This window comes from Lutra lutra, chromosome 2, assembly GCF_902655055.1.
Source record: "Lutra lutra chromosome 2, mLutLut1.2, whole genome shotgun sequence".
Taxonomy (NCBI): Eukaryota; Metazoa; Chordata; class Mammalia; order Carnivora; family Mustelidae; genus Lutra; species Lutra lutra.
In genome coordinates this window covers 141,074,315-141,137,338 of record NC_062279.1, presented here as the reverse complement: position 1 = coordinate 141,137,338, position 63,024 = coordinate 141,074,315, and the positions used below count along the sequence as shown (strand labels likewise).

General features: G+C 51.0%; 1 protein-coding gene across 2 annotated transcripts; it reads right to left on the bottom strand.

Moving 5' to 3' along the window:
• Window positions 1–6,974: 6,974 nt before the first annotated feature.
• MAEA (macrophage erythroblast attacher, E3 ubiquitin ligase) lies at window positions 6,975–40,052 on the bottom strand. 2 transcript variants are annotated; one of them, XM_047718593.1, is made up of 10 exons: window positions 39,902–40,052; window positions 20,969–21,151; window positions 18,709–18,912; window positions 16,125–16,247; window positions 15,325–15,438; window positions 12,559–12,635; window positions 11,688–11,796; window positions 9,042–9,175; window positions 8,070–8,265; window positions 6,975–7,722 (listed from the first exon to the last, which is right to left on the bottom strand). In XM_047718593.1, exons 1-10 carry the CDS (start codon window positions 39,968–39,970, stop codon window positions 7,627–7,629), a joined length of 1,305 nt encoding a protein of 434 aa, XP_047574549.1. In that variant the 5' UTR covers window positions 39,971–40,052; the 3' UTR covers window positions 6,975–7,626. The 2 variants fall into 2 exon arrangements, with proteins under 2 accessions (XP_047574549.1, XP_047574550.1); XM_047718594.1 differs by lacking the exon at window positions 15,325–15,438.
• Window positions 40,053–63,024: the final 22,972 nt, after the last annotated feature.

The following is a 63,024-nucleotide window of genomic DNA, read 5'->3' as shown; positions in this document are numbered from 1 at the left end:
GCACCAGGGGGTCCCCTCCAGACCAGGCGGTGGCCTCACCCAGCCTCTTCTTGGAGCCTGTGCCTCTGTGCCCCCAACCCACAGGCTACCACCCCCTTGGACTTTTGTCTTTGCCTTTGCCTCAGGAACACCGGCCTCACCCCCAGGTACTGAGGCCCCCGGTGCTTGGGGCTCTTTGAGGGGGTCTCCACAGGGACTCAGAAAGTAGGTTGCATGTTTTCTAGGATCTTGGGGGTATGCAGAATGCCGTGGAAATACCATGGACCTCTGCACATGGGACCAGGGCCACATGGATCTGAATGCCCTCAGTAGTATCCTTCTTAGCAGCAAAAGGTGGTACCAGCCCAAGTGACCATCATTCGATGGTAGATGAACGTCTGTCCTTCAGCCAAAAAGGAGGAAAACACAGACACCCTCGATAACACAGATGAACCTTAAAAGGCCCTGATATTGCGGGATTCTATCGACACAAAATGTCCGGGGAAGGCAGATGCGTGGGGATAGATTAGTGGCTGCTGGTGGGGAGCGTGGCGGTCAGCACGCTAAAGCGTCGAGCTGGATGTGTCCAGAGAGGCAGGTCCAGGTGTGGCAGCTGTCTCTCAATAATGCAGTCAGGGAAAGAGAAGAGGAAAGTGGGAAGCATGCCGACTCGTCCTTTCTGTGCGCTTGATCCCAGGCCTGGAGGTTGCTCTGAGCAGCCTCCAGCTTGGCAGCCTCCCTGCGTCTCCTGAGGTGTGGGTTGGCCTTTCCGGTCTCTGGGTTGGCCTTTCCGGTCTCCCAGCTGTTCCCATCAACACAAAAGCATACAGTTTTTCTCGTCCCAACAGAACCCTGCTCTGCATCCACCTTCCCCTCTAAGCCTGTTAGGGTTGTGGTGCTCTTGTGCAGCAGGGCTCCCCCAAAGAGCTGTGCATTTGCCTGCACCTCTTTCTCCTCCTCTGACCCCAGCGGCCTGTGATGTTTGTGTGGCCCAGTCACATCTCCTGCCTGCCTCCCTCGGCTCAGGTGATGGGATGTTTGTACTTCCACGTGCTCAGGCCAGTGACCTGGGGGCCGCTGGCACCCGATGTACAACCCACTGGGGGATCCTTGCAGGCCAGCAGCTGCCCTCACATCTGTAGAGTCCACTTATCTCACAGCAGCCAGGAGGAAACTGTCAGTGCCACCCACCGCCCACATCTCCAGCTCTGCTGCCTCCCTCCAGCAGTCAGGCCTCCACAGAGCCCACTCTCCTGCCTGGAAGGCTGCTCCCAGCCCACCTTCGCCGGCCTTGTAATCAGCCTCTTCATGCCCTCTCCTTAGGCAGCACCACTTCATTCTGCAGTGCTCAGACTCCATCACACAAGGCTCATAATCTTTATTTTTTTTTCTTTTTGCCCTTAGAACATATGGTCCATGAGAACTGGGGTCTTTATTTTGTTTCATGAGGTCAGGCAGAGTAGCTGCTCAATATTGAATGCTGAATAAATAGAATTAGCCCAAATGAATGTGTTGAGACCTAAAGGATATTGTAGAGGAACCAACCAGGACTTCAGATATGAGGAAACCCAGCAGGACACACACAAACCCATCCAAGGCACAGCAGGACCACAACATGGAAAGGCAGTGATGAAAAGCAGTGGAAGAGAAAACTCATTATACAAACAGTTACAAAGAAAAGAAAGGGAACAGCAGACTTCTTGGTCACAACATCACAAGCTTGAAGACAATGGCATGAAATATTTATTTTATTTTATTTTATTATTTATTTATTTGACAGACACAGCAAGAGAGAGAACACAAGCAGGGGGGAGTGGGAGAAGGAGATTTCCTGCTGAGCAGGGAGCAGGATGCAGTGCTTAATCCCAAGACCCTGGGATCATGACCTGAGCGGAAGGGAGATGCTTAATGACTGAGCCACTCAGGTGCCCTTAGCATAAAATCTTTAACATACTAAAAGAAAAAACTAAAATATTTGTCAACCTGGATTGTATATGCCGTGAACTATCCTTCCCAACCTGAATTAGATTGAAATAGAACACTTTCAGACCAAGAAAAGCTGAGTGAATTCATTGCCAGCAGGTCTGCATGGAAGCATACAGTAAATTCTTTAAATGAGTAAAATGCTAGTAGATGCAAACTTAGATCTATAGAAGCAGTGAAGAGTGCTGTAATTGGCAAACGTGGGTAAATATATCTATTTTGTTTTAAATTTCTTTTCTAAATCATTGGTCACTGAAAACATAAAAAGGTATTGCAAGGTACAGAATACAGAATGTCTGTAGAAGTAAATACGTGGCCACAATGGGGTACAAAGGGCAGGAGAGAGGCAGTAAGTTTCTGATTCTTATCATATTTGAAGGCACTTGTGGTCAGTTAAAGAGGTATACTGAACTAGAGCAACTACAGACATACAGCTAAGAAGTCAATGGAGACAAAATAACTTTTAGTCTAAAGATAGCAGGTAAAGACAGAAAAAAATAACAGAAGACAGACCCAACAAATGGAAAGAGTAACAAATCCAGCAATAATAATCATCACGTTAAATTAAATATCAGTAGTCTAGACACTTGCTCAATTGAAAGGCAGTGATTGTCCAATTGGATGAAAAAGACCCACGCATATGCTCTCTACAAGAAACAGACTTCAGTTTAAGACTTGAGTTGGAAGCAAAAGGATCAAGAAAGAACTAACTTACAAACACTCAACAGGAGGGCCAGACTGGCTGGGCCAGGACAAGGTGGACTTTATAACAAGAGCTGTTACCAGGGAGGGTGTTTGTGCTTAGTAACAGATTCCAGATACATGAAGCAAAAGCCCATAGATGTAAAGAGGACATAGACAAATTCACTTGTAAACTTTTAAGCACAAGTAGGGAGATCAGTAAGGATAGCAGAGACTGGCTGCCCATCACAAATTTGACCTGGCTTGCACTTGCAGAACACGCCCCTGACAGCAGGCAGATGTTCTCTTTAAGTGCACATGGAACACTTACCAAGGCAGACATAAAACAAACCTCTATAAATTTAAAAGGATTGAAACCATATGGACTAGATTTTCTAACAATTACATGAAAACTTAATAACAAAAAATATCTGGAAGGTCTGCAAGTATTTGAAAATTATCTAATAGGCTTCTGTAACCTGTGGGTCAAAGAGAAAAAAAATCATAATGGAAATTATAAAATAGTTTGAACTGCATGAAAATGAAAACAACATTAAAATGTATGGGATGTTTATATTAGAAAGGAAAGGCCCCAAAGCAGTAATCTAATCTTCCCCTTAAGAAGCTAGAAAAAGGACAATTAAACCTAAAATAAGCAGGAAGAAGAAAACAATAAAGAACAGAAATCAGTTACACAGAGAACAGGCAAACAATAGGGGAAAAAATCAAAGACCAAAAGGTGGTTCTTTGAAACAATCCATAAAATTGATAAGCCTTGGGGCACCTGGGTGGCTCAGTGGGTTAAGCCTCTGCCTTCCGCTCGGGTCATGATCTCAGGATCCTGGGATCGAGCCCCGCGTTGGGATCTCTGCTCTGCGGGGAGCCTGCTTCCCCCTCTCCCTCTGCCTGCCTCTCTGCCTACTTGTGATCTCTGTCAAATAAATGAATAAAATCTTTAAAAAAAAATTGATAAGCCTCTAAGTAGATTTCAAGAGAAAAGAAACAAATGACCAATATCAGGAATGAGAGGAGACATCACTACAGAACCTATAGACGTTAAAAAAAAAACAAACAAAAACAATAGAGTACGTTGTAAACAACTTGTTCCACAAAGTACTAGCAAGTCAGATCCAGCACTACATTAAGACCCACACCATGAGCACCAGAGGTTTATCTCAGGAACCTAAAGCTTGTTCAACTGCTCAAAGCTAATCTAGTTCTCTGTGTCACCCTTATCAGAACAAAGGAGAAGAGACTTATGGTAATTTCATTAGATGAAGAAAAGAACATTTGACAAAATTCAACATGCCCTCATGATGGTAACTCAGGAAGAAGGAGTGAACTTCCTCAACCTGATAATTGCACCTTGTGAAAACCTAGACTAGATGTGGTTCTTCATGATGGGAGAGGATGCTTTCCCGAGATCAGAAACAAGACCAGGACTCTGTTCTTACCCTCCTAGTTCACACTGTCCTGGAGGCTTTACCCATACAATAAGGGGAGAAAAAGAAATGCCAGGCATAGAGATTGGACAAGAACAAGCAAATGGTCTTTATTTGCAGAAGTTACAACGGGTACACAGAAAATGCTTTATAACATATCAAAAAGCTACTGGAACAAATGAGCTTAGGAGGGTCACAGGATACAAGATCAATATACGAAATCAGTGACATGTCTGTATGTTACCACACTAGAATGGTTGGGAAGTCAAATTTAAAAATCTCACTGACAATAGCAGTAAAATGATGAGAACTGTAATGCAGGTGATGTCTGGATACAGAGGACACCGTATTCACAGGCTGGTGGCCTCAATATGGTCATGATTTTTAAGTCCCTGCTGTGGGCTGAACTGCTCTCCTCACCCAAACTCATGTTGAAGCCCTGTCCCCCCCATGCCGACTATATTTGGAGGCAAAAGTTCACATGAAGTTATGAGATGGGTCCTAATCCGACAGGACCAGTGTCCTCACAGTAGGCAGGGCTGTCTTTCCATGCACACAAAGGGAAGGCCGTCTGTGAGCCAAGAAGATTGACTCTGGCAACTGGATTGACTCTGGTGTTCAAAACTGTGAGAAAATGTATTTCTGTTGTTCAAGCACCCCAGTCTGAGGTGTTGTTAGGGCAGCCTGGACAGACTAAGGCAGTTCCCAGACTGATAAAGATTCAACGCGATTCCAGTTAAAATCCCAGCAGACTTTGTTTAGAGTACTCTTATAAGCTGATTCCAAGACTTAGGTGGAAATGCAATCAAAACAATTTTGAAAAAGTAGAAACTACATAGAACAAAAGGGGCTCATCTGTACTTTAAAGCTGCAGTGACTCAGATGCTGGGTGTTGGGGTGAGGACAACCTTAAGGCAACTACGTGGAAGAGAACTTCCAGAAATAAACTGAGAGAATGACAGCCTGGGGACTTCGCATTATCTTATGGAGACAAAAAAGCCTTCAACATATGATGTTCAACATATGATGTTGTAACGACAGGATGAACACATGGGGGTAAATGGTCCTTAGCCTCTTCCTCACTCCATACACACAAGTTCATTGCAATGGGCTACAAACCTAAAAAGCTAAAACAATCTTCTAGAATACAGGGGAGAATATGGTTGGGACCTTAGAATGGGCAAATTTTCTCAGAAGTTATGAGCCACAAAAGAAAAAGTTAACTGAACTTTACTAAACGTAAAACCTCTGGTGGTCAAATAACAGGCAACCAAGTGCAAATACATGTATCAGACAAAGGATCTGTGTCCCCAATATGGAATGCATTCCTACAAAGGAAAAAAAAAAGGGATTCTCCAATAAAGAATGGGCAGAAGACTTGAACAGATATGGGACTAACAGCCACTCACCACATCCGCAGGAGCTCAGCATCTACAGCCATCAGGGAAACGCACATAAGCCCACAGGGATTGCCCACCTGAGCCACTAACGGGAAGAATGACGCCACCAAACACTGGCAAAGACGCAGACAAACTTGAACGCCCCCACACCGCCAACAGGCATGTACACCGTTACTGGCACTTTGGGAAAAGCCTTGGCAGTTGTGAAATTAAAGGTACAGCACTGGCATGACTCCTTCTACTTCCAGACATTGACTTAAGGGAAATGAAAACAATGTCCACAAAGAACTGTTCCTGCCACATTCACGGCAGCTTGACTTATAGTAACTAGAAGCTGGACACAATGTCCACCGAGAGAATGCACAGCTTGTGGTGCGCGTGGAGTGGACTACTGCTCACTGATGGAGGAGGGCCACAGACACACGCAGCCATGTGGACGCACCTGAGGCATCTGCTGAACCAAGTCAGGCACAAAGGACCACATGGCCTGTGTTCTGATGTATGTGCTGATAAAGTCCCAGTGGTGACTGTGCAGCGGGGTGTGGCTGTCTGGGAAGACATCTGGGCTTGCAGCTTATACCTGGTCCATTTATCAAAACTCATCACACTGTTTATGGAGAACCCGTGTGTTCCAATGGGTACGACTGCTATGCTGGTTAAAGCCCACCATGAGAGAAGACCTGTCAGCCACTGGCATGTCCTGGACCGAAGACGTGCAAGGCTGAGGCTGGCAAGAATGCAGAGAAGGCGGGGGTGGGGGGGTGAGGGGGAACGGGAGGCTTTAAGTGCTCTGGCCAGCTGGCCATCACTGTCACTGTCTACTGACCTCCACTCACAACGTGGGCGTCCAGCAAGTCACGTGTGAGTGCATTTGTGGCAGCTTCATCTGCAAACAGCTCAAACTTCTCCAGTGTAGCTGGGACCAATCGCTGTGTTCCACTCACCCTGTGGCTGCCCCCCACTCTCCTGGCCGAGTAGCTCTCCCCATCTGTGTGGTCACTGGAATGGACCAGAAGGGACCCGGAGGGCAGGCGTGGGGTGTGTGGCTACACGCACATGCACACATACGGATGTCCTCACGGCTTTGGGAAGGAAATGGGGGGGCGGCCCAGGTGATGGTCAGAGGGAGGCCAGGGGGCCAGGGCGGCAGGGCTGGAGGGCATGGTGGGAAGGAGCTGCTGCCTCCTTGCATCCACCCTGTGCTCTGCATAGGGGCTTAGCCACAGGTGCACCAGGTGCCCATGGGCAGCAGGAGGCCAATAGGCGCTGGCGAGTTGGGGAGACCCCACTCAGAGGGTCCAGCTCCACTCGCTTCCCCCAAAGCAGAGCACAGCACCCTCTGGCAGCTGCAGCAGGACTCTGGGATGGGGCCCACGTGGGGACCCCAGGAGCCACCCTGTTGCGTGGCTGCAGACAAGGGAGGGGCCTGGGGCAAGCAGACACAAGCGAGGGTGTCAGAACGCACAGCAGCTTCCACCTCACACAGACATAAGAAATAGAAAACCCTTTTATTAACAGGTTTTACATTTACAGTTTATTAGCTAATCAACATCGACATGCAAAAATAAGCGCTAAATACAACCCTCTACAGTGTGGTTTCGTGTAAACTACAATGGGTCGTTTGATTTGAAAAGTCATCGGTGGTTACTCGGACTGACTGCTAGTTTCTGTAACAACAGCATTAGATCTATAGTTACGGAGCCATCAGCAAGGCCTCTGCAGAACTCGGTCCAGTGGATTTCCACGTGAATACATTCTCAAGCAGGAAATAAGGCGGCACGAATGACGTGACATTGAACCTAGCACACCCTAAGACTGCCCCCACGGCAGCGCAGGTGCAGCCCCTTGGTCCCCCTCGCCGAGGATGGCCGTGGGGGCAGGGTGGCAGGAGGGGCGGGGCGGGGGCGCGGGAGAACTGACTCCTGTTTCCCAAGCGGCCGAAGGCGGCGGGTAGGTCTCTCTGAAAGGGGAGGGCATCAGGTGGCTCACATGCACTCCGGAGTCCTACCAGCAAAAGGCTGTCCCCCAGCACGGATGTGCGGACCCGAATCCACCCTTCTAGGAGTGCCCAGCGTCGCTCACTGATCTTTGGTCGCAAGAAACAGAAACGCAGGCGGGCGGGGGCGCATGGGGCGCCCGGCCTACATGATGTACACCTTCTCGGCTTGGGAGAAGTGGAACACTTCTTTGGTCCTCGGACAAACGACTTTGTCATCTTGACGGATGGACAGCAGAGACTGAAACACAACAGGGGCAGGGGGCACATGAACGTGCGGACACACAGGCCAAACCTCTCCAGGGCGCCCGCCCACCCGCCCACCGCTGCGGGAGGGCTTGGCTTCTCTCCGCATGCTGCCTCTGGGAGGCCTGTCTGTGAACCCTGATCCTGCAGCTTCTTGACCACCAGTCTGGCTCTCCAGGGGCAGCGTGGGGTCAAGCCGCCTGCACACGGGGACCCATACCCAGGGACTGCACCCAGCGCACACAGCAGGCAGCTGGCAGAGACCGTTAGGTCTGCCAGATCCACCACCGCCCCCGCAGGTCCCACCCCGCTCCGCTGTCCCTGCACGTTGTTGCCCCTCACGTTGTAGCCGTAGACATAGCCATTGGGCAGCATCATGGGCGGGTTGTTCTCATTCATCACGTCACCGGAGATCTTGCAGACCAGGCGGGAGTTGGCGCAGTGGGCCATGGGCAGGGGCTGTGCCAGCTTGTTCAGGGAACGGCTGCACACGGGGCAGTCGGGGCTCTTGGAGCTGCCGTCCTCCTTGTAGCACTGTCTGCGCAACGGTTAAGGAAGGATCGTGGGGTGGGGGGCACTGGGCATGCTGAGGCCACCCCGGCTGCCAGGCAGGAATCAAGCCTGGAGCTCTCTTTCAAGACAGAGCAAACACTGTGTCAAGCAGGAAAATGGCCTCACTAAGGCTGTACCAGCCCAGCCCGAGAACCCCACTGCCCCACACCCCTGTGCACCTGCCCCTTCTCAGGCACCTGAGCCCGGGGCCAGTGCCCACAACACTCACTATGGTCCCATCACACAGATGGCCACGAAAGCCAACAGCCCGCACTCCCAAGGGGCCCACATGCCACATTCGAGAGGGACACTTGGGCACTGGGGTCACAATCCCACTGCTCTCTGGTGGCAGGGGAATGACTGCTGTGCCACACGTTTTCAAACAAGACACTGGGCCAGTGACGGCCAGGGCTCAGACCAAGAGAAGCTCAAGGAGATTCTCAGGAATCACACGGGAGCCTACAGAATGGCAGCCAGACCCAGTTGCCAGAAGGTAGACCAACACCAGCCTTGTGGCCTGCGAGGAGCACCGGGTGGTGTCTGGGAATGAGTGAACACTCAAGAGGCTGGGGGCAGAGCTGCCCCACGACCACCACCCCTGACTGCCCGGGACCAAGCACCCACCACACAAGCCACAGGCAAAGGCCTCAAGTCGGAGGGGTGTGGCGCATGCCTGCTCGCTGGAGGACAGAAGGCCCCAGATGTGGAGCCCAGGCTAAGGAGGGCCGAGCCCGCAGGTGTCCTCGCCCGCCAAAAGGATACGGTGTCTTTATGGCCGACAGGCCAGCCTGCAGTGTCAGGGTGAACACAGAGTTGTTGCCCAGCTGGTGCAGCCGGTAGTTGTCGTAGCGGAACTGCTGGATCAGCATGCGCCACCGGGCCGGGTCCAGCAGGTCCTGCAAGAGATGGGGCAGAGCCGAGCTGGGGACGGCACAGGGCCATCAACCCCGACAGTGAGTGACAAAGCCTTCCTGGCCCGCCCCCATCAACCCACGCCCGCCAGCTTGGACTCCCAAGTCTGCGTGGACATGGATGATAAAGGGGGGGGCTAAATGTGGCCTCATGGCAGGAAGGGGATGCAGTGGGCCGAAGGACAGCACTGAGGTCTCAAGGGCAAAGTCTCACTCCAGAAAGAAAGTTCCTGGGCCAGGAGCCACCCCCATGTCACGGGTGGAGAGTCATATAACAGAACAGGAAGCCTGGTTAATGTGTGTCCCCAGAGCTTCCCAGGTTCCGAGTCACCAAGAGCAGCAAGGGAGGGCATATGCCAGCAAGACTGAAACCCTGCACGTCATGCACAGGGGTCAGGCCCCACGATGAGGGAGGAGATGTGGGCACCCGTTCAGCAGGGGCTCTACAGGCAGACAGTACACTCAGCTCCAATGTTATAAAAAAATGTCTTTAATGTCATTATTATTGAAGCAAAGTCCACAGTGGACCAAGGCCACAGTCCAGAGGCTCTGCAACCCCCACCCCGAGACCCTTGGCCTTGGGCCTCTGGTGTGGCCACCTCTCCCTAACTAGAGCACATCGCCCTGCTTCTCGTGGGAACCCCTGAGACACACCTGTGACTGCCTGCCACAGGGGGCAAGGCCTCTGTGCCCTCAGCATGGCAGGGCCTGGCCCTACCCCAGCACTGCCCCCCGGAGTCCCGTGCCCCCTGGGCCATCCCCTCTGTGTGCACCCTGGTCTTCCTCGGGTGTGCCATCCGTGTCTAGTTACGAGGCTGTGTGTCGGTGGGCTGTGCCTGCCTGTCCCCCGCCAGCCTGAACTCCGCAGCGACTGTGTGGCTTCTCTTCATGCTGCCCTGGTGCCTCCCTGAGGGTCAGCTCTCCAGCCCGCAGGCGGGGATGGCACCTGCCTCATGCTCCCAGAGCGGACACCTCACCCTCCAGGGTGGGCCCTCTCTGCCTTTTCGCAAAGCTTCTCCAGAGCAGGGGAGAGAGACGGAGGAGACTGTAAGTTAAAGCTCAGTCTCATTCCTGCAGAGCCCGTGACCTGAGGCTTGATTACGGGACACTCCCGACACCACCGAGCCACGTGAGTCCAGTCGCGGGGGAGATGCTGCCACTGCCCTGTGGACGGCTGAGCACTCCAGCCACTGGGGACTGTCTGCCCACGAAACTGCATGGGGCAGCCAGGGCCTTGGACAGAGCCCGCCATCAGGGGTCAGGGAACAAGCTCGGTCCAGCCCACAAGGAAGGCAGTTTACTTCACTCCCTGGGAAGAGGCTGGCAGCTGGGGGACAGCACGTGGCTGAGCGTCTGCTGAGGGTGTCGGCAGGTGGACTTCCAGGCCCACAGGGTGCTGAGGGAGGCGTATTCAGGAACCAGTTTCCTTCTAAGAACATACAGGAGGAAGAGCCACCCCTAATCTGACCAGTACCCTGATCTCAGGCTTTCCGACCCGAGACTCTGGAATTCTGTCATGGAGCCCAGACAGACGAAGACAGAAAACTGTGGGAGGAACCGAACAACAAACACCTATACACGTGGGCACAGCTGGGAGAGCCCCGGTCTCCATGGGCAGCAGCAACAGGGTCCCAAGCAGGGCCGGCACAGGTGGCAGAGAGCATGGTGGTATCTGAGGAAAGCAGTGCTTGCGTGCAAGGGACCTGGGAACGTGACGGCCACGCCTCCAAGCCAAGTGCAGGGTGGTGGTGGGGGAGCCAGCGGCGGGTGCCTGGCTTCTCTGGAAACGTTTACCTTTAAAATGTGTGAACAGAAAACTGACACAGGGATGAACTGCTCATCTAAAGAAAGCAGAACTTGATGATTTGGAAACTTCCATCCATGTTGCAAAAAATGAGAAAGCTGCTCCAGAGAGAACACAAAGGGTGTATCCAAGCAAGCCTAAGGACACCCATGGGGGTGTGACCAAGAGCTGATGGCCAAGGGGCCCGCATGGGGAGGAACCAGAAGGAAAGTGGGAAGGCTGTCCGAATTCCTAGGTTCTCCAGGACACCACTGTGAGCAGTTCAGCTGCAAACACATAACATCTCTCAAGACAAGAGAAGGACCCTAAAGGCAGATCAGAGATTACCAGGGCTGTCCTGAGGGTCCCAGATGGGCATCACCTGGTTTCAAGAGGCCAGACACGCTGCCCTAGCAACGCTGAGCAAGCTGGCTAGTAATGCTATGTGACCACACCCGCCCAGACCCCATGTGGACCCCCAAGGCCAAGAGGAGCAGTGCAGAGACAACAGAAGTGAGGCAGAACATAGGGCAAATGGGGAAGGCGACAGGTGAGGCACCCAGATGTGAAATACTCCAGGCTGAGACCCCTCATGCGTGGTTCTGACCCAAGCCTCCCACTGGCAAGGTGGGAGCGAGACGGGGAAAGCCCACATGGTGTGCGGTCCCACGCCCAGGCCCTCTCCAGCCCCGAGAGCCCACAGGCATGGCTTACCTTGTAGGGCGAGATGTGCGTGTCCGGGGGGAAGGCCAGCATGCCCATCACCTGACGGACCTCGTCAAGCTGGCTCCCTTCGGCCTGACTGAAGTGCTTCCTCGCATGTCTATGAAACATTCCAGATTTGTCTGAGTTTGCCTTTCTATCTTTAAGAATCAGAGCTCCCCATCTGCCAGAGCCTCAGTACCAAGTAAGCCCCACCTCATATGACCTGGGCCAGGGTAGGCCACAGCGAGGTGAGGCGAGGGTCCCTCTCCTCAAGGGGACAGGGAGGGGGACGAGGCTTGAGGCACCGAGCACAGAATCCCATGCAGAAAACACCCAGAGGCAGCAACCCAAGCCCTTCCAAGTGACCCTGGTGTTTGTCTGAGTTTGCCTTTCTATCTTTAAGAATCAGAGCTCCCCATCTGCCAGAGCAAACCCCGATGACACAACCCTGGGAGGACCCAGAGGCAGTCTAGCTTTTGTAGTGCCTCAACAACTCCCCTTCCGACTCTGAGAGCCCACCTGCCACCCCAAAGGAAAAGCCCCTCGCTGCCCGGGCTGCACAGATTGGGCTTGACCTGGGCCTCCCTGCACTGCCTGCCCCTGCGGGAGCCCAGGCTCCCATACCTGCAGACCAGCCTCCTGCCCAAAGGCTCCCTGTGCCCACCCAAGGGCCAGCACTATACTGGGGTGGGTGGAAACAGCCTCAGAACCAAGGGCCCTGAGCACACATGCTAAGTCGGCTTCATGCTGCCTGGACAGAACGGAGCCTGGGTGCCAGGTGTCAGCACCCTACTGATCACAGGCAGGGCCCAGCCAGTCAGGGCAGACCTGACCCTCCACACTTCATTCCCCAGAGCCCAGGAGGCCCCTCTCTACATACCTCACGGCGTCGAGTCTCTTATTCTGCCGGATGAGCTCAATGAACTCCTGAATCCTTAGGCTGAACTCCAGGCAACTCTGGGAGTAAAGACAAGACCAAGCTTGGGGAGGGTTGTCACGGAGCCACACTCACAGGCTGACCCTGCCAGACCTGCTGGACACTGCACACCCCGCCAAGCAAGCTCAAAGCCCCCAGGGAGGTGGGTCTGGTACCAAGACTGTAATTTCCGCCTGCTGTCAACACTATCCTGGCTCTGACAGCACGTGGGCCCAGCGTTCCTGGCACAGTGGAGCAGCACTGAACGCACGGGCCACTGGCCCTGAGCAGTTACCCACTGGCCAGGCTTCGGGACAACAGGTCAGGCAGGCACAGGTGTAGGCGGGCTGCCAGGCTTCACCCCAAGTCCCTGTGAGGAGGCCGCAGACCCTCAGCAGTTCGGAGGGTGTGAGACAGGACTTCCCGTGGGAAGCACGTGAGCCCTAGAACACAAATTTCCACCCCCTTTCCAAGGACAAAGCAGCTGTCTGGATTCGGTCTCACATGATAAAGTAAAAGCATGGGGACGTGCCCCCAGAACCCTGTGTGGCATTGTCCACTCCAACCTGCTCTGGGAGAGGGAGGCCAGTCCCGGCTCGAGGCTCTGATGCCTGGTGGGAGGAGAGGAGGAGAGACTGGGAGGTGGCGCCTCACAGAAGAGTGAGAGAAGAAGCAACGTGCACAGAGCCAGTGAGAGAAGCCCGGTCCCAGAGCAGGGACACCGGACTGAGGTGGGGACAGTCTGCAGGGGTGCCTGGGGGGAACCTTCCAGGCAGAGGAAGAGCCAGTCCAAAGGCCCTGGGGAGGGTGGGTGGTACCAGGACGAGCACAGGGCTCGTGGGGGCCGTCAGAGCAAAAGATGGAAGGCACGGGGTTTGCAGAGGGTGCGAGGTCTGGGACGTCAGCTGCTAGAAGCAGCACTGCCACGCCCATCAGCCTCGTGTCTGATAGGTGTCTGTCCAAACATAGCATGTGTGGTTCTGAGTGGACGCTACCAGGGGGCACCACCAGCAGAAGCCCAAGGGCTAATTCTTCAATGTCCCTCCAGTTGGCTGGGGACGGGGGAAGGCAGGAAAAATTAACTTTTATAACCTAAGACCAAAAACTGGATTATTTAACAAAGATGCTAATTTAAACTCAAATATCTTCAATATGGTTTCAGGAAAACACTCAGTATTTCCAACCAGAAGCAAAACACATGGAATTAACAGAACAAGAGAAAAATCTCTGCGTTCTCCACTCATTTACCATTTTGCCTTCCACGGCACCTGGATCATGAGATGACATGGATGGTCTATGAGGCAAGTCCGTCAGTCAACCCCAAATGTCCAGCGCTTACACTCAAGTTTACCAGTCATGTGGACTGCTCCCACCCGAGCCTCCAAGCGTGTGCTCTGGCATTCCGATGAAGCCTCTTAGCCAGGCCCCGGGGATGGAGCCCTCTAAGCCCCCACCCCAGTTCCACGGACACCAGGGTGGAGCACTGGCTGGTGTGACTTCCTTGGGGGCCTACCAGGCCATCAGAGGCAAAAGTGCAGAGAGCCACCTACGTGGTGCCCAACACATCCACACCAAGGAGCTTGGGGCCTGAGTGTGTTCCCTGGCCCCCTCCTCTCCTGTCCTCTGCACCAAGGTGGCAGTCTGTCCTGACCCCCAACTGGATGGAGCCGATGCTATGTGCTGGGTGGCAGCACAAACCAGCCCCAGCTATGAGCTCCCTTCTGAGGCCAGACCAGCAGAGGCCAAGGGGTGGAGACAGCGGGGAGGGGCCCTGCCTGCCTCCCCAGCACACCTGACGGTCGCCACTACTGTGCTCAGGGATGCCAGCAGCTCTACCGGCAGGAGGGGGCCACCAGGTGGGCATCCCAGACGGACAAGGTCATGGTCAACTCCCCACGATTGACATGTTTAAACATGTTCTACTACCGTACAGCTCTTTTCTGGCAGGTCACCTTCCAAACAGTCCGCTAACGGACAAACACGTGTACCGAAACCCAGGTGCTCAGACTCGAATGTGAAATACCACGATTCCAGGTCATCACACCAAGCACGGGGGGCTGAAGAGGTCCTTCCCATGCGAGCCAGGAGGGCCTGGCACATGCACATTTGTGACTCCATCAGCTTCCCAGACGCAGCGCCCGTCTTGTGGCTTCGGCTGTCCTTAGGCGTCTGGAGATGGGAGTCAACTCAACAGACAGGCGCCCACCACCTTAGAAGTATTTTCCAGCTATGTGAAACTTGGGTCTCAAAGTTCCTTTTCTTGCCTAGAGTCTCACAACTGATGTGAGGGATCCGTGGTCGTCGGGCATGGCCCCCCCCACGCATCTGTCCCCTCCCCCGCCTGCGTGTATGCTCACGCATGTACACACACGTGCACACTGTCTGGGCCTACTCTGCTCAGCTGACACTGCATAAGAAGCCTGTTTTGGGGTCATTAGCTGGTCTTCCTGGAGCACTTGGGAACGGCTGTTTACGCTCTCTGCAGTTAAATGTTCCGGTGATGGGAGTCTCTGGTGACGGGAGCCCGCCGTCGCGGATACGGCCGCCCGCCCTCCCCGCCGGGACCCGGCTATGCGGCGGTGCCCTCGCCAAGCAGCAGCGTTGACTGGACGTAGCAGGGCTTGCAGAGACCACCTGTCGGGATGGGGAGCTACGTCCCTTCGGACCTGGTTCCCACCGTGCGGCACAGCTTGGGGGCTGGAGCAGGAGAGCAGGGCAAGTGTTACATACCAATTCTGGCTTTCCTTTTATGGTTTCCATACCAAGATCCTCACTCTCTTTAGGGGGACCACTGGCCACTCTACTTTTCCGTCCCGTCTTCGCGTCGTGCTCGCTTTGGCGGCCCTGAGTGGCAGAGAGCGTCACCCTTGGCTGGTGACTATGTGCACATGACAAGCTCAACCAGGGAGAGGTTAAAGGCGCTCGGTTTAGAAAACAGAAAACAAACAGTTTTTCTAACGGAGGCAGGGGAAGGTTAATAGAAGTTAAACATTTCTGCAAGCTCCGGGGACAACACCTGTCAGTAAGCATGTTTCGGGTCTCTAAGTTATGATTAAGGGTCCACTCTGGAAGCTGCTTGTGAGTCTCAAGAAAAGCTGTACCGGAGAGGAGCCCAGCCTGGAATGCTGCACCGCTGCAGGCGGACCGGCCTTCCGGACCGGGCTTTCCTGCCTCGGTGACTAAGGGGTCGGGGGCGGGAAGGACCTGAAGCCGCTAACAAGCTGAGCACACGCAGGCAGGTGGCACCTTGCTCCTTCAGAACCCCATGCTCAGAACACTTGTCCAAACCATAATGCAGAACGGGGTGCACTTTTTAGGGATTTTACCTATAACCCAAACATCACAACCAAAAAATAACCCCAAAGCTACACCAAACCCCACAAACCACCCCCACAACCAGAAGCACAGAACTCTGAGTCAACAGGTGCAGGCCAGTGGGCTGCAGGCAGGTGTTTGCCCCGCCCCCGTGCCATGCCCCCAGCCCCACCCTGAGTGGTCCCTCCCACAGCCGCACCCGGGCTCCTGCACACCTTCATCTTGCGCAGCCGGGATTTGTTGTCATGACACCAGGCCAGACAGGTGGCCGTCTCCCGCCTCTCCAGAGACTCCTCCACTTCTTTGGCCGTCAGGAACATCTCGATGTTCACTAAGTCCTTAGGGGAAGGAAGCGGTACGCACTCAGAACACCGGACGTCAGGACCCCAGCCCCAAGTCTGCAGATGCTCCCCCACCCCCCCCAGCACACCCCACCCAGCCAGCTCCTGAGCTCCCACCCTGTGCCAGAGCACAGCCCACCGGCCAGCTCAGCCAGCTTCTCCAGCTTCCCCAGGCCAGGACGAGGGGCAGGCCCGCAGCTTAGAGGCCTGCAAATCATTTGGATACAGTCTCCCAAACCAAAGGCCCAATCCACAACCTTGCCCCCGACCCCAGCAGCGACCTGACCCGGTTACACACCTTCACAATCAGACCTGGGAACCCTGGTAACCCATACCCTCATTTTGTTTTGTTTTTTGCCTCTGAAGATATATTTGAGATTCTGAGAAGGAGCAGTGAGGGCCGAGGGCTGGTGGGTGGCGTCAGGGCCAGCATAGGCACTGCCCGGGCATCTCGCTGGGGACAAGCCATAGCCGGTCCAGGGCAGAAGAGCCCCCGACCTGAAGGGCAAGAGGTGTGCCGCCGTTAGGGTCGGCGCCCTACAGATGACCCAGGGGCTCGCCAGCTCAGTATAGCAGTCCAGCAGTGGGCAGTCTGGGCCAGGTCGCCCAAGTCTTCCGGAACCAACAGATGGACCCCCAGCCTCACTCGCCTCAGGCCCCATACCCTGACTGCAGGCCTGTCGAGGCGGCAAGATCAGACAGGGGCAGACCCAGAGAGACACTGCTCTGCCTCTCATGTGTGGGTGGGAGCCCTGCTTCCTTGCCCCCTGACCCCTAACCCTCCTGACATGAGCTCTGACACTAAGTGCTGAGCACCGCAGCCTCACATCATCTCAGAGCTCGGCTGTTCTCATGAACCACTGCTTTGGCCATCTCTCTGGCATTTTCTTCTCTTTTCTAGAACCTCCCTGCAGGGCAACACTGGGCCACCTACATGAGGGTCATCTTTCCTATTTCCCATCTCTGGTTTTCAGTTTTCCTCTAAATTCTGAGAGGTGGCTTCTCCTGCCCGCACCTCAGGGGCCACCTGTGTCTCTGGTCCACACAGCCTCAGGGTTTGGGTCTTTGCTATCTTTCTCTTCTGCCGATGGCTGTCCTGGATGTCCATGGACCCTGGGGTGTGGGAGCCACACCAGAGGTGTTAAACCAGATGACTGGAGGTGGGCTGGAAATCACGCCAGACAATCAGGGTCACTCCCATGAGGTGCCAGCACTGATTTCAAATGCAGATAGACACACCAGGACACCAGCGGGATAGGACTCTCCTCTAAGACCATGGCTCCGTGTGGGACACACAGCCCCTATCTGGGCTGACCTGATAAGCTCTCCCTCCATGGCATCTTTTGACAAACAGAAGTTTTAAATGTGAATGAACCCTGGTACATCAACCTCTTGGTTGGTGACAGCACCCCATCTTGTCAGGAGACCTCCCCCCACCCCAAGGGCCTGAGCTTGCTTCTGGAAGCAACCTTAATTCTACCTATAGCTGTGGAGCTGGGCATTCCACATGTAAATCTCACAGGGACCCTTTAGCGGATGTCCAAGGTCGTACCACCGCCATCACCGTGACTCACAGAGGAACCAGAGTGAGCCTATTAGAGCAGTGCTTCCAACTCAACACCCCCAACCCACACCCATCTCAGTTGAGGGGAAGCCCCACTCTACGAGTTCTTCATGTGCTCAGACCCCACACACCCCAATACCGGGCAGCTCCCAGGCCTGTCCCGGGACCCTCCCCTCATCTCTGCAAGCTGACCCCAACCAGCCTTCTGAAAATCACCAGCCATCCCGCCCCTTTGCCCTATGCATGCCTGTAAACAATCCTGTTGGACCACCTGCCTCTCTCCCCTTCAAAGCCCATGTTCCTGAGGCTAGGAGCACCTGGCCAAGCTCTGCCAACAGGGGCAGGGAGAGGAGTGCAGGCTATCTGCGAGCACCCACATAACCATGCAGAGGCACCGGCGGTGCCAGACAAACACAAGGACCACAGAGCCCGTCCATCAGGTATACAATGGCCATGCTGGGCAGGGAAGGAAGAGGGTAGGAGGAGCAGGGCCAAGGGACTACCGGGTGCAGAGTGGAGACCGGTGGGCCAGGGAGATGGACACGGCCCAATGACAGAAGGGCAGCACACAGGCTAGACAACAGACAGAGGTGCACAAGAGTCTGAGAAGTGCTGGCATGGGGTGAGGGCACTGGACACCTTTGCCACTGCTGAGCAGCCTTCCTCCCAAAACTCCACAGAGCCTGGCCTGCGTGGGCACTGAAAGCCAGAGCATCGCCTGTCTCTACGCCTGAACTGCGGGAACCGCTGCAGACAGGTAGGTGGGACACCGCGAACAGTACCAAAGGACGGGTACAGAGTGGGGACGACCCCCTGCCACAGGCTGCTGCTGGATCGTGCAACACACTGGCCCTGGTGCCCGGACTGGGATGGTGGGGGCCCACGCGTGCCCACCTCAATACCGCTCTGGCGTGCCAGCTTCACGGCGGTGTTGTAGTAGCCACAGCGCAGCAGGTGCTCCACCATCATGCGGTCCATGCGCTTCCTCTTCCACATGCTGGCAGCTGCTGGCTGGTCGCTGCTGTGCTCCTTGAGGTGCTCGATCCGCCGCTTGCACAGCTTGGCGCTCTCGTCCTCCGCCTGGATAGACTCCACCGCCTGTGACATGGGCAGAAGACACTTCAGCACAGGGCCCTTGCCACCACGGGGAGCGCCCCCCGTCCGTCGCCACCCAGAGGCAAGTCAACACCTGCCCCTCGGAGCCGCACCTTCTTGCCCTCTGTGGTCTGGGGCTGAGCTGCCACCAAAGCCTGACTGCACCTTTGTTGCCGCTTCCTGGCTATCTCAGCCATCTGTTAACATTTTGCGGCTTTCTATCTTTGCTAATACTTTCCCCCTCAACGTCAAGTCTGTTCAAAATGAATACAGCTCCACAGACACGTTCGTATCAGCTCTGGCTGGGATGGCAGCTGACCGCCAAGTAGGTGACACATGGTCAGGGACACCAAGGAGCCAGACACACAAATGCACCCAGGGCCCCAGTCGGCCTGTGTTTCCCTCAAGCGCTCGCCATGCTCTTCAGCTGCCCTCTGCTGCCAGGATACTTGCTGCTCCTTTGGAAGTGGTTTTCTTCCTACAGCTGCTTTTAAGATTTTTCTCTCTTTTCAGTTTCATGATGTAAAATCCTAGGTTTATCTATTTTTATCCATTTAGGACTCTGAACTGGTAACTTCCATCAATTCTGAGAATCTTGGCTACTCTTCCTGTGCCTTCTCTTGACTTTGGTCAAACATGGTCTCCGATCTAGTCTCTGTGGCTTCCCACCCTCTTACACAGCTCTGTGCTTTTGGTTCTGTGTGCTGCTAGAATTTCTCGGTAATTTCCTCACACCTACCTTCCAGCTCACAAATCCTCTCTTTAGCTTTGTCTGATTGTTAAATGTTAAAAAAAAGTGTTATAAGCAAACACTTGAGTTTTTCATTTCAGTTATACTTTTTTTTTTTTAAGATTTTTTATTTATTTATTTGACAGAGATCACAAGTAGGCAGAGAAGCAGGTAGAGAGAGAGAGGAGGAAGCAGGCTCCCTGCTGAGCAGAGTCCAATGTGGGGCTCGATCCCAGGACCCTGAGATCATGACCTGAGCCGAAGGCAGAGGTTTTAACCCACTGAGCCACCCAGGCGCCCCATCATTTCAGTTATACTTTTAATTTACGTTTTATTTGGTTTATTTTAAACTCTCAATTATGCGTTCTGCTTTACATCCCCTTGCAATATTCTCAGCTGTTTAATCTTTGGATATAGTCAAGTTTGGTCCCTGATAATCTCTATGTCTGAAATCTGAGTGAAGTCTCCTGTTCCTGCCACACTTCAACAAACCTCAACCACAGCTTCCCATGCACCTCGTGGTCCTCTGTGACCCCTGACGCTCTGGCGGACAGTGTCCGGCCCCTGGGAAATGCATTTAGTGTGCCTGGCACCTGGGACCACTTACCCCAGGCTGAAGAGGAGGGTCCTGGCTCCCCTGGCGTTCTGAAACAGGCTGTGATGCTCTGCCACAGGAGGCCACACTTGGGGCATCCCCACCTGACGTACACGGCCACCAGGTCGCACCACCAGCCCTGGCCTCCCCCCACCCCCAAGCTGGCCCCAGACACTGGCCAGCAAGGCAGCCATGGGTCCTGCCCTTCTCTCCTCTTGGCCACTGCCCTCCAATTCTGGTGATCAACTTTCTGTCCCATGAGCCCTTTGACATGTTCAGTAGGATGTTATAAAGCATCTTGCTGTGTTTGCTGGGTGGTTCCCCGGGCACAGTAGTGTATTACCTCCCTCTCCCAGAAATGAGAAACCCTACATGAAGCTTTGAGGGGAAAGCCTAAAAATAATAAATCATCTGCCTCCTGTCTGTGCTTGAGACACTCCAGAGCCGGGACAACCCAGCGACAGGAACAGGAGCACAGGACTGGAAGCCAGATGCCAGCCCCGCAGAGGCTGCAGAGCACAGAGAGCATGGAGGGGCTCGCCTCTCCCATACTCTGGCCGTGAGAGCCCACCTCCCCAAGGCACGGCTGTCTGGTCTCTCCTGCATCCTGGCTCCTGCAAAAGACAGCCCTTTTGGGGACAGCCTGGGTCCATCAGAACGCTGGGCTGTGGACCCACACTATAGCTCACACGTAGGCAGGCGGGCTCCTAGGACGGTCCAGAAGCCACACTGACCTTCCTCTTGAGGACACTGAGCTTCTCCACCACACCATCCAGAAGGCTGACCACAGAGTCCACGGCAGGGCAGCTGCTCAAAGTCTTCTCCAGCTCGGCCACCACCATGGTGACGTGGCTCGTTTCTCGATCAATGTTTTTCTGAGCAGCCCGAAAGCGTTTATTTAGTGTTTCGTAGGGCACCTGGGGAAGAATGGTAATTGGTGTGTGAGCACCAGCAGTCCTACACGTGTGATGCCCAGACCCCCTTCACAGTGTTTTGGCAGGCACATGTCCTAGGCTCCTTGCACTCTACAGACACATCTACTCTAACCCTGACCGAGGCCCACAAAAGGCCTGTGTGAATGGAGGCTCATTTGTGTTCCTGGATGAGGACACTAATGAGAAGACGCATACCCGCCCCCCCGCCCCAAATCCACAGAGGCAGCTCCTTTCTTTCCAGAAAACTGCTAAGGGCACACTGACAAAATAATCCCAAAGTTCATCCAGGATGCCAAACAGTTGAAGGAGAGGACCACCACGAGATCCATCAGATGGAAAACCTGCAGTGGCCTGTGATGGGGCCGGCGGGTGCTGCAGACTCAGGACACCGGGAAGGCCACGCAGGACAGGGTGGAAGCGCACAGACGGTTGGGGTGTCAGCATGTCGCCACAGGTACGCATCTAAGTCATCTCAGTCAGACCATATTTATTCAGCCCTCAGGGACAAAACCACCTCTCCCTATAGAACAGTCAACAAAAGACCCAGGAAGGATGGCGTGTCACTGAGAGACAGTGGCTGCCAACACTGTTCCCAGCCCTTCTCCGGGCTCCAGGTCCAGGACTTCCCACTTGTCAAATACAGCTCATGTGGCATGGACCCCCTGGCAGCCAGCAGTTCACCACGGAAGTCTGCGCTGCTGCTCCACCAGGTGCCAGGCGCCATGCATGGCAGGGAGGAACCTGGGATTCCCAGGAGCAGGGACACCTAGGGGACCTAGACACCAACCAGGGGCCCCAGCAGCAGGACCTCCCCAAGACCTGGCCAGGGGTCCAGTACTGCCCTTGCCCCAGCTGCCACCCCCCAAGCTGCCCTACAGACATGGTGGCAGTGGGTAAACATTCCTGTCCACCACACCTTGGGTCTTCCCGGCTCAAGAGGCAAAATGCTGTTAGACAAACCATGTCCACGATTTGGGGAGGGCTCATCTCCAGCAGCCGGATCTAGTAGGCTTCCCTGCAACTGCGCCATGGTCTCACACAAGCAAGACAGGAGAGTCTCTAGACAAAGTAAAAGGACTGTCCATAACATGGAGTGGTGCAGAGCGCCCACAACACCCATGCACCGTCACCTACACTGAGGTCCCTGACCTAACCAGGCCTGTTCCGGCTTCAGTCCCTGAAGAGCCTTCCACTATGGCGCGTGGACAAGAGTGAAGCCACGAGCAGGTGCCAGGCGCAGACATGGGTCCCGTCCTCCACGTCCAAAGGAAAGGGTTCCCTGCCTTGAGCCTCAGTTTTGGCAAAGGTCCCTCCTAATAACACCGCACAGCACGGAGACCCAAGTGCGAGCACGTGCTTGACCCCCCTCACCCAGAGCAGAGCAGCTCTCGGCGGAGGCCCTGAGGCCGGCCGACTATGGGATGCTGATGCGTGCATCCTCCCTCTCAGAATCTTGGACTGTTCTCAGAGCCCCACCCACCCCAGGGCCTGCAAACCGTCTGTGCCAGATGGTTTGTGTGTTTCCAATATGTTGTGTGTGTTTCCAATATGACCTGGCTGATATTTCCATAAAACACAATCAAGAGAATCACTGAAAAGTGAACTGAAACAAATCCCGTGATGCCCGATAACAAAAGCTTCAAAGTTTTATTCTAAATTCAGATGTTAAAACTACATTTCAATAAATACAAACAAAACAACCACAACACGGGAAAAGAGAAAAAGCCCTACACCTGCACACACTGTTACCCCAATCGCAAGCCAGGGGAAGGGAACACCTCCAGCTCCAGGCAACTGAAAAGCCATGGGAGCAGCCGGTAAGCGCCGTCACACCTGCTGGACACTGCCGTGCCCCTAAGATCCAGCAGGTCTCCCTGTGGTCAACGTACCCAAGTTCAGGGGACACCAGCACGGGAATCCCAGGAATCTCAGGTCCTGCCTTCTGCTCACGACACCTGGCATGACGTTCATCCCTCAGAGCCAAGGGGAGGAAAAGGAGACTCTGAAGTAGGCACTATAGGCCTAGATCTCCATTTTTAACTTTTACCCAAAAAGAAGCAGACAACACTCTAACACTCATCTTCAGTCCATCATTGATACCCAGGCCCAACTTCTATTATAAGGTTACAGTCAACATTAATTCTTCTATCTTTTGATAAAAGAAACTAAGTCAGGACTTCGTACACTTCTGGGGGGTTGTGAGGCCCACTTTGCTCTCTCACCATGTGGTCTGCATCTTCCCTGGGCCTGAGTAAGCCCCTCAGCCTCCACTCCTGAGTATGACCTCCAAATGGCCTGGACAGGAGCTTTCTAGGGCCACTCCTCCCACCCAAGGACCCCTGAGCTGTCCCTGGTGCTCCCGCCCCACACCTGGTCACTAGCTCCACAGGGCTGAGCTCTCAGGACCTCACCTTCTGCTGCCCACACCCTGACGTGTCCTGTGCCCCCCACCGGTCTGGCCCATAGCAACATCCCCCATCCCCCACCAGGAGCTCTCAAGAATTTACATCCCAGGAGCACTGAGCAGTCTCCAGTGCCAGCTTCCGTCCTAAGGACACCAGGCAGCTGGCCCTGGAAAGCGGCTCAGCATTCTGCCCACAGGGCACCCAGCCTGGGGTCCGGGCCTCCCCTGCCCTTCCCCAAATGTCCCCTGCTGCTCAGTCACCAATAGCTCCTTCACAGCCTCCTTCAAGAAGGGCTTTGGCCAAATGAAGGAATGGAATTTCTGAAATGCTGAAGATACTGAAAGCAGCCAAACTATCATTCCAGAAGGGCAAGATTAAGATACTTCTAGATATGCGGCACTGCCAAGGTTAGCGCCACATCCCTTTTCTGGGAGGAAAATTACTCAGAGAGCCCTCAGTGAGACAAACAACAAAATCAATGAGAGGAAACAAGATACAGCAAAAAGCAGTGAGGAAAGAAACCAGTAAATAAGAGTCGAACAAGAAGGAAAGAAACCAATCCATAGCCTAAGGAAAGTGGACAAGGTGACTCTAAATCCAAGAGATTTTGAAAGAATTCCAAAGTAAGAGGCAAATATGAAATGTAGTCTTAAATGCATAGGCAACGGGCAAAACCAAAAGCAGACAAATGGGATTAGCCAAACTTAAAACTCGTGCGAAGCAAAGGAAGCGATCTATTGTGAGGCCGTAACCCCAGAAGAGGAGGGCACCCAGGCAGAGTGCGAGGCTGAAAAGGGTCTGGCACCCTGGGCAGGTGGAGAGCTCGAGCTCCAGAGCAAAGGCACGAGCCCCCAACCCCAGGTGGGCAGAGGAGCTGAGCGGACAGCTCTCCGGAGGACCTGTGCAGTGGCCGAGCCGCATAGGACAGGCCGCTGAGTGTCACCAGGGATCAGGGAAATGCGGGTCAGAACCACAGGTGACCCCACGTCACAGCCCGCAGGATGGCGGCTCTCGGAGGAGCAGACACCGACGAGCCATGGCGAGGACGTGGACCGACGGGAACCCCATGCACTGTGGGCTGCGGCCGCTGTGGAAAACAGTGTGGAGGATCCAGGATGAGCTCACAGCCCAGTGTTCCCCGTCTGGGCGTGTTCCCTGGGGAACGGAGAGCAGGGTCTCCATGAGATGCCGGCACACCCATGATCATGGCAGCATTAGGCCCTGTAGCTGAGATAGGGAGGCACCCAAGTGTCCGCGGGCGGATGGACGGACGGAGGGACCGACTACCAAAATGTGGTGTATACACCCAATGGAATATGATTCAGCCTCAGAAAGAAGGAAACCCTCCCAATGCCGCACCATGGAGGAGCTGCAGGACGTCATGCCAAGTGAAATGGCCAGTCACCAAACACTGAAGGGTAGGGCTCTTCTCCCAGGAGACACCGAGAGTAGCCAAATGATCAGAAACAGAAAAAAGGAGGGCGGCTGCGGGGGGGCTGGGGAAAAGGGGAGGGATTTAATGGTGCAATAGACAGATGTGTCCCCACGCCCATAATGCACCCACATACCCCCAACCAAATGGTATGTGGACACGGAGCTTTGGGAGGGGACTGGGTTACAAGGTGCGGCCCTCGTGACTGGGATCAGCATCCTTCTGAAAGAACTGCCCACTGTCTTCACCACATGTGACACAGGAGAAGGCAGCCATCAGGAACATGGAAGAGGCCTCACCAGAACCAGATCACCCTGGCACTCTCATCTTGGACTTCCAGCCTCCAGGACCTGGGAGAAGAACTTTCTGTAGTTTACAAGCACCCAGCCAACCGCATTTTTTTTTTTTAAGATTTTATTTACTTGTGAGAGAGAGAGAGAGCGCCCAAGCGCACAAGCAGGCAGAGGCGGAGAGAGAAGCAGGCTCCCCGCCGAGCAAGGAGCCCGATGCGGGACTCGATCCCAGGACCCTGGGATCATGACCGGAGCCAAAGGCAGCGGCTTAACCCACTGAGCCACCCAGGTGCCCCAGCCAACCGCATTTTGAATTGATCAAGACAAAAAGGTACAAAGTTTCAGTTGTGCAAGTGAAAAAGCTCAAGAGACCTTACATGCATATGGCTAATACTGCTGCACACTTAAAAATGGAGATGACTAGGGGTGCACGGGTGGCTCAGTGGGTTAAAGCCTCTGCCTGCGGCTCAGGTCATGATCCCAGGACAGTCCCGAGTCGGGCTCTCTGCTCAGTAGGGAGCCTGCTTCCTCCTCTCTCTCTCTGCCTGCCTCTCTGCCTACTTGTAATCTGTCTGTCGAATAAATAAATAAAATCTTTAAAAAAAAAAATGGAAATGACTAGTTCATGCTATGCTTTACCATGATAAAAAATATTCCTATGGTGCTGATAACACACAGCAATGGTATCTGATTTCCACAGCTCCCATGAAGTTATAGTGAACACACCAGGATTGGAGGAGGGTGGAGAACCCAGATACGAATCCCAACAAGGAGCCCAGCGACCCAGGGCAGAGAGGACCCGTTCTGCAACAGCAGAGCAGAACTGGACAGCCACATGGGAGAGGGAGGACCGCAACCTGGACTTCATGTGGGCCGCAAAAATTCTTAGAATGATCACAGACCCAAATGTCAAAGCTAAAACTACAGAATTCTAGACAGGAACACAGGAGAAAACCTTCACAATCTTAAGAGAAGCAAAGATTTCTCACAGGGATACAGAAGGCAATAGCTATAAGAGAAATTAATTAAACTAAAACTTCTCTTTGAAAGACAATTATTAAAGGCAAGGCAAAGAGTAGGAGAAAACATTCAGTGTATGTAAATCTGACAAAGGACTTACATCTAGAACATATTTAAAACTCTTACAACTCAAGACCAAGAAGACAATCCCATTTTTAAAACAGGCAAAAGGTTTTAACAAAAAGTCCCAAAAGCAGATATACAAAGGGCTAATAATAAAGACACATAACATCATTAGTCAGAAATATCCAAGTTCAAGCCACAAGGGGACATGTGAGAGTTAGTGGTATGTGTTGTCAAGCTGACCGGGCCACAAGGTAGAGACACAGGGTGAGACGTGTGGCTCTGGGTGTGTCTGGAGAATCGTGTTTGCACACTGGGTTGGGTAAAGCAGACTTCTGTCAGCTCTCCTGGGGCTCCAGCTTGCCCACTGCAGATCTTTTCAGCCCCCATAATCCCATAAGCCAATTCTGCACAGTCAGTCTCCACCTCTCTCCTCCTCCTCCTTCCCTCTCTGTTTTCCACCCGTACAGGATGGTTCCGTTTCTCTGGAGAGCCGAGACAAGACACTAGGGCATGCTAGCAGGACTTCCCCAGCACCTGCTGGCCAGGCTGAGGACACCTGGATGCTATCGCGGGCAGTGGTGGGCACAACCCTCAGGAACAGACTCTGGCTGCTTATGATGGTAAACATACATGTAACACATCACTCAGCAACTCCAATTCCAAGAGAAACAAATAGAGAATCCACAGAGAGACTTGTATGCAAATGCTCATAGTAGTTTTATTTGTAAGCCCAAGATGGGAACCATCTCAAACATGCATCCCTGGGGACGTAAACTGCCCACTGATGTGGGTGCCACCACTGAAGTTCAGACACGGGCGGGGGAAAAGCAAGACACACAGTGCAGCTGTGAGGTCCCTTTATGTGACATTCCAACACCAGCATACCAGGGGGAGGAGCAGTTTGCCACCAGGGAGAATGCTTCCAAGGGGAGACCTGGAAACGTCTGGAGACCTTTCGGATCTGTCACAACCCGGGTGTGGCAGTGAGCTTGTCAAACCAAAAGAGGAAATTAAATGGAACAAAGAAAACCTTATCAATCTACCAAGAAGGAAAGGAAAAAAGACACAAAAAAGCACAGGAGTCGGAGAACAAATATGGGGAGGTAAAGTCCACAATATTGGTACTCACTACAAATCTGGATGGCTACGGAAAGAGAACTAGAGCATAAGTGGGCAAGAGAAACGGAAAGGATAAAGCCACAGCAGGATTGTCTGTGGAACGGTGAGCTGTGTGTGCTCACCATTTCAAATTTTCTCTCCACCACATTAAAAAGAATGCAATGAAGCTGATTTATTGTATTTTATATATCCAATACACCCCAAATATTGCATTTATTAGACATGTTGCATTATTTTTTCTCTTTGTGTTAAATCTTTAAAAGCCAGTACACATTTTGTTTTACAAGTCGAACACATATTTGGACGAACAACATTTCAAGCACTCAACAGTCACACAGGGCTTGGGGCTGCTGTGCTGGACAGTGCAGCTACAGAAAACCTATGGTGAAGTTTGGGGGTAACTTGGACCCCATACATGGCTGGCAGAGAGCATGGAGAAGGGGGGGAATTTGACAGCAGTTATCAAAACTGTGTCTCATCTCTGACCTGCCTACTGGAATTCTGTGGATCAATCCTAAAGTTAACTCATGTGTGCAGAGTAGCACGTCATGGATACCCTCCCAAGGTTGGCCAGCACCATGCAGGATGCTCTTTTTTTTTCTTCTGTAGGTTCCGCGCGGGTTTGAACTCACGACCCTGAGATCAAGACCTGAGCTGACATCAAGAATCAGACACTTAATCAACTGAGCCACCAAGGCACCCCTACATGAGTGCTCTGTAACTATTATGTTGAAGCGTACAAAAATGCTGACAGGCCATCATTATTTTACCAATTTTAATTAAGATATAATTCAGATACCATAAAGCTCACACTCTTAGAGTGTACAACTTCATAGTTTTTAATATAATCATAAGGTTGCACAACTATCACCATAAAATACCTTTAGAACATTTCCTCAACCCAAAGAGAAATCCCATTGCCATGGAGGTCCTCCCCACAGGCAGACAACCATCCACGAACAACCTGTCTGGGTCTGCCCATCGCAGACACTTCACACACTCGGACTCAGATAGCCTATGGCCTTTGGGCCTTTGGGCTGGCTTCAGCGTAATGTTTTCACAGTTCAGTCATGATGTAACATGTATTTCATGCCTTTTTACTGAGGAAGAATGGCATTCCATCACACAAACATACTGCATTTGTTTACGTATTCATATGTTAATGGACATTTTGACTGCTTCCAAATTTTGGGCTATTATGAATAATAAGGCTACAGAGACTCCTGCATGGTTTTCATGTGCACACCTTTCGCTTCTTTGGGGGCTCTACTGAGGAATGGAATGGCAGGCCACTCTATGTCGAGCTTTTTCAAGAAACACCAGACTGCTCCGCATAGTGTCTTTGCCATTTTACATGCCCTGCACTGCAGGACAGCTCTGTTTCCTCCATACCCTCACCCAACACCTGCTACCAGCCATCTTTCTGATTCATCATTCTAGGGGGCAGAAAGTGGTATCTCATTGTGGTTTTCAATTTGAATCTCATAAATGAGTAATATTGTTGAGAATCTTCTCAATGCTTATTAGCCATTTGTTTATCTTCTCTGGAAAAGTCTATTCAAATCGTTTGCTCATTTTAAAATTGGGTTGTCTTTACATTATTGAACCTTAAGAACTCTTTTCCCATAAATTCTGGATACTACTAGATTCCTACCAGGTGTGACATGCAAACATTTTGCTCCATTCTGTCCTTGGAAGCACAGGCTTTTTACTTTTGAAGTTCAACCTATAACTTTGTTTTGGTTTCCTGTGCTTTAGGTGTGATTATCTAAGAATCTTAGCTCTTACATTTAACTCTGTGATCCATTTTGACTTAAGGCTTGCATACGGTGTAAGCGAAGGACTCAACTTCTTTCTTTTCCATGTGGATATCCAGTTGTCTTGGAACCATTTGCTGAAAAGCCTCTCCCTTCCCTATTAACTGTCCTGGCACCCTTACTGAGAGTTACTATGTATGGGCTTATATCTGGACTCTAAGTTCTAGCTCACTGATCTATCTTTAGCCTTTTTTTTTTTCTAAGATTTTATTTATTTATTTGACAGACAGAGATTACAAGTAGGCAGAGAGGCAGGCAGAGAGAGAGGGGGAAGCAGGAACCCTGCTGAGCAGAGAGCCTGATGCAGGGGCTTCATCCCAGGACCCTGGGATCATGACCTGAGCCAAAGACAGAGGCTTTAACCCACTGAGCCACCCAGGCGCCCCTTGTTGAGTGATTTTATCATGAAAAAGTGTTGGATTCTGTCAAGTGCTTTTTTTTCCTCTGTCTATGGAAATGATCATGTGGGTTTTGTCCTTTATACTGTTGTGGTGTGTGTTACACTGCTTTTTCCACCTTGAACCAACCTTGCATTCCTGGGGTATATCCCATTTACTCATGGTACATAATTTTTTTCCTATGTTGTCAGACACAATTTGCTATTGTGTTGTTGAGGATTTTAACACCAATATTAACTCTTGGGGAATACTGGTCTATAGTCTTCTTGGATATCTGTGTCTGGTTTTGGTATCAGGGTAATACTGACTACAGAGTAAGCTGGGAAATGTTCCCTTCTCTTCTATTTTTGGGAAGAGTTTGTTAAGAATCAGTGTTAATTCTTCTTTAAACATTTACCAGAATACACTAGTGAAGCCACTTGATCCTGGGCTTTTCTTAACGGAAAGTTTTCTTTTCTTCTCTCTTTTTTTTTTTAAATCTCTTTACATGCTTAAGCCTATTCAGCCATTGTCTTTTAATCCACAAAACAGCAATTTTACATGGTTCAATCCAACATATTTTCCCTTTGTATTCCCTGTCTAACACTCAAGGAAGAAAAGAAGTCTTGGATCTTTCTCATCAATGCAAATCAGCTCTTTATGGGTCACATTTGGTGGATTTTTAAAATCGTTATTTGTGGGTGCCTGGGTGGCTCAGTGAGTTAAGCCTCTGCCTTCGGCTCAGGTCATGATCTCAGGGTCCTGGGATCGAGTCCCATATCGGGCTCTCTGCTCAGCAGGGAGCCTGCTTCCCCCTCTCTCTCTCTCTGCCTGCATCTCTGCTTACTTGTGATCTCTGTCAAATAAATAAATAAAATCTTTAAAAAAAAATAAAAATAAAATAAAATAAAATCGTTATTTGTTTTAAATTCTGGCTCGATTTTATCTGAGTATACCAGAGATTTAAATTTGTATTAATTAAATCCACTTAATTTTTCCTTGATAATTTGTTGCACTGTAGCTTTTAAGATCTTAGGATTTCTGTTCAGTTAGCTGATGTTAAATTATATTTCCTTCAGTACATTTTTCCCCTTCAGTGACTCACAAAAAGTAATCCTTCCTGTTTTCATAATTAAAACAGAATCTGGCAAACACCATAAGATTTCTATGAAACATCTGTACTTTCACCAGCTCTATAGCAATCCTCCTACACTGTGTCATTTGCTTTAGTATGTGTTTCTTCAAACCTTCTCCAATGTTTGCTGTGGGTTTTCTGACAGTATTTGCAGACAAAGAAATGCATTTTAGTTTGTCATCATAATGCTTTCAGCCATTTTTACCAGCACAGGAAGGATTTCCCCAATGTCATGGGACTTTTTATCTTTCCCAATGAAGAAACCTCAGAAGAGGTTTCTATTTCTCACAAAGCTAAGAACATCTTCTAAAGTGTAAGACTGAAGGGGCGTCTGGGTGGTTCAGTTGGTTAAGTGTCTGCCTTCGGCTCAGGTCAGGATTCCAGGGTCCTGGGGTCGAGCCCCACATCAGGCTCTCTGCTCCATGGGAAGCCTGCTTCTCCCTCTGCCTGCTTGCGTTCCCTCTCTTGCTGTGTCTGTCACATAAATAAGATCTTTACCAAAAAATAAAGTGTTAGATTGAGCCCTGAGCGGCAGCAGACATCTACATCCTGAAGAGTCCACCTCGTGTTTGGATGTGTCACATGGGACAGTTTCCCAAATCACAAAGGCTTCCTCCTTCCCGGAGCTTATCTCCCAAGCACAGCACACACCTCAAGGGAGGCTCATGCAGTTTCAAATGGCTTCTTAAAACAGTAACATTTCTGGCCAGCTTCAGGGTGCGAGGACGAGACAGCCCATTCACAGCACAGGGCAGCAGTCAGAACTCGCCGTGGGAACAGCGCCAGCAGCACCTCCATGCCCTCCTCCCTCAGCGCAGGACGGTCCGCCGGGTACCTGTAGACATCTGTCCATGCCACTGGTCCATCTTAGAAAGGGAGGTCTGAGCAAAGCAACAGCTAGCACACACACAATATAGCGTCGCACAGGCGGTGGACCCCCATGTGGGGGGAGCACCACGGCCGTGCCTCCCCGTGGTCAAGTGCTGTCCACCCCTCAGGATGGGCTCACTGACCAAACATGACACAGCAACCACAGATGGGCACCAGGGTCGACCTGTGTACGTAACACCAGCAGAGCAGGCTTCCTCACTGCTGAGCAGCAAGTGACGGGAAGTGGCGGCTGTCGCAAGGGGGACACCAGCCACTGGCCTTGGCACGGCCCCGCCCTTCCCTGTGTTTCCCTGATTACACATAAGAAGTCCGGGCTCCAGCACAAGCAAGTCAGATGGCATCTTCAGCCATCAATACGTTCAGACACAACACTCCCTGCTGGTGCTAGTCCTCCTCTAGGCCTTCCCTGAGACTCCCTGTGTGTCTCCTGCAGTGCCCATCATGCTAGCTGCTAAAGCTTCCCTTGGTATTTTCTGTTGCTGTTAGGTTATTGTGAACGGGTATTTTCCCATGAGGTGCTTTAACCGGTTGTTGCTGACCCAGAAAAGTGACTGATTTTTGTATATTTTTTATGTGCCCAGTTATCGTGTTGAACTTTCTCATTAAGTCTAGTAATTTTCCAATTTGTTTGTGTTCTCTGGATACACAGACATAATATGTCTCATCCATTTGAAGTTACATTTACTTCTGTTTCAACTTTTACTTGTTTGGACAAAATTGCCAAAGTAATATTTAACTAACAGTTCATTCGTTAACTGAAGAAATATTTCTCTGCCCTCCACAAAGCCTACAATCTCAGGGGTTAGAACCAAAGAAGCAAAATGCAGTATGACAGTAACAGCTAAGGAGAAAGAGAGAGAGGAGGGAGACGGTAGGGCTCCCGGTTGAAACAAAGTGACCTCACTGAGGTTACAGCGGAGCAAAGATCCAAGAAGGTGATGGAATAAGAACACCTGAAGGAAGAGAATTCCAGGAGAAGGAAACATGTGCAAAGGCTCTGAGCTCCCCCACCCCCACTGCCAGCACCACAGCAACAGGAAGAAGGAAGGTAAGACACAGTCCAACTCTGAACACATGCTGGAGCTAGAGCAGAAAGACACACAGATGTAAGCTGTGAGGATAGACAGCTCAAGGCTCTAAACTGATGGGGAAGGAAGGAAGATGGGGAGGAGGTCTGGGGAGGAGGTATGTAAGGTAGGGAGTTCAGACCTGCATGTGCCAAGCGACCTTGCAGAGATTCCAGTGAGGCTACTGGATCCTGGGCCCTGGGACTGGGGAGCTAACCATCTGGGAGTCACCAGTTCGCACAGAGTCCTCAGACTCATGAGACCGCACAAGATCACCAACACGGTACACGGTCACACTGGGGGAGGGCAGCTGTGAGCCAGGGACAAACCTGGGAGCCAAACAGGGTCCTCCCTGTTGCAAGGAGGAGGGGCTGTCAGTGGATGCTCACTGCCAGACACCATGAGGATCACTGAGGGCCTGGCCAGAGCCTGGGAATGAGGAAGCAGAACGCAGCTTCTCGCCATGAAGAGTATGAGTTGTAATGAGGGCTCTGACAGAAAAGCAAGCAGAGAGACTAGGGACAGTTCCGTCTGACTTTGACTAAAGCTGTAAAGAACATAAAGTAGAGGAAGGGACAGAGCACAGCAGGGGCCACACACCCCAGCTGCACTCAGGGCCAGGGCAGCAATAAGCCCCCCACCAGGCTGTCCTAAGGTCCCCCCAAAGCTGGGTAGAGCCAATCATAAGCTCTGGCCTCAGAGCAGAAGCAAAATGCTTGAATGGCATTTCCGGGAGCCCCCGGGAAGGAGCAGGCACCTTCCCCCTTCCCCTCCCTCCTGCCTGCCACCCAAAAGCAGACTGGAGCCCTGCAGCCCATGGAGACCAAGGGGATCACGGATCACAGAAAGATCGTAGGAAACACAGGCCTCAGGAACACCCCAGGGTCTTTGAACAAACCCTGCACAAAGGGCAGGAGTCGTCTTCACATAAGATGGGCTGGCTGGGTGCCAAGAAGCATGAGTTCTGGGGCAGGGAGCCCCACTCAGTCACCTGAGGGGGCCTGGCAGGTGGCCCACCATCCAGGCGGGAGTTCAGGGTCAGGCCTGCCTGGAGGCAGGACTTGAGACCTCTCCAGGGCTGGTTGCTGCCACGGAGACTCAAGAACCCCAAGCTGGAGGTAACCTGAAGGCAGAAGACTAGCCGGGAGAAGCAAGAGAATGGCAGCAGGGGGTCCAAGTGAAGGAGGCAACGGCCCAGCACCTGGCCCCTTAGCAGCGTCAAATGGACTGTGACCTTGACAAACACATTTTCAAGGAATGTCAGGGGCCAGACTTCTGACTTGAACCAGGGAGATACACGGGAGGGGGCAGGAATAGGAGACAGTGGCTGGAGGAGGACCTGGGGCCATCAGAGCCAGGTGCTGATGGAACCCACTGAAAAGGGGAAACTGAGTTGGGAGGGAAGAGATACGTGTGCTGGAGCCGCATGCAAAAAGAGGCGGGCTCCAGGCACAGATGACCACTGCGGGGGTAGCCCCCCACAAGGGAGGGCAGACGCAAGGAGGGCAGCAGCTGTCACGAGTGGAAAGTGGGTGAGGAGGCCAAGCTGGGGCCATGTGGGCTAGGAGGAGCAGGAAGCAGGGCTGTGCAGTACTTGTGTTCATAGATGGGGGTGGGGGAGGACGGGTCAGTGAGGCCATTAGCACAGCTCGGGGGGGTTTTCTCCATCAGCCACATTCAGCTCAATAGCTGGGTTGTTAAACTAAGAATACCTCTTTTCAATCACTTAGTTGTTACTGAAACAGTGAATAAATCTTTTTTCAGAAAGCTTTCAAACAAATAGCCCCCAGGGATACAGATTCTAAAACATCGTACACCTAGAAAGACCAGAGGCGCACTGAGCTCTGCCATGTCTTGGTCCGCACCAGGCAGGGCACAAGCAGCACACAGTGGCCAGCCTCCTCCCAGCTTGCCCCTCCCGCCCCTGCACTTGCGGTCCATGGCCAGGCCCAGGCTCTCAGGGCCCCACTGTCAAGACCTGTGTGTGGCTCCCGGAACACCTGAGCCCTACAGTTCTGACAGGTCTGTGTGCCAGTGGTGCTAGGGTCAGCCAAGACCTCGACAAAGCCCCAAAGCGCAAGCGCCCTGGCTGCCCACTGAAGACCACCCTCCCGACCCCCTGGGGGCCCCCAGCCTCCCCCAGCCCCATACAGGCCTGACTCTACCTGTTCAAGGTTGGAGATATTTGAGATTACTTGTTTAATGCCTCCCCCTTGCCAAGCCCTATCTTTTTCTCTGTGACACCCCAGTGTCCCCAGCTGTGCCCACTGAGCACACAGAGGTTCTTCAAGCAAGGAGCACAAGCCAAAGGAGCACGAGGCCTTTGGAGTGTGGCACCTCAGCTCTGGGGTGCCTCGCGGTGGCTCTGGGAGGGAGAAGCACCAGCAAGCCCCACCTGCAGACTTCACGCTAGCGTCTGTCGCATGGCTGCCCCTTGGCCACTGCTGAAGCTGCTTGCCTGGGCGGGGGCTCGAACTGGCTCCAGCCTACCCCACTGCTACAGAGAGTGGGGCACTGGAAGCCCTTCCTTTCCCAGAGTGAAGCTTGTTTAGATTACCACGAAGAGCCTGCACCCACCCGGGCACCCACCCTGACATGGAGCAGCCCCTGTCCCCAAAGGCCCACCCACCCCAACATCTTGTCTGTGGTCCAGGATCTGAGCAGCAGCACAAGAGACAAGAGTAGAAGGTCAGGAGGATGCAAAGGGGAATAGGAAAGCATTTCAACTGTGCTTTGGCTTTGGTAGGGTCCTGGAAGACAAAGGCAGTCTGAGGCCCCTCGGGGTAGGAGCAGACTGAGCTCTGGAGGTCTGACAAAGTTGGAGCCTGAGAAGAGGAAGGACATCACACTCAGAAGCCTGGAGCCAGAGAGAGAGGTGGTGTCATTCACGGGATACAACCACCTCTGAGAGAGGGAACGGCTCACTCTGTAAACCACAAGATCTAAAGTAAAAAGGAATCAGGACCCAGGCTACTGCCTCCTTCCTGGACTCAGCATGTTAGGATTTTGTCCCTTCAGACCACATGCTCATGCTTACCACTGTTTCTCAAACTTGAGAACATATGATCCCCTACATCCGGCCAAGACCAAGCTGGAAAAGCTGTAACTTTAGGCATATAATTTGCACCCAGACTTTCTACAACAGGCACAAACCCCGGCTTTGAAATTGCAGACCATGGGGCGCCTGGGTGGCTCAGTGGGTTAAAGCCTCTGCTTTCGGCTCAGGTCATGATCCCAGGGTCCTGGGATCGAGCCCCGCATCGGGCTCTCTGCTCAGCGGGGAGCCTGCTTCCTCCTCTCTCTCTGCCTGCCTCTCTGCTTGCTTGTGATCTCTGTCTGTCAAATAAATAAAATCTTTAAAAAAAAAAAATTGCAGACCAGTATTTGGTCAACAAGACTGTCACCAAATTAAAAGCAGAACATTCCAACAGTCCCGTAGAGAATTGAGAGACATAGGAGAATACGCCCAGAGACCCTGCTAGGAACAATGCCCCATGCTCCCCTTCCTCCAGCCTGTCACGAGTGAAGAAGAGACGGCAGCTGGGAGGGGGACATAGCTGGGTCAGGCTGGGAGGACCAAGAATAAGAGGCCCCGGGGAGAGCATGGAGAGAGGCACAGGTGAGACTCAAGGTGAGGAGTTGGGGGAGGGAGGGTCCAGAGCCAGGTCTCCCAGGGACCAACGCCAGACCCTCTCTCCTGGGCTGTGAAGACCCCCACCTGATTTGGGCAGTGGCAAAGAAGGTCTCTAAGATATTATTTTACTTCAACTCTCTGAGGGGAAAAAAACAGAAGTCAAGACTCCAAAATACAAACAGGATGGTTAGCAGAATAATTTGAAAAACATGTTATTTTGATAAGAAAATTTTTTTTAAGATTCTATTTATTTATCTGAGAAAGAGAGAGAGAGAACACAAGCAGGGAGCAGGAGAGGGAAAAGCAGACTCCCAGAGTTTGCTTCTGGGAGCAGGGAGCCCAACATGGGGCTCGATCCTAGGACCCCTGGATCATGACCTGAGCTGAAGGCAGATGCTTCATCAACTGAGCCACCCAGGCGCACCCAGAGAACACTTTTTTTTTTTTAAATTTTATTTATTTATTTGACAGACAGAGATCACAAGGCAGAGAGACAGGCAGAAGAGAGAGGCACAGAGAGAGAGGAAGGGAAGCAGGCTCCCGGCCAAGCAGAGAGCCCGATGTGGGGCTCCATCCCAGGACCCTGGGATCATGACCTGAGCCGAAGGCAGAGGCTTTAACCCACTGAGCCACCCAGGCGCCCCTCAGAGAACACTTTTAAAAGCATAATTAAAAGAGGGCTTCCAGTTCCAGGTGCTCACAGGTAAAGACTCACAGCTAGGCTTGAAACACAAACGTGTTTTCCACAAACCCCACTCTCCCTGCTGTTCTAAAAACATAAAAAACAAGTTCCCCAAAGCAAAATCCAGTCCAGTGGTTCTTACCAGGGCGATTCTGCCCTCCAGGGGACATGTGGCAATGTCTGGAGACACTCTGGGGATGAGCAGAAGCCAGGGGTGCTGGTACACATCCTACAATGCACATCCCCCACTACAAGGACTCATGTGGCCCAAAAGCCCACACCAGCCCATCCCACCCCAGGACTGTGGGCTCAGGGAGCAGAGGGCATCCAGCTCAACCCATGCAGGGCGGTTACGTCACGCCTGTGCCATTCTCTTCCCGCTGTGCCAGGAGGTAAGAACTGTGCCACAGGGACCCAGGAGCCCGCCACCAGCCCTGGGGCTGTGAGGAACCTGCCTGGATTTGCCTCCATCGTGTCCAAGGAGGCACTGCCTGTCAGGAAAGCAATGAGAACTTGGCTCCCATTACCCTGCAGGAGAGCATGCCCTTGAAGCCCAGAAGCATAGCACACCCTGTAGAACTCCAGCTCTCAGCCCTCACTCCCCGCTTCACGCTGTCTGCACAGTGCTCCAGGCGGAGGCTCGTGCATCTGGACCGTGCTCAAGACTGTGACCAGCATAGCTTCCAAGTGTCCTGGGGATTCCGTATTAACTTAGGCTCCTATATCAAGGGACCCTTGTTTCCCAGGGAAACTTCCTCCTTATCCACTAGAAATCACTCCTGAAAACATCTAGAAAAAATGTCAACTGTCAACAATGACACATGTTGATGGATTACAGATGATCGAGACAACCTATGAGGGAAAATGATGGAAGTAGCCTCCCCGATTTCAAAAATTCATTTAAATCATTCTAAAGCAGAAGTAAAACTCCTTTTAACCACACAAGCTCACTTGACACTGTAGTATCTCTTTACCTGTATAAGTAACTGCAGGATTATTTTTAATCAAAGGCTACTTAATAACTCTAGAAATCAACCACAGTCAGGATTATGAAACCACGGAAGAGAACTTGGAGGGGAAATCTCTTCCTGTCTGTTGTTGCCTACACTCACCAGCTAGTCCCAAACTGCCACAGTTTTGTCAGTTCCAGTGCCAGGCCTGGGGGTAGGCTGAGTGAGACAATAGGCCAGAAATGAGCGGCTCCCCCACGAAAGCCTCATATTTTCATGTAGTGTGGGGGGTGTGTGTGTAAAAATCAACCCAAATGATGTCTCCTTGGGGGCCGTGGGTGGCATGATGTCATGGCTTCTCCGAGCCACAGGGTCTTCAAGGAGTTGAATACAAGAACACCTACCACCTAATTCTGAAAGGGCCTAGACAACAGGCATCTGGTGCAGTCGCCAAAGTTCCCCTGCCCTTCCTGATCAAACAAGGTGCAGACAAACAGCACTGCTCCACCACTAGTCAATGAAAAGCAACAAAGCCTTGTTTCTGCTTTCCAGCGAGGACTGCACAGGGCAGTCTGACTTGAGTAGTGACGACGCGCAGCAGAGTCCCCTGATTCACCTGGGGTGGCTCTGGTGCTTTCATTACCTACGTGTGATAGGAGTCAGCAAACTCAGAGCAGGCGCGTCCCCTACCTGGGGTCTCCCTGACAGTGATGAACACAGTGGGGCAGTATTCAAACCCACCACCACCTGCCACCACTGAGGTGGATGGGGACTCAGGGGTCTCCCAGGAGGAGAGAAAAGCTACCTGGCCTCTCGGAACGGGTCCAGAATCACAAATGCCCAACCACAGTTCTCCTGGAATGTTATGACCTTGATCTCCTAAGAAATTCGTTTCCAGATGCTTTGTTCTCATCGCCATCAAATACTCTGCTAACTAGGTAGGCAGCAAGTGTGGCCCCTTGTACTAGAGACACAGACTTCATGCTCAGGGAAGGCGACTTGGGTAAGTAGCCATCCAAGGTCACCGAACTGGGAACCTAGTGGCAAGGGCTGTATTTCAGGTTTGGTGACGCCCCACAAGATGGGTTCCCATTAGGTCGTTAGGTCTCTCTTTACAGGTTCCCTAATTAGAGACTGGAAGTCAACACACCAACACCTCCTGATATTAGGACAGCTGGATACCAACCATCAGGCACTCTTTCCGGGCGCCCGCGACCCCACACCCTGCAAACCCCGGCCTCCATCCCAGCCCCCAAAACCACAAGCCTGCCTACCGCAAAATGTCACTGGGGCAGTTCACGTTTGTTTCCCCTCCCCCCCCCCCTTTTTTTTTCTTTTGGACGAAGGGGCTACAATCGGGCTCCGGAGGGCGAAGCGGGGCGCCAGACACGCGCTCCACGCCCTGCCACGAAGTCGAAGGTAGGGCCGGCAATGGACGGCCCCACACCACACCCGCCCGGCCTGAAGGACCCCAGATCCCGGAAAGCCTGGCCCCCAGACCCCGCCGCCGTCGGGAAGCCCAGGGGGTCGGCCTCGCAGACCCCCAGGCCCCGGGGAGGCCGGCCCTACACACCCCCAGATCTCGGAGAACCCGGCGCTGTAGACCCCCAGACCTTGGGAAGCGCGGGCCTCCCGACTCCCAGACCCCAGGGCACCCGGGAACCTGCGGCACGGAGCCCCCCGGATCCCGGAAGCCCGACCCCGCAGAACCCCCCCCCCGGACCCCGCCCGGTGCCCCAGGCCGCGCCCCGGCCCCCACCCTGCCCCTCCTCCCTCCCCTCCGACCCCCCGCGGTCCGCGGGCACCAGCCAAGCGCGGTCGCTAGCCCGGCCCGCAGACCCCACCTTGAGGGTCGGGTACTCCTGCACCTTCAGGGTCATGGAGAGCTGAGCAGCTGACTCCTGCACCGCCATCTTGAATCGGCCAAAACATTAGCGGGTGGGGGAAGCGCCGCGCGCGGCACGCCGGGTAGTGACGTAGCGCCCTCCGGCGGGGCGGGGCGGGCTGGGGCGGGCCGACGCGTCTGCTCCAATCGCGTCCGCCCACCAGAAGTGGCGGCGGAAGAAGGCGCGGCCGCGGCTTGTGCGCGGAGAGGCATCCGGCCGGACCAATCATCTCTGGCCGTTCTCTCGTTCAGCCAATCAACGGGAAGCCCGGCTCGGCGGCTCCCCCTGGAACCAGCGGCCGGGAAGGGCAGGCTCTGCGCCGGGCTGCTCCAGCCAGTCTCGGCGTCTGTGGGCGGAAGGTCCCGAGCGTCCGTCGGAGCTGGGAGGCTGAGCACGGAGAGGCACGGAGCTGCGTGCCGCATGGATTTACCCCCTTACGGACGGGGTGGCCGCTGCCCCGTCGGAGAAGGAAAGGCGGACTTGGTACTACCGAATGTCCGGAAAGCGCCCCAAGTGTGCCCTCCCCACCAGGGGCACGTGGCCCGGTGTCCATCGTGGCGCTCCAGTTCCTTGCCAACCACTTCACGATCCAGCCTTTCCAAATAACCCTCTTACTCCCCTTTTAAAACAGAAATGAAATTAGGTTTCATCAATTAGGAGAAGACTTTCAAGTTAAACCGTTTCTCGTCTTTCTCACTCATTCCCAAAACAATTATTTAAAACTGAAGCTTAGTGTAAAACACCAAAGACTATACAAGGCAGGACCGCTATTGTGGAAGGGGGAACCGCCAGGACCCTCTGCCCCCACCTCTGCCCAGCCCATATGCCATGCAGGTGAGGAGAGAAGCACACTGGGGTGGGAGGCAGCTTCCTGTCCTGGATCCAGCCGAAGTCCTTGTACTGGTTGCATCAGCATGAGTGAATTCATCAGGATCATCAGAAAGTGCTTACAGCTCAGTACTAATCACGCTTTCTCCCAGTTGGTGAATAGATGCGACAGGTCCACCCCGATGAAGTGTGAAAGTGAGAAGGAGGAAGACAGATTCCTGTGTGTGGTGTATGCCTCTAAGGAGACATTGGGAATGAAATTGATGTAAGACTAGGGGCACCTGGCTGGCTCAGTCCGTTAAATGTGGGACTCTAGATTTTGGGCTCAGGTCATGATCTCAGGATTGTTAGATGGAGCTCTGCCTGAGGCTCAATCAGGGAGTCTTAATGGGATTCTCTCTTTCCCTCTGCCTCTGCCCCAACTTGCACAAAAGTGCACACACACTCTCTCTCTGAAATAAATCCTTTAAAAAAAAATTGGTGTAAGACTAGAAAAATGCAGCATTCTGTGGGAGAAGATATTTGTAAATGTCTTATCAAATAAAGGGCTAGTATCCAAAATCTATAAAGAACTTATCAAACTCAACACCAAAGAACAAATAATCCAGTTAAGAAATGGGCAGAAGACACGAACAAACATTTCTCCAAAGAAGACACACAAATGGCCAACAGACACATGAAAATATGCTCAACATCGATCAGCATCAGGGAGATACAAATCAAAAGCACAGTGAGATACCACCTCACACCAGTCAGAATGGCTAAATTAACAAGTCAAGAAATAACAAATGTTGGCAAAGATGTGGAGAAAGGGGAACCCTCTTACAGTGCTGGTGGGAATGCAAACCGATACAGCCACTCTGGAAAATAGTGTGGAGGTTCCTTAAAAAGTTAAAAATAGACCTATCCTATGACCCAGCAATCGCACTACTGGGTATTTGCCCCAAAGATACAAATGTAGTGATCTGAAGGGGCACGTTCACCCAAATGTTTATAGCAGCAATGTCCACAATGGCCAAACTATGGAAAGTGCCCAGATGTCCATCAACAGATGAACAGATAAAGAAGATGTGGTATATAAATATACATAAAGACAATGGAATATTACTCAGCCATCAAAAATGAAACACGGTGGGGCGCCTGGGTGGCTCAGTGGGTTAAGCCGCTGCCTTCGGCTCAGGTCATGATCCCAGGTCCTGGGTTCGAGCCCCACATCGGGCTTTCTGCTCAGCAGGGAGCCTGCTTCCTCCTCTCTCTCTGCCTGCCTCTCTGCTTACTTGTGATTTCTCTCCGTCAAATAAATAAATAAAAAAATCTTTAAAAAAAAAAAAATGAAACACGGATGGAACTAGAGGGTATTATGCTAAGTGATATAAGACAATTATCATATGATTTCATTCATATGTGGAATTTAAGAAACAAAACAGAGGTGGATGGGGAAGAGAGGGAAAAATAAAATGATGAAATCAAAGAGGGAGAACCATAAGAGACTCTTAATCATAGGGAACAAACTGAGGGTTGCTGGAGGGGAGGGGGCTAGGGAAATGAGGTGACGGAGTGATGAACATTAAAGAGGGCACGTGATATAATGAGCACTGGGTGTTACATGCAACTGATGAATCACTGAACTCTACCTTTGATACTAGTAATACACTATATGTTAATTAATTGGATTAAAATAAAATAATTTTTTAAAATAAAATAAAATTTTTAAAAAGACTTAAGAGAATACTGAACAGTAGTGAGCTTATTGGGAAATACAAAGGCAGTAATTTGAAGCAAAAAGAAAAAAGAAAAAAAAAGTGCACCATCTTAGCATTTTTTAAACCCTTAGCAAGGATAAAAAGGGATGCTACCAACTATGATTGATCCCAAATCACAGTTCATCAGAATAGTGGTGTTCCTGTCTAGTTTAACAAGTTGTTTTTGTATTTCAAGGAGAAAAACTGAACTTGAAATTAGCACATGCAGCTTTGGAGAACTGTATTATTTAACCTAGTTGTCTTGTTTTCAATTTTCAGGAGTTTAAAAACTAAAGTACTGTGGAAATTGAAACCAAGTGTGGTTTAGAACGGAGTCTGGTGGCGGGCAGGGGAACTCCTGCCCTACACTCCAAGTCAATGGGGGACCCAACAGGAAGACACACAACTTACACCTGCTATTACCTTAGCTACCACTTTACTATCCCAGCAGGAGGAAGGTTGGTTTCCTCCTCCTCCAGTAACAGCCCAGCCAATGAGGGACTGCCACACCCCAGCCAAGGAGAGAGAGTCACAGCCCAGCCAATGAGAGATTGCCACAGCCCAGCCAATGAGACACTGCCACTACACTTAAACTCCCAGTATACATCAGTGGACTTACCGTTTACAACAGCCCTCCCAGCTCATCTTTCCTCTGTAAATGGGCCTCCTCTGCCTTATTGTCTTGACTTGCCTATGGTTTTGCCCTGGGTTGTTGGCTCTGCACTGCAGTCCTCTGCTATTCCTGAGAAAACCCAGTTTTATAGGGAAAATAGCAAGAAAAATTGTCCTTTAAAAAAAAAAAGATTTTTATCTATTTATTTGACAGACAGAGATCACAAGTAGGCAGAGAGCCAGGCAAGGGGTGGGGCAGCAGGCTCCTTGCTGAGCAGGAAGCCTGATGCAGGGCTCGATCCCAGCACCCTGGGATCGTGACTGTAAGGGCCTATTCAGCCAGAGCGGTCCCACCCCGGTTGAACAGCCATTTTGTTGTTTATGCAGTAAAACTTAAATTGACCCTGCCCCCCCAGGGGAACTTACTTAAAAGCAAGTCCGGGAAACCAGTCCCAGGTAACAAAGCCCAAATACAAGGGTGGGTCAGGTCAGGTGGAGATAACAGCCCGAATGAAGAGATGAGTTGGGTCAGGTGGAGACATCCAATCAGTAAAGCGCGCATACTGTCTCCCTAGCTACCAAGGAGTGTGGGTCCTGCCTTTTGGGCGCCAATTCTGACTAAGGTGATAGGCTAGTTCAAATAGCTACTATGGGGGTGAATTGTAATTCAATTGGCCACCCGTGTGTGACCTAGCATAACTGTGCAGTTTTCTCTGTATGTTACAATTTCATTCGCCACCTGTGTGTGGCCAGGCCCAACCACATGGTCTTTGCTCTATAAAAGTTAGTCTGTAAGGCATGGAGGGGTTGCCCTCTCTGCAAGAGACGGCCCTGGCCGGTCAGTTTTATTCTCGATGCTTGGCACAAAATAAAGCTTTGCTTGACCTTCACTTTGTATCAGTCTCGCACCTTTCACCATGGACCCAACAATGACCTGAGCCGAAGGGAGAGGCTTCTACCCACTGAGCCACCCAGGCACCCCCAAATTGTTCTATTTTTAAGGTTAATACATTGCCTTCTAAGTTGTTGATAAATCCTCATTATCTCTATGCTCTTTCCCAAAAGAAAATGCCATTTGATCATTCCAAGAGACAGTAAGTCTCCTCTAGAGTAACAGAACCCGCCAAGTTTTGAGATATATTCCACAAACAACACTGTGTGTAAATTTAAGGTATACAATGTATTGATTTGATACATTTCCGTTACAACATAATTGCTATCATAGAGTTGGGCATGCAGCCATGGGTCACAAACTGTCACTTCTTCTAGTGTTGAGAACAATTCAGTTCTGATCACTGAGCAAGTTTAATGCTCAATACATTTTTGTTGTCTATAATCACTGTACTGTGTACTAGGTCTCTGGGACTAAGTGGCTTACTAGTTCCAGTAAGTACCTTTAAACTATATCTCTCCCATTCCCCCACCCTGCAAGCCCTGGTAACCATCATTTTACTTGCACTTATGATTTCAGCTTATTTAGGTTCCACATGCAAGATATATGAATCATGAAGTATTTCTCTTTGTCTGACTTACATTACTCAGCTTAATGTCCTCAAGGTCCATCCATTGTTGCAAATGGCAGAATTTCCTTTTTCTCATTGCTGAATAGTTATCCATTGTGTATATACACACCACATTTTCTTTATCCATCCATTGATAGACACAGGTTATTTCAAAACTTGACTATCGTGAATAATCCTGCCTTAAACACAGGAGTATATATGTTTCTTTGGTATCCTGTTTTCATTTCCTTTGGATGCATATCCACAAGTGGGATTGCTGAATCATATAGTAGTTCTATTTTTAACTTTTTGAGGAACCTCCATATTGTTCTCAATAGTGGTTGAACCAGTTTACATTCCCACCAACTGTGCAAAAGGCACCCTATTCCCACATCCTCACCAACACTTGTTATCTCTTGTCTTTTTCTTTTTAAATATTTTATTTATTTATTTGACAGGCAGAGATCACAAGTAGGCAGAGAGGCAGGCAGAGAGAGGGGGGGAAGTAGGATCCCTGCTGAGCAGAGAGCCCTATGTGGGGCTCAATCCCAGGACCCTGAGATCATGACCTGAACTGAAGACAGAGGCTTTAACCCACTGAGCCATGCAGGGACCCCATCTCTTGTCTTTTTGATACTTAGCTATTCCTACAGGTGTAAGGCAATATCTCATCATGCTTTTGATTTGCATTTCCCTGGTGATTAGTGATATTGAGCACCCACTCATGTACCTACTCATGTTGGTTATTTGGGTGTCTTCTTTGGAAAAATTCAGTTTTGGTCTATTTAGGTTCTCTGCCCATTTTTAAGCTGGATAGTTCGGGGGTTTTATTGTTGTTCTTGTTGTTGAGTTTATGAGTTCTTGACAGATTTTAGATATTAACCGCAAATATTTGGTTTACAATTTTTTTCCATTTTGTAGATTGTCTTTTCATTTTGTTGATGGCTTATTTTGCTGTGCAGAAGCTCTTAAGTTTGATGTAGTCTCACTTGTTGATTTTTTTCTTTTGTTGTTTGTTCTCTTGGGTGTCATAAAAAAATCATTGTCAAGACCAATATGGAGCAGTTTCTTCCCTGTTTCCTTTTAGGAACTTTAGGGTTTCAGTTCTTAAGCTTAAGACTGATGCATTTTGAGTTAATTTTTGTGAGTGGTGAGAAGGGGGTCCAATTTCATTCTTCTGTGTGTGTTTATATTGTTTTCCCAGCACCACTTGTTGAAGAGACTATCCTTTCCCTGCTGGATGTTCTTGGCTCCTTTATCAAATATTAGTTGACCACATGTGTGAGGTTTATTTCTAGGCTCTCTATTCTGTTCCATTGGTCTATGTGTCTGTTTTTATGTCAGTAATACACTTTTTTAAATTACTATAGCTTTGTAGTATAGCTTCAAGTCACAGCCAGCTTTACAGAAGGATCTCTACTCAGCTAGAGAGCTCTCTAAAAAAGGGTCTTTAAGCCTCAGTTGTCAAGCATGGCCCCCCAAATGCACGTGCCATAATAGCTGGCAAAAGGCAGGGCAAACGGGTGTATAAGAGAACTCCAAAATGCTATTCAAGGTTCCCAATTTCTAATAGAAGTGTACCAAGTTAATGTTCTCATAGTAATAAGGAAATCTTCTTTAGTTTGTTTTCTAGACAATTACACACAGAAAAACATGACTGCTTAATAGGAATTTTGAATGATTTATAATTTGATTTGGTTCCTAAAAGGCCTGGAGAAAAAAGAGTGACATTTTTTCTGTTTTGGATTTTCTCTGATCTAAATGTTTCAACTAGTGTCTGCTTTGGTAAAGAAACAAACAGTTAAATCAGTTACATGTCTTAGGACAGTGCTGGAAGCTACCAAATACTGAAACTGAAAGCATTAAAATTCAGATGCACTCCATCTACCTTCTGTTTTAAAGCTATTGATTATCTATGTTCCATGTTAACTGTGTGACTAAAATGTGTTATTAAAGTTATTGTATTTTTTTATTTATTAGAGAGAGAGCACTAGCAGAGGGAGAAGCAGACTCTCTGCTGAGCACAGAGACTGATGTGGGACTCGATCCCAGGACCTTGAGATCACGACCTGAGCCAAAACCAAGAGTCAGATGATAAACTGACTGAGCTACCCAGGCACTCCAGAAATACTGCTTTACAACAAAAATACCACACTGAGGGGCGCCTGGGTGGCTCAGTGGGTTAAGCCGCTGCCTTTGGCTCAGGTCATGATCTCGGAGTCCTGGGATCGAGCCCCGCATCGGGCTCTCTGCTCTCTCGGGGAGCCTGCTTCCTCCTCTCTCTCTCTGCCTGCCTCTCTGCCTGCTTGTGATCTCTCTGTCAAAAAAAAAAAAAAATACCACACTGAAAGTGGTAATATATCCCACATTTTAGGGAGTCATCATTTATATACAGGATCTTCAAAAGAAATAACCCCAAATGTTTTAACCCCAAATAAAAAGAAGCTTTTAAAGGAGAGGATTCTGGGAAGACAGCAGAGTAGGAAGTGCATGTAAGCGAGAAACTGCCTCCCCACCTGGACCACAGCTGCAGTCGCAGAAATAATCTGATGCAATGACCATCTTGGACTCAGGAGTCTCTTGGAGGCTTGAAACTTCCAGACTTGGAAGGTAAATTACAGCTACTTTTGGTCAATTTCAGCTCTTAGCACAGTAGCAGCGACCCATCCCCATCTTTCAGCCCCAGTCACACCACAGGCAATTGTCCAACTGTTTCTTCAACAGTGTGCAGAAGCCAGTGTGGGCAAAAAGACCCTGTCTTGCAAAGAGTAGGGATCTGGGCTTTGACTGCTGATTGCTCCTTCTAATAACACAGGTTCAGACAAATAGTCAGGCAGCCACGCTTGTTGCCCCTTCCCACATTGTTGTAAGACCCTCTCCCTCTGGCTGAACAGACTTCTAGGGGAATTCACTGCCAGCTCCCTTCCCACTACTTTATTTTTTCTTTTTCATTTTTTGGGAGCCAGATATTTAGAACAACTGCATATGAGGGGAAAATTAGAAAGTGGGCCATGCATGTCCAGGAAAGGGCTCAAAAAAGACTTGAGAAGACCTTAAGTTATACCTCAGGCTGATCCTCAGCACAACAATCAAAGCAAAATAAAAACAATAACAAAAACCAGCAAACCTTAAGGTAGGGGGAGAATTTGATTTCCAGAGAAACCATATTATTAAATCCAAATGTTCAGGGTTCAATGTTCAGTGGAAAATCTCAAGGCATACAAAGAAACTGGAAAGTATGGCTCATTTAGAGGGACAAAAATATATCAACAGAAACTTTATGAAAAACACCAACAGAGCCTAAGGGACCTATGGGACATAGCAAGCAGATCAGGCTACCCATTGTGGGCATTGCAGACAAAGACAAAGAGAATCTCAAAGGCAGCAAAAGACAAGCAACTCATCACATAAAACAGCTCTTGAGGGTGCCCAGGTGGCTCAGTGGGTTAAAGCCTCTGCCTTTGGCTCAGGTCATGATCTCAGAGCCCTGGGATCGAGCCCCACATCGGGCTCTCTGCTCAGCAGGGAGCCTGCTTCCCTTCCTCTCTTTCTGCCTGCCTCTCTGCCTACTTGTGATCTCTGTCTGTCAAATAAATAAATAAAATCTTTAAAAAAAATTTAGGAAGAACTAAAGCTGTCTCTGTTTGAAGATGATGTAATCTTATATTAGAAAACCTGAAAGAATACACAAAATACCCATTAGAATTAATAGATGATTTCAGCAAAGTGGCAGGATACAAAGTCAACAAAATGTCAGTTGCATTTCTATACTTGAACAATGCACAATATTAAAAGGAAATTGTAAAAAAAAAAATTCCACTTACAATAACATAAAGAAGAACCAAGTACTTAGGGATTAATTTAACCAAGGAAGTGAAATACTTGTACAATGAAAACTACAAAGTGTTGCTGAAAAAAATTAAAGAAGTCATAAATAAATGGAAACACATGCTGTGTTTGTGGATTTGAAGTCTCAATATTGTAAAAATCTCCAAGTTCCCAAAGTAATCTATAGTTTCAGTACAATCCCTATAAAAATCCAAATTTCATTTTTGGCAGAAACTGGAAATCCAATTCTAAATTTCACATGAAATTTCAAGGGACCCTGAATAGCCAAAATAACCTTGAAAAAGGAAACCAAAACTAGAGGAGTAAGAGTTTCTGGTTTTGAAACTTACTACAAAGCTACAATAATCAAAACAGTGTGGTGTGGGCAAAAAGACAGTCATATAAACCAATAGAAGGGAATAGACAGCTCAGAAACATACCCTCACAAACATGGTCAAGTGATTTTCAACAAGGGTGCCAAAACCACTCAATAGGGAAAGGGCAGTCTTTTCAACAAATGGTGCTGGGAAAACTGGATATCCCCAAGCAAAAAAATGACTTTGGAGGCTTACCTTATACAAAAAAATTAACTCAAAATGGATCAAAGACCTAAAGCTATAAATCTCTTAGGGGAAAAAACAGACAAAAGCTTCACAACATTTGACATGATTTCTTGGATAGGACAGCAAAGCACAGGAAAACAAAAGAAAAGATAGACAAATTATACTTCATGAAAATTTTTAAATTTTGTGCATCCAAAGACACACTCAACAGAATAAAAAGGCAGTCCACAGGATGGGAGAAAATATTTGCAAATGATGTGTCTCACAAGGTATTACTATGCAGACTATGTAGAGAACCTCTAAAACTCAGGAACAAAAAAAAAAAACACCAACAACCCGAGTCAAAAATGGGCAAAGAACTTGAACAGGCATTCCTCTTCAGAAGTTATGCAAAGGGCCAATAAGCCATGAAAAGATGCTTAACATCACTAATCATCAGGAAAATGCAAGTCAAAACCACAACGTGATCCCACCTCACACCCAGTGGGATGACCACGACACAACAATGGGAAATAATGGTTGTTACAGGGATTTGGGGGAACTAGTGTGCTGAATGCTACTGGTGAGGAAAACAGGATGAAGGTTACTCAAAGCATTAAAATAGAATTATCATATGATCCCACCATTCTACCTGCAGGTATGTTCCCAAAAGAATCGAGGGCAGGGTCTTGAAGAGATATTTGCACAACATGTTCACTGCAGCACTAGTCACAGCAGCTAAAGAAGTTGAAGCAACCTGAGTGTCCATGGACAGATGAAGAATTACCAAAATGTGGTCCATCCATACAATGGCACATTATTCAGCCTTAAAAATGAAGAAAGTTCTGACACCTGCTACAGCATGGATGAACCTTGAGGACATGATGCTCATTGAAATAAGCCAGACACAAAAGGACAGACCATGTGTAATTCCACCTGTATGAGAGGCCATTAGAGGAGTCAGAGTATAGAAACAGAGCAGAATAGTGGGTGTCAGGGGCTGGGAGCGGGGAGTCAGTGCTTGATGGGAACCAAGTGTCGGTTTTACAAGATGAAAAGAGTTCTGGAGATGGAGAGTGGGGCTGGTTTCAGAATATTATGAATGTATTAAATACCCCTGAACTATATAAAAATGATTAAGATGGGGATGCCTCGGTGGCTCAGTGGATTAAGCCTCTGCCTTCAGCTCAGGTCATGATCTCAGGGTCCTGGGATCGAGCCCTGAGTCAGGCTCCCTAGTCAGTGAGGAGCCTGCTTCTCCCTCTCCTCTCTGCTGCTCCCCCTGCTTGTGCTCTCTCTCTCGCTCTCTCTCTGTGTCAAAATCTTTTTTAAAATGGTTAAGATGGTAAGTTTCAAGTGATTTGTAATATATATTACAATTTAAAAATTGGGGGAGAAGAAGAGGCAGGCAAAATGGATGAAGGGGAGTGGGAGGTCCAGAATGGACCTGAATGAATGGAATGAATAAGTCAAGGGGATGAAAGGTACAACACACAGACTACAATGTTGTAAAGTGACAGTTGCTACCCTCATAAGCAGAGTGGAACAGAGAGTGGCCCAACCACTATGCTGTACACCTGAAACTAATGCCCCATTGTGTGTCAACTATGCTTCTATTTTAAATAAATGAAGGATGAAAAGGGAGGCTCTGGCTTCCTGGGATCTGAGCTCTAGTGAGACTTTGCAGGGCCCTGGGACCCTGACCTAGGAGACCTCTTTCTCTGCCTGAGAGCCCAGCTGTCCACTGTTGCTCTCCATGTCAGGATGTCCCTCTCTGCCCTGTGTGCTGTCCCCAACTTCACAGGCTGCTGCCGGCACACAGCAAAGGTCCACATCTGGGAGGGTGCCCCCAGGGCCTCCACTCTGCCCACCCACTCAGCAAGCCCTGAGTGCGAGCAGGCAGGGGTGAGACCCCAGTTGGGGGGGGGGCATGCTCCCTCCATGTTAGTCACCACACTGACCACGTGCTGTCCTGACCTGTCTGCTGGAGGTTTGGCCAGTGTATTCCTGCCCCGACCATGCATGGCATTCTCCTCACCACTCTACAGAGGGGAACGCAGGGGTGGCTCTCTCCCCTCCCAGGACAGGTGTACGACTCTGGAATCTGCCTTATGCAGACATTCTTAGCTTTCTTGTGAAGTTCAAAATGAACAGGGAACCCTTAAAGGCAAGCGTAGAATGATGGGGGTGACTATGTCTACCTTATGTGGAGATAGACGTCTTCTCTGAAGGTTTGTTTCAGTGCCCGGGAGAGATGGGCTAATGTGGCCAAAACTGTGATCTCATCTGCCGGGTGCTGTGATGGCATATCTGGCCCTGTCCAACACATTTAGTAAGAAGAATGTTCTGCCGATTCTCCAGCTCGTTGGGATTTGCTTTTACTAGAATAAAAATGGACTTGTCATCAACACCAGCTGAGAGCCCCTTTGCTTTCTAAGGGTAATGACTCATTCCAGATGTTCCACATTCTACATGTCTGCTCTCTGAATTCTTTTTTTCTTTTCATTTTAGAGAAGAGGGAGGGGCAGTGGGAGAGGGAGAGAGAAAATCTTGAGCAGATTACATGCCCAAAGCAGAACCTAAAGCGGGGCTCGATCCCACAACCCCGAGACCATGACCTAAACCAAAATCAAGAGTCGGATGCTTAACTGACCGAGCCGCCCAGGCGCCCCTGCTCTTGAATTCTGACTTTATTTTCATATGAAATGGGTGATGCACCTTGACAGGTGTATGTTATTCATTTAAGCTCACAGGCAGAATTTTAATTAGGTAACCAATTTAGAGCACTAGTATTAATTTTAAATTCCTTTGTAGAAAATACACTGAAACAAAGAAAGGAGTCAGGTTGACAAGATAGCCTCCCAGGATCCTCCACCCTGTGGTGGTACGAACACTCACACATCTGTGGTTAATATTTTTGTTTACAGAGCCCTTTTCCTTATGGGGGAATAAAACCACGTGGTGCTGCTTTCCAATGCAGCATCCAACCATCTGCAGCACCAAAAGGAGGTGTACCGGAGGCAGGACCTTCCTGGGGGTCTGTCTCTGGTCACGCTCGTCCCCATAGGGTCTTTTGGGCCAAGAAGCCATGTGCATCCACACACCCTCTCCCCTTCTAGAATCTGCCTATATGCTTGCAGCCTCAGAATCCCACCGACCAGTCTGGATCCTGCTCCCGGGCTACCATAGGCAGACCCCGACCAGCTCCCCAGGGTTGGATAGCACAGTGAGTGTGCATACTTGGGTTCAAGAGGTGGCCAAGCGTCAGGGTTTGGAGAAGTGCAGGGGTGGCCAAGGTAAGCAGGACTGAGGTACAGGACACAAAGGACCTGGATGTCAGTGTGGACAGTACCACGTGGGCAGAGCACGTAGAGACGAAGATGCAGCGTCAGACCAGTGACAGCTGAGGACAGAGAGGCCAGAGCAAACCACACTCCAGGGAGCCAAACCTCAGTTTGGTAACAGATTCCCAGATGTGACACCGAAGTCACGAGTAACAGAAGAAAAAAAAATAGAAGGATCATACTTCATCGAAATTAAAAACTTTTGTGCATCAAAGGACATTACTGAGAAAGTGAAAAGACAACCTACAGAAGGGGAAAGAATATTTGCAAACCATCTATCCGACACGGGTACAGAAAGAATTCTGACAACTGAATGACAAAAGGACAGACGACCCCTTTCAGATGAGGACAAAGCACTTGCACAGACATTTCCCCAAAGAAGGTCCACGAATGGCCCGTAAGTCCACGGGAAGACGCTCGACCACCAGCGAAGCAGTTGGGGACACGTTGCTGGAGTCTGTCAGGCTAGACTCGCCGCTCCGGAGTCCATTGGGCTGTCCTGTTCCTTGCTTGAAAGAGAGCAGGTGCAAGAAAGGCCCTGACTTCCCAGCACTAGCATTTCTTCCTGAACACAGAAGCTAGACCTCCCACGCAGAAGACAGTCCCCGCCCCCCCCCCACCGCACCAAAAGGAAAGTAACACTCTTGTCACCGGAGACAAGGAGTCAGGCCTAGGTGATTTTGTGCAGACAGAGCTTGTTAAAATAGCTTTCCTCTGCCTTTGCCCTCCCTAGGTGTTTTAGTCATGGTTCCTGGTTACCTTTCCTTGTTCACTTGCTCTAGGAACAACAGATCTCATCACTCCTTCGGGTGTTTTTTTCCATGAGGACTCCCACATACACACTTAACTCCAGTCCTAGCCAGAAACCCTAAGAGGGTCAAGGTTAAGTTTTACCTCCCATACCTTATCATGGGGGAAATGCAAATCAAAACCACAGTAAGATACCACTTCACAGAGGCCCTGAGGGGTTCAGATGGTGAAGCGTCTGCCTTCGGCTCAGGTCATATTCTCCAGGTCCTGAGATCAATCACTGCACCGGGCTGCCTGCTCAGCAGGGAGTCTACTTCTCCCTCTTCCTTCACCTCTCCCCCTACTTGTGCTTTCTCTGTCTCTGTCTCTGCATCTCTCTCACATGAATAAATTTTTAAAAATCTTAAAAAAAAGATACCACTTCACACACCCACTAGGACAGCCATAATCCCAACGGGCAAATAACAAAATAATTCAAAACCAGAAAACAACAAGTTAGTTAGGGACGGAGTGGAAAGTGGGACTCTCCTACTTTGCTGGTAGGAATGAAAAATGGTGCAGCTGTCGTGGAAAAGAGTCTGGAAGTCCCTCAAAGTTTTGAACACAGAATTACTGTATGATCCCGCAGCTCCACACTTAAGTATAAGCCCAAGAGAATGGAAAGGGACGTTCATACAAAAAAAAAAAATTTACCCATCTGTTCAAAACAGCACTACCGACAATAGCCAAAAGGTGGAAACAATCCAAATACCAGCTGATGAGTAAACAAAATATGGTCCATCCCTACAACGGGAAATTTTTCAGCCATGAGAAAGAACTAAGGACCGACACACAGCATGGATGAACCCTGAAAACACGTGGCGTGGAAGGGGCTGGACACAGAAGGTCACATACGGTATGGCTCCGTTTATATGAAATGTCCCAAACATGCAAATCCATAGAGACAGAAAGTAGATTACTGGAAAGTACACATTTAGGTTCCTGACATAGACATTTATAGAACACTCCACACAACAGCTGCAAAGTTCAAGTTGTTTTTACGTCCCCATGGAACATGTAACAGGATGGCCTGTATCTTGGGTCACAAAACAAATCTCAACAAATGTAAAATAACTGAAATCATGCAGACTATGTTCTCCAACCACAATGGAATCATACTAAGAAATGATAGAAAGATTACAAGAAAATCTGCAAGCACTTGGAAACAGAACAACACACTTCTGACAATGCACAGGTCAAAAAGCAAGTCTCCAGGGAAGTTAAAATTAATGAATTAAGTTATAATAAAATACAAGATATTAAGATTTGTGGTACACAATTAAAGAGGTACCATGGGGAAAGTTTACAGCATTAAATGCTTACCTTTAAAAAAAGGAAAACTCTTAAACCAATCATCTAAACTTACACCTTAAGAAACTAGGAAAAAGAAGAGCAAAATAAACCCAAGACATACAGAAGGAAACAATAAAAACATGCAGAAATCAATGAAATTGGAAAAAGAAACAGAAAATCAATTAAATAGCGGGCCATAAAATTGATAGACCTCTAGCAAAATTGATAAAGAAAAAGAGAAGACACAGAGAATATCGGGGATGAACCAGGGGCCTCAGCTCAGACACTGCACACAGGGAAGAATGAGGAGGAAATACTCCCCCTACACAAATTTGACACCTTAGGTGAAATGGACCAAGTTCTCAAGAGAGCACCAAAAAAAGGTATCTCCAGGCCTAGGCTGTTTCACTGGAGAATTCTTCCAAACATTTAAAGAAGAATTAACATCAATTTTACATAATATTTTCCAGGAAATTGAGAGGAAACAAGGGAGCACCTCCTAATTTATTTGATGAAGCCAGTATTACCCTGATACTCAACTTGAGAAAGATAGTATAGAAAAAGAAAACTGCAGACTAATATCCCTCATTAACTGAGGCGCCAAAATCCACATCAGAACATTACCAAATAGAACTCATCCCCGTATAAAAACAATTGCGCACCACAACCATATGGGCATATTCCCCAGACATCTGAGACAGTCCGATACTTGCAAATCAATCAATACTAATCCATCCTATGAACAGGCTGAAAAAGAGAAGTCACATGAGCACATCAGGTGGTGCAGAAAGAACATTTCTTTTGATTCATAATTCAACACCCATTTATAGTAAAAACTCAGAAAACATCGAAATAGAAGGAATTCTCTATCTTGATGAAGAACCTCAATAAAAACCTCTAGCTACAGAATACAGAATAGTGAAAAACTGATGCTTCTCTCCTACGATCAGAATAAGGCAAGGAAGTCTTCCCTCACCACTCTTATTCAACGCTAGTGCTCAAAGTTCCAGCCAGTGCTGGAAGGCAAGGCAAGGAGTTGGGGAGGCATATGGTTTGAAAAGGGAAAATTAAACTGTCTCCATTTGTAGACAGCATGACTGTCTATGCAGAAAATTCCAATGAATCTAACAAACAAACAAACAAACAAAAATCTAACAAACAAACAAACAAATCCTCTACCTGCTGGATCTCAAACCAAAACAGCTTTAGAATGAATATGTGAGTTCGGCACAGTTTCTGGATATAAGATAAAGATCAACTTAATTTCTCTATGTTAGCAATGAACACGTGGAAACAAAAACTTAAAAAATACATAATCACAATTTTTGAAATTTTATAATCATTAAAACAGCTAGATACAAATCTAAAAAACATGTACAAGACCTGTTTGCTGAAATTTACACAGCAGTGAGGAAAGAAATCAAACCTCCAAATGAATGGCAGACACGTGGTCATAGCAATGTCAAGTCTCCCCAGATTGATGTACTGGCCTCACATGTTCCCTAAAGACATTGCAGCAATATTTATTTTGTACATATAGACGAGATTATTCCAAAGTATGTACAGAAATCCAAAGGAACTAGGAGAGCTAAAACACTTCTGAAAAGGAATAAAATGGGGGAATCTGCTCAGTCTAAAGACCGTCAGGTGTTGGTGGAGGGAAAGACATGGGTTCAGTTGAGGAGAGGACTCAGGAGCAGACCTACGCCAGTATGACTCACTGAGTTTGTTTGTTTGTTTTGAGAGAGAGAAAGAACCTGAGAGTGAGCAGAGGGTGTGGGGGGCAGAGGGAGAGAGAGAATCTCAAGCAGACTCCATGCCCAGCACAAAGCCCAATGAGGAGCTCTATCTCACAACCCTGAGATCAGGACCTGAGCTGAAGCCAAGAGTCTGATGTTCAACTAACTGAGCCACCCAGGTGCCCCTGACTCCTTGATTTTTGACAAAAGTGAAGAATCCACTTTATCAGAAGCACAGGGTTCTTCACAAGAGGTGCTAGAGCCATTGGACGTCCATCGGATGAGAAACAAAAACAAAACAAATAGAAAGACCTCGTCCTAAACTTCACTCCTTATACAAATTTGAGCTCAAACTGACCACAGCATGTATTCAACGAAAACTGTGAAAGGGCCACCCTTTCAGAAGGAGGTGTGGGAGACAATCCTCAGGACCTTGGTATTGCTGGGTTCTAAACATGGCACCAGAAGCACAATCCATACAAGAAAACACTTGAAAAGCTGGACTTAAACTTGCTCTAGTAAAGACCCTAACGGGAGGATGAAAGACAAGGTACCCCCTAGGAGAACATTGTTTGCAAGCTGCATAGTTGACAAAGGACTTGTATCTAGAATGTATATAGAATGCTCAAAAGTCAACAGGGAAAAAACCCCAAACTAGCCAAACAGAAAATGGGCAAAAGACATAGACATTTCAGCAAAGAGAATGGACAGATGGCAAACAAGCGAACGGAAGGTATTCAGCGTCCTTAGCCATTAGGGAAATCCAAACAAGGACCCAAATGTACATCCCCGCCCCCTGCAGCACGTGGGTAAGCTAAGGGACACCCCGACGCTGGGAGGACGGGGCTCTGTCCCAGGTCGCTGGTGGGACTGTTGCGGGCACGGCCCTCTAGGAAGACGGCTTGATGGGTTCTCCAGAAGCTGGGTCAGGGGGCTCCAGCCGGCGGATAGTCTCTGGGCGTCTGTTACCAGCTCGTGGGCTGGGCTTGCGGGCACCTGCCGCCGAGAGCCGCTTGGTGGGAGGCCGCGCCAGCCCCGTGGCCGCGGCACCGGTTTGATCTGAGCTGGTCAGAGGCTCCGGCTGGCAGACCGGTCTGCCTCAGGCTGGAGGGCAGACACCCCCTGACTGGCTGGAGGTCTGGGAGGCTCCCTGTGTGCGTCCGCATAGGGGGTACCCACACCCAGGGGGCAGTGTGCTGGGGGTCACCTCCCTGTGCTGACCCGGCTGCAGCCCTGCAGGTCCAGGAGGAGCTCTCCTGGCAGGTGAGGACCCCTCCTCTGCCTGATGGATGGGAACATCATCAGGGGTTCCGGTCAGGCCGGCCCCAGGGGCACGGGTCTGCCAAGAGCTAGGTGCCAGGTGTTGGCGTGCGGGACAGCGGGTCATGAAGGTGGTGCCAGCCTGCAGGTGGGGGGGCGGGACTGGGAGGGCCGCAGGGGGCGTGGGGGGGGGTCAGCCGTCCGCTGGGACAGGCCACACAGTGCGGGGGAGTACGGGGCTGCAGTGGAAGCGCGTCTCCCTGCACGGTGGGGCCTTGCCGGGACCGGCGTCCACGACAGCTGGGCCGTCACCAGCCTCCTCCGGATGTCACCCCTACTCCCCTCCCCAGCCACGGACCTCCTGACCTCATTACTGGGACCCCTTCCTGGAGGCCGAGCCAGCCGGATCAGTGCCCATGCGGACCCTTCGCCGGGCCCCTTGCTCACCTCCCCAGCAGAGTCTTCGTTCCACAGACCAGCGATGGGGGTGCTGTAGGGATGCCACCATGTGAACATTAGTAAGAAGATGCGTTTAGAACGGTGTCTGGAGGTGGGCGGGGGAGCTCCCACCCTACACTCCCGGTCAACCGCACACCCAACAGGAAGACATACACCTTACACCTGCTATTACCTTAGCTACCACTTTACTATCCCAGCAGGAGGAAGGAAGATTTCCTCCTCCCCCAGCAACAGCCCAGCCAATGAGAAACCGTCACAGCCCAGCCAATGAGAGATCATCCTAGCCAGCCAGTGAGACACTGCCACAGCCCAGCCAATGAGACACTGGCACAACCTAGCTTATGAGAAATTGCCATAGCCCAGTCAGTGAGAGTCCCAGCCTAGCCAACGAGAGACAGTCTCAGCACAGCCAATGACAGTCCCAGCCCAGCTAATGACAGACAATCATAGCCCAGCCAATGAGAGACAGTCCCAGCCCAGCCTGTGAGATGCTGGAACAGCCCAGTCGATAAGAAGCCACTGCCCTTCCGGCTCTCAGTCGGCCCCACGGGCTGTGTGGAGGCGGTGTCACACAAGCGCGTCCTCTGTTGGGTTCTCCCGCCTCTGCGGTGCATCGGTGCCGGTTTGTCCTGCGCCGCCGGCCCCGGTCTTCGCGCGGACACGCGGTGTCGCCCGGAGAACTGCTGGCGGCCGGAGTTCAGGGTCCCGCCACGTGGGGTGGCACTAGGCCGCGAGGGCTCCGGCTCCGGCCGCCAGCGCCTGGTGACCCGGAGACTCCGGGGCCTCCCTGCGCCCTAGCAGGTGAGCCTGGGGCCCGGAATCTGTCGGGAGGGCACGGGCACCTGTCCCGGACGGAGATTGGTCCCTGGAGCTGGAGGCTCTGCAGCGGACGCTCGTCGTCCTTCTGTGTCCTGAGAAGGGCCGCGTGGGTTCCGGAGGGATCGGGAAGCCCTTTCCCACCGCTCTTCTGCAGGTGCAGCTCCAGGACGGAAGCCTCTGGAGGCGACGAGCAGGCGGACGGACACGAAGCTAATCCGCGCGTGGGGAGGGAAGGTCGCTTCCTTTCTCTGAGTCGTCCCCTTGGCGTTTCCTTCCACGCAGATTCGCTGACCCTCGGCTGATTGCAGTCCCATCCGCGCTGCTTGGCTGCCCGGGTTAGGGACCGCCCTGCCAGCCGCCGGCGCAGGATAGGCCTCCCACCTGCCCTCACGGACACGCCTGCAGGTCCTGCTACTTGGGGCACCGACCTTCCCCGGGTTCCCAAACCAATGGGTCGGCTCCCTGCCCCGCACCCCACGGTACGTCCTTTCCTCTGGGTGCCCTCCCGGTTCCCTGCTCGAGGCCCCTGACTTCCTCACTGTTGCCAGCACGTGTGGCGGATGTCGCCCTGCCCGTGGTCCTGCTCCCCTCTGTCCGCACAGCCTGTGCCAAACGGGGGGGGGGGGGTGGGGTGGGGGGTGAGGGGGGCATAGCAGAAAAGCCCGACCCTTTTCCGAGGCATCATTTTAGGCAGGTGGCGCTGCAACCAGAAAGCAGGTGTGATGGGAGACCCTGTCCCGGAGCCGCAAGGAGAGGCGCGTGAGGAGCGCAAGAGGCGCTCCGTCCCTGCCTGCCTGATCCCAGAGGAAGCCCAGACTCCATTCCCGGGGTCTGGCCAGCTTGGGGGCATTTTTCCACATTGTGTTCTTGGAGGTGCCTAAGGAAACAAGTTGCAGGGCTGTCCAGGGTCCAGCACCAGCTCCAGGGGCTGCACAAAGGACAGTCCACCTTCCCCCTGGAGAAGACACAGGTGGAGCTCCTGCGGGGCTGGAGCCTGTTGTGGGGAGGCTGTTGGGGGGGGGGAGGGTGAAGACAGAAGGGCAGAGGTGACAGGAGGCCGCTTGTGTGTGTGTGGGGGGGACCGAGGAACAAGTTCCCGAGGGGGACAGACAGTGCGCATGGTCTGAGGAGGTGCATATCTGCACACCTGGAGGGTCTGAGCTCTGCCTGGTTGGCTCAACCACAGCAAAGCAGGTGGGGGGATGGACACCAGGGCCCTGTAGGTGGTTCCTAGATGGTGCTGGGTAGACCCAAGGGGAGAGAGAGACACACACACGGGGTGGGGGGGTCATTGGGAAGACGAGAGGTAAGCTGGAGCCCTGGGTGCAGTGGGGACTAAGGCAGAAGAGGGGCAACCTGGGGGCCCAATCATTGGAGGGGTGGGCGGGGTTCTCCGTGTTATCACAGGCCTGTCTGTGTCCCGCCTGAAGGACTCTGGCTGATCTCTGAAGCCCCCCTGCTGATGGCCCTCCCAGTGTCAGCTGGTCCAATTCAGCCTGTCAGCCACACAGGGTACACTCACCACGTTTCCTCCACTCTGCCACTGTTGCTCCCGGGCCATGTGGGAAAAACGCATGGTAATCCTGCCCATTTCCCTCAACCCCTCACTCCCAGCCCACAGTCCTGAGTCCAGACCTCCAGCAGGGTGCTGTCACAACCTACACTTCTCACCCTCCCACCAGCTCCAGGAGGAGCTGGTCAGGGAGCTCGCCACCTTCCTTGCCGACCAACCATGAGGAAGGAGCTGACAAGTATCCCTGTCCTCTTGTCCTCTTCCCCCTAGCAACTCCTGGAGGTAATCTGCACTTTCCATCCATGAGCTCCCAGGGGACAGCACACCTACCTGGTTCCGCCGGCCAGCCGCATTCGGGTGGACGTCCCATGAGCTCAACTGCTTCTGCCCAAGCGTTCTCATGAAGGTGTCTCGGGATCTCAGAGTCCCAGAAGCTCGATTCACAGCCCATCTCCTCCCCATCAATCTCCCTCAGTCTGCCAGGAATCTGGGGGGAAGAGGTCGTCATATTCTCCACTTTTCATCAATTGATTTCAGCCCCCCAGTCACCCCAGGGAAAGGGACATCGTACTAACCCTGCTCTCAGAACACATGGGGGACGCAGGGCATGGTCTACATTTCTCGTCAATCCTCTTAGGCTCCAGCAACCAGTACAGAGGGCACCATGTCCTCCCAGGTTCCAACCCCGGGTGAGGACCGGCAGGTGCAGAGACGGGCTCCTGGCCTCCAGCACCCGGCTGATGAGCACAGGCTTGTGGGCTCCCAGCCCCAGGCTCCGGGCCCTGTGCTCCCCAGCCTCCTGGGAAATCTGCATGGGACCCTCAAGAACACAGGTGTACATGTGCTGCCAGAAATGCCTGACAATCACTTGGAAAAGAAAGTGGGAAATCATCTGAGCAGATCTCAGAGCTGGGGGTGGGAGCGGAAAGGGGAGGTGACTGTTTCAAGGAACTCCTGGTGGCATGAGGACAGAGAGCTCTGAGGAGGTCATCTGGACAGGACATGAGGACACGGGCTCCATGGTGAGGCCAGGGCTGGCTGCACCCCTCCCCACCCCACCGTTGTCCTCGGGGAGGAAGGACCCCTGAGTGTGCAGGACAAATGGAAATAGAGCAGCGGGAGCAGGGACAGATCGCACTGACAACGGGGTGCCGAGAGCCGTCCCCTGGGCTCCAGCCACTTGTGCAGGCCCACTGTTCCTGCCATTCAGGGCTCTCCTCGGAGGACCCTTCCTGTGTCATCTGGGTCTGCTCCTGGTATCTCCCCCACGTCTTTCTCCGTGGCAGCTGTCACCTCCTGGCACTGCATGGTAGCTAGTGTGGCTCCCCCATGCCCGTGGTGTGTCAGGTCCGTGAGCAGGGCTCTGCCCGTCCTGTTCGTGGCTTCATGAGATCTGTACGGCAGCCGCCAAAAATGCGCACTTTTTTTAGGTGCTGGGGCCCAAAGCAGGGCTTGAGCACATGACCCTGAAATTGAGAGTCAGGCACTTAACCGACTGAGCCACCCAGGCACCCCCAAAATATTTTTTAATGAGTAAATTGTTGCTACATATTCAACCAAAAAAGCTGAATGTGTCAGAGTTCCATGGCCCACAGGTGAAGAGTAGTCACACCAAACGATCCTTCCAGACTGGAGACAAGCAGTTGCCCGCATGCCCAGATTCTGGGAGTTCATACTCATTCTCTGGAAAGATCGTGAAAGTGTGCACGCAGAAAGGAGAAAACTGAATCCATGCAAAGCAGTGGAGAGCAAAGAAATCCCTCAAGTTTAAGGCCATGGTAGTGACTTGGAAGGCTTTTAAACAAACATCTGTAACTTTAATGGTAAAGATTTTGATTTTCATAGTAATGATTTTAAATGATACCAGCACAGAAGGGGCCTGTGAGCAAACATCGGTGGCGTCTCGTGCAGAAGGAGCCTCATGGTGGTGACATAGCCCTCTCATGACAGAGGGGCCCAGTCAGTGTCTGCCCCCTGGGGGCCTCTGGCCCTCTCCACCAGCTCTGATGGAGAGCTCTGGAGGGAGACTGGCAAGCTGCGGAAGCAAGCGGGCTATTGGGCATATCTGACCCTGGACCCAGTGCCGGGGACTGGATTGTGTCCCACAATAAGTCACGTCAACACTGTAACTCCCAGGATCTCAAACAGTGACCTCTCTGTGTGTCTGTGCTGGAATGTCCCTCCTCTGTGCCAGATTTGGGTTCACCCCAACACCAACAAGGTCGCATTCACTGGCTCTGAGAGTTAGGCAAGTCTCCCAGTGCAGACTGGTTCTAGGGTTCTCCAGGTTTCTGTGAGTAAGTACCCTCCTTGTCCTTGCAGGCTATGCTCCGTCTTATCTGCCTGCTTCTGTGGCATCTATGCTCTGCCAGCAGCCACGACTCTGTGGCTCTTGGGCTTGGGCTCTGACCTGGAGCCTGGTTTGTACTACACTCTTTCCTTCATGACTCCCAGGCCCTGGAGACCCTGCGCCGGCTGGGGCCTCAGATCTAGGCCAGGGTGGGGTACTCTGCTTTCTGCGGGTCTGAGGGATTTTTGGGTGCATGCAGTGGGGAGAGGACTTTTGGGGGACACCCCAGGAGTCTGAGCACCCAGACTCCGGCAGCTCCGAGAAGGGGAGCCTTCCCATGTCCGGCGGCCGCGGCCCCATCTCCTGCCAGTGCAGTTTTCCTTTCAGAGATTCCCCAAAATATCTCTGCTGAGCTGCTTTGATTTGTCGCCTGGCGGAGGGAGTAAATTATTGCCATTGGGATGGTTCTTTCTCCCTCCGTGTTTCGTCCGACCCCAGGGGTGTGCTGCACTTTGACCCCC

Excerpts from the sequence above, each read along its gene's own strand:
- MAEA (XM_047718593.1), bottom strand. The coding sequence starts at position 39,970 with ATGGCGGTGCAGGAGTCAGCTGCTCAGCTCTCCATGACCCTGAAGGTG. Across the intron at positions 21,152-39,901 it reads AGGAGTACCCGACCCTCAAG|GTGCCCTACGAAACACTAAA; the intron begins GTGGGGTCTGCG and ends ATTCTTCCCCAG. Across the intron at positions 11,797-12,558 it reads AAGAGACTCGACGCCGTGAG|ACATGCGAGGAAGCACTTCA; the intron begins GTATGTAGAGAG and ends AATGTTTCATAG.